Source organism: Zingiber officinale, chromosome 8B, assembly GCF_018446385.1.
Source record: "Zingiber officinale cultivar Zhangliang chromosome 8B, Zo_v1.1, whole genome shotgun sequence".
In the NCBI taxonomy this organism is placed as follows: domain Eukaryota; kingdom Viridiplantae; phylum Streptophyta; class Magnoliopsida; order Zingiberales; family Zingiberaceae; genus Zingiber; species Zingiber officinale.
This window is the reverse complement of record NC_056001.1, coordinates 68,940,267-69,012,355: the sequence shown is the minus strand read 5'-3', so window position 1 is coordinate 69,012,355 and position 72,089 is coordinate 68,940,267. Positions and strand designations below refer to the sequence as shown.

General features: G+C 37.7%; 1 protein-coding gene across 7 annotated transcripts; it reads right to left on the bottom strand.

Moving 5' to 3' along the window:
- Window positions 1-14,015: 14,015 nt before the first annotated feature.
- On the bottom strand, window positions 14,016-42,464 carry LOC122015162. Of its 7 annotated transcripts, none has more exons than XM_042571909.1 (15): window positions 42,237-42,464; window positions 28,635-28,700; window positions 28,499-28,547; window positions 27,674-27,813; window positions 25,664-25,765; window positions 25,539-25,580; window positions 25,278-25,381; window positions 25,101-25,182; window positions 23,663-23,755; window positions 16,214-16,278; window positions 15,350-15,362; window positions 15,169-15,249; window positions 14,755-14,863; window positions 14,583-14,664; window positions 14,016-14,351 (listed from the first exon to the last, which is right to left on the bottom strand). In XM_042571909.1, exons 1-15 carry the CDS (start codon window positions 42,354-42,356, stop codon window positions 14,339-14,341), a joined length of 1,161 nt encoding a protein of 386 aa, XP_042427843.1. In that variant the 5' UTR covers window positions 42,357-42,464; the 3' UTR covers window positions 14,016-14,338. The 7 variants fall into 7 exon arrangements, 4 of the variants coding, with proteins under 4 accessions (XP_042427843.1, XP_042427842.1, XP_042427845.1 ...); XM_042571908.1 differs by having other exon boundaries at window positions 14,016-14,343; XM_042571911.1 differs by having other exon boundaries at window positions 14,016-14,343; window positions 27,674-27,778.
- Window positions 42,465-72,089: the final 29,625 nt, after the last annotated feature.

Here is a 72,089-nt window from a genome sequence, read left to right as displayed (position 1 = left end):
CATCAACTGCTGCTGTACCTGATGTAAGAGCTCACTAACGATAAGAGGTAAAAGACAAAAAATGAATAGTGTGCAAGTCCAAGGAGGAAGCAATTTGATCACTTTGCAAAAAAGCTACCATGTATCTTGTTGGGATTATCTCAGGGTGCTGACAAGAATGGACAGGGTGGCCAGTGGTGTTGGGATACCATGAGCTTTAAAAGTAGACATGAAAGGATAACATTCTGAGCTATAGGTGTTTTAGAACTTCTTATCTGCATATCATTGGTCCACATCTCGGGAAGAGGGTCTCTGTCTGGTCTTCAAATCCAAGGATTTAAAGGTGAAAAGCTTTGTGATCGGCCCCTCTCCGTGGTCTGGCAGCGAGCAGGAAGTCTTGCTAACAGGATCCCACACTACTGTTCCAGAAATGGCAGAGGAGATGAGTAGATTATTAGTGGCCCCTAACTCAGAACCTCACATCGTTGTGCCACGCTTTAATCCATCATTCTATCGGCTAATGGACCAATAATTGATATATTATATTGTATGTTTGATGATATTCTTTCTTGCAGAGTGGAGAAAAGGATTCCCTCAGTAGCAGTGAACCTGTCTGTAAGCCAAGTAATTTGAGCTGTCCTACACATTGGTATCTTTCATGGCACTGAGTCTATATAAACAAGCTGAGTGCTATAGTCATCTAAAAGTGTGAAATTTTGGATAATTGTAGCAAGTTCCAACTTAATCCAAATAACAAATGCGATAAAGGTCTTTCTACTTCATATTATTACTGTCCTTCGGTAGAAACAGAAAAGTACTACTCTTTTCCTTGCAATTTAAATATTATACTAGATGTAAAACTTCTCCATCCACTGATGTTTCTAAACTGGTGCAGAGATTTAAGGGACTTTGTCCATAAGCTACCATTATGGAAGTATAGATAATTCTGAGAGCCATTCTTGAAGGATTTAATAAGGCATGTATAATATAGATAATAATATAATATAGGAAGAAGACTTGGCTATAATTAGCATTTCGAGATATCAATTTTGAACTTTCAGGACATTAAAAGTCTTGAATCAGAGAATATTATGTTCAGCTCAGTATGCTGGCAGTTCAAAAGGAATCTCTCACAGGGTGGTTCAGTAAAAACCCCAAATCTGATTTATACAATTGAATCTCCAAGATCAGATCAAAAGAATATTGAATATACATATGGGAGAATCACAATCTGAATATTTTGAGATGATATTTGGAAGGACATGGTCTTGCTTGCAGTTGGAAAATGCAATGTTACTTCTGTAAAAGCAAGTACCTACCTTTAAATTGATGACTGAGAAACAAATAGCTGTGCAGCTGAATTTGGGGCTAATATTCTATTTGTTGTTATTTGCTATATTATATACAGTTAAACATACAAATAAGTATACCACTCTCTCAAGAGAAAAAAATACACGACATTGCTCATTTGAAGGATGAGGATGAGCGCTAAAGAGAGCTATATTTGCAACAATTGCTTCTGAAGATGCTGAAAACAGTCATTCTATACTCGCAGCATCTTAGTCATGTTCATTTCTAGCCTATTCATCACCAAAAGGAAAAGATTTCTCAATAATTCTAAATTCCTAAGTGGACATTACATTAGTTAACATCTCAGTGGTGCAGTTACATGCTAGATTAGAGATAATACGGGCACTCCAACAACACATTCACATGACATGGTCCCCTCACATGGTACAAAACAATAAGCCTGACGAGTATGTGTGGAGTCTTCTGTCTCCATCTTTTACTTCTAAGGAGATAAAGTGGTGCAGGAAGCCAACTACATTAAGTGGTGACAAAGTGAAAACCGATTACAGATATTGACAGTATTGAGCACGTCAAAAAGAAATATGACACAAATTAGTCGAGTGTTATTTTCTATATCGCGGATGTGGTAATACATCTATCAAGCTGTATTTGCATGCAAACTTGGCTAAGATCCTGTTCACAATTCACCCTCGCTCTCTTGTTTAGCAAATGGATAGTATCTGAACGTGAAAGTGATATTTGAACTATTAGGACCGGACTTAATGTTTAGGACCTCAATACTTACAGAAGAGTAAAAAAATGAAGGATATGGATCTAGCTTCAAAGCTATTTTCACTAAAGTTTTTATATTGGCATGATCGAGATCAAATTCCTCTTTTTTTCCTTTAATACATACAGTACAAGTATCATTCTGTTGTATACAGAAATCTGAAGGAATTTGCCTCCAGATAAAAACAGTAAGATAGAGGTGTAATCCAGACCAAGAAACATTCTCTTAAAATTTATGACTATAGACAACAAATTAAAGTCTACATATCAGCAGTTCCTTGTTGAAAAAAAAAGTTAACCAATGAGACAAAAGAGGTGGTAAATGTAAGATAAGAAAGGCAGCAACTGGACAAGAACAAGCGAAGCAGTTGGGCAATTGCATCAAGTTTCCAGACGTATGTATGCACCCACCCATTAAAAAGCAAAAAGAACTAGGAGCAGGGAAAGGACTATATTCTCTGTGGAAAGACATTTGGGTTATAAATAGCGTTCTGTTCTGCCTGTTCTTGTACCTTCAAGATTGTCTACTTTGCCAAAGGTAGGATACGAATTCAAACCTAATGCCACTGTTCTTTCTTGTCAACGTCCATGGACGAATTCTGTGGGCATCGGGGCGAGAGGGCATGCGTCTCCAGCTAGCCCAATGCAAGGCCGGCCCATAACTATTGGATCGGTGGTCCTATCGATTCATTGACCCGGATTTTTTCATAGACCGGAGCAATTTCTTTCGGAACCCACATCCCTACCCAATTTCTTTGTTGGCATAGCAACTAGCAAGGAAAGCGGACGGGTGCAAAAGTGGGTGTCGGTGAGTAAGTGAGAATCCAGATTTAGAGAGTATTTATTTATTTTAAAAAGTCACCCTTAATTTTTATAATATCAAAGGATTTTCCTATTTTGCAATAAAATCTTAACCAATTGGATAGCATTTGCACAATGATTAATTGAATTTGAAAATAAAAAATCCAAGGAAAATTTATTTTTACCCCCTTAAGATTTACCTGTTCTCTCAACAAGTCTTCTGGATTTATCTCTTATTTTCCCAAGATATCCCAAGAGTTTTAATATCTTGAATCCTACTTGCTTACTGAAATAAGCAATAACTAAGATGAATATTCTGCAGTGCCATTCTTAACACCAGCAGCCTGATCTAGTTGTTACTGCATCTTGGAATTTCTCAAATGATTTGCATATTTGTAAGAAGATTCACTTTGACACTCAAATGTTTTGCTAATTTGGTTGTGCTCATGGAGATGTTGCTGAAGCCTTTTGATTTCAAGCCTAATAATCTTCAGGAGACATGAATCCAATGCTAAATTTCCCTGTCTGTTTGTGTTTAGAATTGTTTGTTGATCTTATTTCAGTTCTGCTACAGAATTGTCAGGAACTATATGCAATCGAAAAGTTTCTACCTCTGGTGGGTACTTATCCACATAAGTCTAGGAGTTTCAACTGATAAGGTCATTCATAGGCTAGGAATCTAGGAACCAGTGGTGATCTATTCTGCATTTAGAACAACCATGAAAGTTTCTGACAGGCCTTGCAATTGCATAACTTTTATAAAGTTTTCAGCACTCAATAGACTTTAGGATATGTATTTTATGTGAATCATGATATCCACAAATTCTGAAAGGAAAGATAAGTCTAAATATCCACATCCTTGTCATGGCTGTAAACAACATCCAAAAACTAATAGCTCAACTTCTCACTACTTTTCCTTCTGTCTTCTTCCTGTGGCTCTTCCTTTTGTGCAGGAGCCCACTAGGGGAGGTGCTGCCGTAGGCTCTACCAAAAGGTGCTCTCAAAAGAGGCATCACTTTCACAATCGATCACCTTTGGATAGTGGGAAAGCCTTTGGCCATCTCGTAGGCCTATGCAATTCAAAAGCTTTAGGGCAATTGATTACTACTAGCTTGCCTGCTTGGGTTTTGTTTCAGTCGGTTCATTGATTGGAAGATTATAAATACTAATGTTCTTTTTTTTTTTAACTTCTCAAATTAAGTTTCTGGAGCAACATAGGATGATAAAATGATAAACCATACCAGGATGTAGAATTACCTAGTGAATTTCTTATAAATTGTTTGCATCAATTAATACGTTTGTGACTTTTGGTGTTATTGTCTGGTGATGGAGACTATGGACAATGAGATATTTGTATCCTCTCACAACACAGTATTATTAAGAAGTTATAACTCCTTTTTAACATAATACTACATGCAAAATACATTGTCATGAAGTGGGAACCAAATCAGAGTACAATTCGATAGAAAGGTAAAGTAAATTTACATAGGATATTGTTTGTTAATAGCACTTCGTGGCCTAGGGTTCTTCAACCACCAGTCTTTCTAGTGGCTAGAATAGGAGCTCAACTCTTGATATCTTGATGACGTTGTTGATAACTATACATAGGTGGGATCAAACACCAAATAGTAAATTTACTCAGACTTAAGATTTTGCCATAGTAATTGAGAACCTTACAAGAAACAGGAGACTGGCAGCGATCCCTTGACATCATTACATGCTAAGAGTTTGCTCCACTGAGACTAGACTTTTATCATTATAGATGTACAGATGCAAGCATCTTGTACATGAATTCAAGAATTTGTGGTTGCATTGTTCTCTTTTTATGGCAATTGTAGCAGTGGTTGCTGTGGTTTTGTATATGCCTACAAACTAAATTTGCAGCAGAGGGATGAAAAGAGTTGTTCTAAGTTAGATATGCCTAGTAATATGATATTTTTGCCCAATCTAGAATTTGGTCAGGTGAAAGAATAAATAAGTAGAAAAAGATCCGGCCCCACAAAAGTTTCCCACCAGCCACTGGATAAATCGGGAAGAGCTCACGGATGCCCATTAAACGGTCAGTGATCTTATTTCTTATGTTTGTCGCCCCAATAAAGGAAAATCCCTGCAATACACCACAGCTGGGACTTGAACCTTAGATATCTTGTTAACCGCTTGGAGGGCCTAGTCGTTGCACCATAACCTCGGGGGCACTATTGCATATCCAATGAATGAACTGTTGAATGATGGACAGATCACTTGTGTCCAATCTTTTCAAGTATCAGTTCTTGCAAATAAATGATTGGAACGTAGATGAAGGATTGAACAAAATCCTAATTGAACTTATTTGAAACTCCATCTAATCTCTCAGAACGACCTGCTGTATATGAATTTTATCAAGTCCTCAGGGAGATTTCTTGTTCCTCAGCAAAGACCTGGTGCTAAACTTAATCAACAAAAAGTTCATTATATATAACTAGATGTCAGTCACAATGTACAGTAGTTATTATTCCATAGATGTGGAAGAAAACTGATGAAACTTGTATGTAAGCGGTAAAGCCATAAAAATCCACAAGGATTTGCACCTAGGGAGCAATCCATTCCAGTTCATTAAATTGTAAAGGGCAATCAATCTTTTCTGAAAAACGTCGGGCAAACTAAAAACATAATGAACTCTGAGCAAACTGATACTTCCTCTTATTTTTCATCTAGAAGGCTTCCACTTCCTTTTCATTTTGTGCAATGGGGAAAAAGGAAAAAAAAACATATGTTCAAAGGCAAAACAATTCTTTTTTAGCACAATTCAACATCTATATATGTCCACATAGTCTACATGCAGCCATCACAACAATCCTTTCAATCCCTATATCTTTTTCTTTGAAAAGAATCCATATACTCCCACTGGCTGATTGGTGCCCACACTTCTTGTTGCTAAAAAAGTGAACTCCTCACTCAGGAATTACGTAGCCATACAGTAATTTTACTGTTGAAATAAATCGAATTCTGACCAAATAAGGAATAAAAAAATCCTCTTCATCTTTCTCTTTCACAATCTATTTGATATGCTTACATATCACAATCTTTCAAACAAATATTAATAGCATTATTGAGTCAAGTTCATAATTCACAACTTAGTTAAAACACATACACACACTGTAATTTCAAGATACACATTATTATTTAATTATTTGCGTCTAGTTGTGGAGATTTAATCACCTAACAAAGACAAAATTCTGAGAGCGGCTTATTTGGCATCCTGTGGATGGTATATGCTGCTCTGTGATCGACCAATGGCAAAGCTCTGTTATTAATTCCTTGACTGTGATTGATGGTGGAGCTACCAATTTGTCCACATTACATCCCTTTCAGCATTGAATCATTTGTTTCTTAGAGAGTTGTCAATTGCGCTTCTCATTTCTTCCCTTCTACTTGTCAATGTATATTTTGGGTGCATCCTCTCTCTGTCCTGGTATCTATCAAGTACAGTGTTCTATTTAGTTTTCTCTTCTGCTTCACAATATTTGATCAATTTTTTAAACAGACTTGTTGTGCACTCTAATATAAGAAGAACCTTCAAGAAATTAGAAACCTTCAATTGGCCTTGTGTGATTTTATTCCTCCATTGATTTAGACCGTCTTTGGTTACATGAACAAGCCACATTTTAATTTCCTTTTAGAAAAAAAAATTATTTTGCCTTCCCCCAATAGTTTGCTGGATTTTTTGAAATACCCTAAAATTTATCAAATCACCATTTTACTCCTATATTTTTGATTTATTATCAAAATCCCTCTGCCTAGCAAACTAATTTACAGATCAACTTTCGCTTAATAATTTCAAGAAGCTTAATATTTTTAGAGTAAAAACTCATATTATGACTTGCGTCTATCGGCAAAAATCTAAGAGTTCATTGCGTCTGAAATTTGGGTGACAAGCTGTTGCAAATCAACTTCCAACCATTTGCACTAGCACAATGCCAAGTTCTAAGATTAAGAGTAAAAAACTCATATTATGACTTGTTCTGAGTTAGATAACAAAAAAGTTAATGGTCTCTCAAAACTATCCCCTCGAATTTGTCATCGTGTTGAAACATAATACACCATACAGACTAGCTTATGATCAATTTTAGGAGCCTGAGTTTTTTTTTTTTTAATTTCTAACTTTAACAAAAAGTCATAATATGAGTTTGTAACTAAAAAAATGATAGAAATCTTAAATTCACAGGCACAAAATGATTTGTAAACCACCTTGTGTCTGACTTACAAATCAACTTGCAACTTGCGACGAAAATTTAGTATAAGATGTAACATGGATTTGTAACTTCAAAAACATTAAAAATCCTAAAATTTGATATAGAAGCTGACCCTGAAACTTAGCAATGTGCTAGAATAGTTTTGTGGCCCAGGAATTTGTAATGCTACCTCTACTTAGTGAGTTCCACTATTACTTTCCTGGGAGCAAAATCAGATTAATCTCCTATTCTACATCATAAATCTGTCCCACTTTGGCTCCACATACATAAAAGCAGTCATGCATCCTACATGTAGCATGCAAAACTTTATACAATTGTCTTCCTTTTCTTTTATTGCCTTTTCCCTTTTGCATATTCGAAGTATAAGCTATATAAGCAGATACACTCAGGAATAAGTTAAGAAGACACCCACCACTATGGCTAATGCCACCATCACTACTAATTGTATGGTTGATGGCATCCAAAACTAGGATTCTAGCTGCAACACAATGTATTAATTAATTCTGTACATTATTCCACGCAACTTTGATCCTTAATTATCCCTCCTTGGAGCCATGCATGAAGACATGGGCTCGCAGTGGGAAAGCATAGGATGATAGGAACCTGCCACCATAATACAATGAGAGGTGGGGCAGCACACAATATAAATCCTCGATTTAACGCTTCATGCATGCACATGCTCCTTTCGGCAGTGATCTATTTGAAGTTAACAGTGGAAACGTGGAACCATAAACCAACACAATCATGTAACTTAAAAACCAGAGATATCTTCTAATAAGAGGTTGTCGTTCAATAAGCTGTCGGGGAAGAGATTGTGTGAGTTGAGAAGTTGTGTGTGCATGCATGCTCCCTCGTGTTTGAAAAAACAATGCAATAAATCCTATCAAGCACAACTCATCATGCTTTTGTAATAAGATGGCCATCAAATCTCTTAGTCAAAGTCGCACATGGTGGGCTGTGTCCCAGAAATGTTTATGGTATGCGTAAGATCAAAGGCTGCCTTTAATCGTCCCTTAGAAAGACGGCTTCTAAAGTCAACTTAAAAACTCATATAATAGGGAGAAGATAGGTCCTGGAAAAAAAAAACACTGAGGAATTTTAATAAACGTGATATGATGGTGTTGATAACCAATTAAATGCTGGACTAATATGATATGACAACAAATTGTGTAAAGCAAAAGTTTCAAAACGGTCCTCAAGGTTTGGTTGGTTGCCTTTAGAAATACTTTAGACTTTTCAATATAGACTTCCATTCTCTAGGTTAAATGGTGATTGTGAAAGCGGTTGTGTTAAGGATACAAAAGGGAACCCCGAGGGTATTTTGACAATAGTAAAATTTTAAATGGTAATTTTGAAAAGGCAACAAAATTATGAAGGGCATTATGAAAATTTTCCTTTCATAGATATAGTACCAATTTACCAAACAAAGTTCCAGAATACCTAAATCAAATCACATACGTTAGTTTTAAAATTACCAAATCATATAGCGAGCTCCCATTTTACTCCAAATCCCTTCCGCATTACCGTTCTAAATCGATTGGTTAGTCAAGTTACTATTAGACGAAATTGATTGGTAACATGATCAACCACTTTTAGACGAAATTGGATGATGAACCTATGTCATTCAGTAAATCAAAATTTTGATATTGTCTGACATATGGTAGGAACTCATTTGTGGTATCGGTTAGTGAGTATCATCATCGTAACACTTATAATAAGCATTTGATATAATTTTTCATGAGGATAACGATTTGAAAATATTACAGTTCTTAATATAGTATGTCACATTGATATTTGAGGGTAAGAATATATTCAGAGCCTTAAACGAGTACAAAAGCCTTGGTTTGAAGTGATTCGGAGTTCTCTAGATCCATTAGTTACTTTTGGATAAAACCAGCGGATAGACCTACGTCATTTAGAAAATCAAAATTTGATATTTTCTGACGGAGGAGAGTCCTAGGAACTCATTTGTGATGTCAGTTAGTGAGTATCATCATCATAAAACTTGTAATGAGCATTTGACATAATTTTTCATGTCGAGAACGAGTTGAAAAAATCAATACTGTCAATATAGTGTATCGCATTGATGTTTGAGGACATGAATATATTAAGGAAACTTAGACGAGTACAAAGGTCTTGATTTGGAGTGATTCAGAGTTCTCTAGGTCCATTAGTCATTTCAAATGAAAATAGCTAATGACCTACGCCATTCAGAAAATTAAAAATTTAATATTGTTTGACAGAGGGGAGTTATAGGAATTCATTTGTGGTGTAAATTAATGAGTATCATCATCGTAACACTTATAATGAGCATTTGACATAATTTTTAATGTTAGGAACGAGTTAAAAAATTACTATTCTCAATATACTGTATCACTTTGAGGGGGTGTATGGATTAAGAAGACTTAGACGAGTACAAAGGTCTTGATTTGGAGTGATTCGAAGTTCTCTAGGTCCATTAGTCACTTTCAAATGAAACCAACTGATTGCCCACAAATGTATCATGATGGTAGAAATCGATTAGTGAAACTTGTTCACGGCCACAAAATCATTCAGAATTGATTGGTCGATCGAGCTATTGTTACTAATCAATTGCTATAGTGTAGCAATCGAGTGGTGGAACTTCTTCACGATTGCTGCTACCATTCCGATTTGATTGCCCGATCGAGTTACTATTTTGATTGGTTAACTCGACCGGCCAATCGATTTGGAATGATAATACGCAAGGGGCAAGGGGTAAAACGGGAACCGAGTACGTGAATTAGTAATTTTGAAACTAACGTATGTGATTTGGGTATTCCATTGTAGTAAAAGGTGATTGCGCCCACCCAAAGCATCCCTCACGAATCGTCCTGAAGTTGTGTGAAGGAAGGTAAGTCGTGGAGTCAACTTATAGCCGACTACTAAGTAACTAAAGAATGAGAGAAGTTTTTTCCTGAGGCTATGCGGCCACCGAAAATTGATCTGATCTGCCTCATTATAATAAATTTGTCACCTTTAACCTAGATGTGATTTGGATATTTGGAACTTTAACTACGTGGTTTATTAAATTGCCCTAGATATAAAACTACATGCTGCCACTTTAAAAATTATAGCATATATTAAAATAATAATAAACTGAAGTTTGATAATAAGATGATCCCAAAATTAAATTATCGCTATGGATTATTAATATATCCTACGTACCCTGTATTCAAGGTTGCAGCAATATAATTATAAATTTTGTTAACAATACACAATTAGTCAATTACAATGCTTTTTAATGATTAAAATATTAAAATAGTCATCTCAGTTTTCATACATAAGATCATATCTCAAATTCAGTAAATTAACGGATAAATTTTTTTCATAGACGGTTAACTTAAGAAAGTTAATATGATGGACCGCCTACTGTAAACGCTTCTCGATATATCCTGATATCCAATAGGACTTCGATGGCAACAAATCAATCACTTAAGATTAATCAATAAAAGTTGAATATATAATATCAACTAAAAAACATTATTAAAATAGTCGAGTCAAGAGGAACAAAGTGTCAACAACATGCTATTTAGTTTTTTTTTTCAAATATCGAGTAATAATACCATATAATATTAAAATTTCAATAGTTTAGAAAAAAAAAATCAAATACTAATGGTGTAATTTATTTCTGGCATCTATAAACAACTAGAGTTCTGAGTCAGGAAAGACTTGGTCCATCTAGTGGTCCATACACATGTAGAAAATTATATAAACAGTTTAGTTGCATGCATTCTTATCACCAAAGGAATGCACACCAATCAGAGGTATCGTAATACAAGAAAAGGAATAGGAAATGCATATCCAAAATCTAATATATTGTTGAATAATATGTATAAAAGCTTCAATAATTATATACTAGTTGCCAGGGATAAGCCTATCATTGAGATGTCTCAGTCAATACGAAATCTTTTGTTGAACAGATTTTTGTTGAACAGAGAGAAGGCTGAGAAATGGAAGAGCCAAATTTGTCCCAATATTAGAGATTTGTTGACGAAGATATGTATGGATGTTGTTGCTTATTCTCCCATGAAATCAGATGAGATGCACTAACAGATAACGAGGTCAGATGATTAGCTTAATCAGTATTCAGTTGACTTATTGACTCAGACTTGCAGTTGTAGAAAATGAGATTTGACAGTAATTCCTTGCAAGCATGATGTATGTGCAATTTGGTGCAAAAAAGGCAATCCAGAGGCGTATGTCCATCACTATTACTTGACCGAGATGTATTGAAGGTGTTATGCATTGCCAATAATGCTTGTCAATGGACCAAATTTGTGGTCTGCTTGTGACTTGCCCCCACCCTTACTACCCTTTTACAAAGAAAAAATTGGAAGGCTGGTGAAACTACGGAGAAGAGAATCAGATGAACCTCCTCCTACATCTTCTAAAAAAATGCAACTTCTCAAAAAAAACAATATATAGCAACTCAAAATAATAAACTCAAAGGTGCAAAAAGATGCAACAAATGTAGGATTTGCGGTGGATCAGACCATAATCAAAGGGCTTGCAAGGGGAAAATGATGTCCACTAATGGGGAATAACACTTCAAGAAGACAACACACAACAAAGCAGTGCTTTATCGGATGAAGCTCCAACGGATCTTAGAGACAAGCAGAAAGGAAAAACTACAGGCAATCTCAAATCAAAGCAAATCTGTTATTTTTTTTTTAATGTTTTCTTATGTTTTATTTGTATATATTCTTCTCTGTAATTATATATAGGTGAGAAGACCACATCAAGATGGGGTGTATATTTAAGGGAGCTCATGCTCAATATTCTCTATAAATGTAAGTTGCTTTAATTCTTTGATACTAGTTTTAGTAGTTGTATAAATTATCAAAATAGTTTTTCATGTTTTTTAATTATTCTGTCTTGACAATTATAGGTTAACCAGTCAATTAATATTCAGAAACTTGCTTTTGTGAAACACAGAACTAACTTAACAACAGTCTTGGGACTGAGATCTTACACAGATGCTCAACATAGAATGGGGCCATCAGTGACTTTACCAGTAATGTTGTCTTGAAGCCTAGCTCTTCTCAAGGATCTATAAGCAAGAAATGATTTTGTTTTCATGTAATGATGTTTTGGGTGTTTTGTCGTCACTTTCAATGTTATACATATCCATGGTTTGATCATGTAGTGGATTGTAGGATTGGATACAAATTAATGATACTATTATATGTATAGATAGTCAATTCCATAGTCAATTGGATGTATATTTGGGGTTGATGTGTTTTTTCAATGATGATTCTAATAATATTTTGAACATGCATATTGTTTAAAATAATTCCAAGTTCATAATAGTGAATATAAGTGAAAGAGATTCAATACATTAGCCTTGTATCATATCCAATAAAGTTTTATAAACAAGATAAGCATGTCTCAATTGTAGTTTTTTTATCTCCTCAATTGTCCTTGCAACCCTAGAGGCATGATTACGATTCTTGTTTTCTAAACCTAACAACAAACTTTTAATTTATCTATTCTTTCTGATTGCTCAAGCTTTCTCCTTGAACTTGAACTGCAAGATACACTTAACTTCCTTTCACACTAGATGTAGAGAAAACATATGCACTTGAACTTCTTGTGACACTAGACGTAGAGAAAACATATGCTATTTTTTCCTTCATATGCGTGTTAAAAACTCTTACGATCTCCTCCCAACTCGAAAATGACATATGGGAAGAACCGCTAAATTTGTTAACCTAGGCATTTGCTTCGTTCCAACTATGATAAATATCAGGATTACATCCAACAAACACAACATATGTTTTCCCCTGACTAAAAAAATACCAATTCATTAATTTTTTCAAATAAAACACTAAAAATAAAACATGCATAATCTTAAAACAAAAGCTCACCATTTAAAGAAAATTGATATAGATCAAAATTATGTTTAACAATTTCTCTGCAACAGAAAAATGAAAAAATAATCAACATCAAAATAATCATACAATATATCATAAATGAGATCAATATGACTTGTAAAGTAAAGAATGTAGATTACTCAAAAAAGTTAAATTATTTTCAATCAAATTGAAACGGTAGTTTTTTCTCCCATTATTAATGTAGTCATACTTCCTAAATACAGACACAAATAAATTTTTATCATTAATAGATCATAAATCTTATGCAATTATTTCTTTACTAAGATATGAAACAATTCATCAGTTGGCAAATTTCTTTACAAAAGTATATTGTAACCATCATGTCAAAATGATTACAAAATCAGATGCATTTCTTTTAACCATTACTAGGTCTAGAAAAGATAACATAAAATCTATGATATCTCTAAAATTAAAATATTTATTTTTACTTGTTCGAACCTAAGACTGAAAGGTTCATCCACATAGGAGCATGAACTCCATAGGCTAAATGTGGCGCAGCAATTCAACCCACCGTGGTTTTTTTTTCGACGTGTGAAATCTGGAGTATTCACTGATAGGATTTGGGGGGAGAAAGTAAGATTTATGACTCCATGAGTGAAATTAGGGAAATAAAGATTTAGTAGTAGAATTAGATTTCAAATGGTGAAATCTGTGGCTTGGGAAAGTCATGTGCACATTTTCTATCTCACTTAATCCAAATAATGACGGAAGGATCGATTTGGTAAAAAAGACAAAATAAAAAAGTAACGATTATAATTAAACATATTACTCCTAATTTAATCATATTCAACAAAAATAAATTAAATACCAACAATAATAAATTAAATACCAACAAAAATAAGTAATAATTTTTATATATAATTTAATTATGTATTCAGGTATGAAGGTAATCCTTCCATTGTTCAGGTCAAAAATAAATCCTTACTCGAGTTCGAAAAAAATTGTCACCTCTAGACCTAAATTACGAGAAACTTTACCAGCACAATACCCCTTTGCATGAGGGGTCAGGTGATCCTGAATAATAATATCCTTGATCTTATATGAATCTTAATTCATCTTTCATGTAACACTTCACTGGTAATAGAATTTACTAGGGAACTCATTTTCTTTTACCAAAAATCCCACGCAATCAAAACTAAAATCCCACAAGCTAAGAACTACGAGAAGCTTCTTATGGGAATACAGTAAGATTCCAAGTGCAAATGAGCAGATACAGTTGATTCCAATATTAGTTGCAACTTCTGGACAAGCAAGCCATATGATCAATTATTTCATTTGGAGATGTACTGTGGGTGGCAGAGCCTTCCTAAGTATCCTGGCACATTCCCACTTTCATCCTTTCATCCTGCAAAAAATGAACATTTTGATCTAAATAACTTGGAACCAATTTCCAGGAATAAAATACGGTGCGAGTACTTGAACAGAATCGCCCTGTCAAATAAGGATGAGAAAATGCTACTAGAATAGTAGTATTCCAGAAATGGTTTTAGGAGCAACCTCAATATTGAGTACTGAGAGCCATGCCTATGCACACAAAGATAAGCAAATCAGAGTGGGATAACCATGCATTGCATACCTTTCCAATCTGAAGGATTCCTCATCGACAATAACTGGAGGAATATTCCAGGTGCCAAATGCATGACCAGAAGTTAACCCTCCTGAAGGAAAAAAAGAAATGTGAAAGTTACACCAATTAGTATCGATGTTAAATACATTTGTTGGCAGTCTGGTTTGCTCAGTAAAATTGCCTTCTCTTGTAGCTTCTTCACATCTTCTCCAATAATTTGTTGACAATTCCTGATCCAAAGTCCTCGACAGGCACTCATATTTCTTCTCCGCATCGGTAATACGTTGTGCCTGTAAAAAGGATTAGAACAGTTCAGACACTACATCATATTTGACCTTGTATTTCTTCCAGATTTTTTAAAATGCAGTCAACTTGTGCATGCCAGATTGTCCTGGTATGTCCCTCAGAACAAACGAAGAAACAAGCATAAGCTTTGTTCAGTCTTAAATTAAAGTAAGATACCCCTATGCACTTTCTGACGATGGCAAGTTTTTCTACGTTCAAAATGTCATGTCATGTAACTTCGCAGTCTACAAGATTACATGTTGCATATACATATGACACTGAAGTGAATTTAAAAGGAATACTAGCTCACCAACATACATGGTGCTGCTGAAGCTCCATATATCCTGACAAACATACGCAGTACATTGAAGCTGTTCTCCATAACATCATCCTAAATATACAAGAAATGTTTGTCCAATGGTAACTTCATAAGAGTTAGATTTATCTGATCCTGACATGCTCCAAATGTAATTTGATAAATATAGACACACCTCATAGTCATACCTACATTTTCAGATAATCATTAGTAAAAGTGGGCCAAATAGAGGGAAAATAGTAGTAATGAATCAACAAACAGTAGTTTGTAAATAACAATAGAATGAATTATGTGTATGTGAACTGAATGACTAACCAATTAGTGGAAGTGTGATTCTGACTTGGGGAAAACTATTCCAGTCATCTCAGCAATGGTATCCATAGTTTGGCAAACCTCATGATATATTATATACGTATTGACTGTTACATATTGCAAATACCAGTTAAAAGCTGTCTAGAAAATACAAGTATATGCTTAACCCTACAATATTCCTAAAGGTGCACTTTGTTGTTTACATAACTGTTTATGAGTCAAGGGCATGTTCTGTATGGTACATGGCAAAGACATGCACTTTAAGTTAAACTAAAAAGACAATTTTCCTATGACTTGGCAAAGGTGGACTTTCTTCACATCCATTGCAGGAACTAATGGACCTTTAAGGTGGGCTAGTTAACAGATAGAAATGATTCTTCTTTTAAATCTGTCAGGATTTTGTAGCTATACTCAGGCAATTCAAAATTGAGAGAAAAAGGAGAAAACAGATAGAAACTATTCTTCTTTTAAATCTGTCACGATTTTGTAGCCATACTCAGGCAATTCAAAATTGAGAGAAAAATGAGAAAACAGCTCCTTGCACCTTCATAGGTGTTGGAAAATCATATTAAACTGCTGTTCAGTTTTGCACATTTTTCAAGTGTTCACAATCAATTTGATATGTGGCCATGAGGGTAAAATGGCCTGACAAAATATAAGCTATAAGCCATTTCATCAATCAATGTGCTTAAGCTAATAGTGGAGGCAATTGACAGCAAATACTCACAGGTCATCTGCTAACTCAACCAAATACTCTGAAACTGATAGAAACTCCATATGTAGCTCATTGACCTTAAAAATGATAGACACTATATTAATTAAGAATGAACAAGAAAATCACAAATCAATCTTCATATGGATAAATGAAAAACAGAGTTCTTGATGAATAGTTGACCTATTTGAACACAGAAATTTTCCATGGTGATTGATAGCCCATTCTATTATTATCAGATTAACACATATTACGTCAAATAAATATTCACTCTAAATTGTTTGAAGACCAAGGACTAAAATCCCATTCTGAGCTGGGGTTTTAGTCCCCAGTCGAAATTAAAGAATTTTTTGTCATTTCGTCTTGTGTCAGCAAATGGTTCTAGTCACTTCGACAAGTAGGAGAGTAAAGAAACAGACAAGAACGAGGGGGAAGAAGAAAAGGAGCGGGAGGAAGTTCACTTACTGAAAAGGAGGTGTCACTGGTGTTGGGTGAGTCATGACGAGGGCACAAAATAGGCAAAGAATGAGATTGTGGCTACGTAACAAGGGCTAGGGCTAGGGCTAGGACATCTCCATATTGGAACAATGAACTTGCAATGAATGGATGAAGGATGGGCTCATAACTTGCTTGTGGATGAACTTGTAGATGATGAATGAACTTGCATATTGTGAACAAACTCGAAATGGCAGATGAACTCATGGGCAAACTAGTAAATGGTGTCTAAACTCACAAATGGCAAATGAACTTGCAGATGATGGATAAACTAGTGGACGAATTTGTTGATGGCGAAGGAACTCATAAAGAACAGATGATCTCACAAACGATGGACGAATTGGCAAACAAACTTGCAGATGAAGGATAAGCTCAGGAGGAAGTAATCCCTCACATACCGAGGATTTTGGATCCTCTTGTGTCATGATCAGTAAGCGGAACAAAATGATTTCCACATACTGACAGGTATAAAATGAATTTGAAACATTGTGAAGACAGTATAATAGTAATGAACTGTTCAACACCCATCTACTTATTTCACAACTAAAGCAACCAAACTAATCAGAATTTGTAGCAAAAGACAAACACCAGTCAAACTTAAATATCTTGGAATATCTCAAATTATTGTAAGGCAGTATTACCATGTTAAAAAGCTCAATCCAATTCAAAATGCTTAGGTGCTTACATGGGAGACCTCTTAAAATTAAAGAATATTTTTAAGAATCCTCATCTGAAAAATGTTAATTAAGAGGTAGAGTTTTATGCTCTCCTCACTACGCAATCTCTTTAACAGACCTCTCCTCAGTGTTGTAAATGGCGGTAGGCGGTGGCGAGGCGGTCAGTGACCGCTTACTGCCTCAGCTGCTTAAGCGGTGCCTAGGCGGTTGAGTTTTTTTTAGGGTTCCTACAATAAAGATAATCTAACAATATAGTTAATAAAAATTCATCACTATATTAATAATAAAAAAGTAATATCATTATTTATACCAAAAGTCTAAGTTAAGAAAATTTAAAGTTTCAATTCAACATGACAACAAGTCAAGAAGGACTAGGCCAAACATAACTAAGCTTCTAAATTATCAACACATCCACCATCAACTACATCCATAATCCTCTCATCATCGGACTCAAAATCAACATATCCATCATTCTCCTCCTCCGATGTATCTAGATCTTCATCAAGTTCTCTAATGGAGATGTTCCTTGCGCTCCTCCTTGGTTGTAGTATTTCATCCACTCTCGAGACCTCCGCCACCTTTCTCCAAGTAAGTCGCGAACCCGACTCGACCTCATCTTCATCACGACCATCAACAAGCCAACCTTGAGCTTCACTAGCTTGAGAGGATAAAAACAAATCTCCATCCATTTCTCTTTTACCTTTTTCTTCATAAGATTGACGTTGAATTTGACATATACAAGATCATTCAATCTTGATGTCTCGAGTCTATTCCTCTTCTTAGTATGTATCTAAATAATTAGAAAATTATTAAAAATAATAAAAATAAAGAATAAATAATACAGTTATCCCTTTAAATTAGCTCCAATTTCTTTCACCCCAATGAACTACTTGTTAAACAGAGATATCGCATTGTCATTTTTTGTAAGTTTGGAGTGTCACCACCATTATTGGACCACAATCCAACTTAAAAAATTAAAGAAGCAAATAAATAAATAATCCAAAAATAAGTAAAAGAGACAAATATGCTAGTGAATAGAAATAAAGAAAAGAGATACAACCTGGATCAAAGTTATGGTACACATCCACCTTCTCATATGTCGTGACCGTCATTTTTCTTCGAAAGTTTTCAGATTTATTCGTATACTTCAACAATTCTTCATTAGAAATGGTAGATTGTATATCCAATTCAGAGGGAAAAATTCTCTCAACACAATTTAAGAACTTATTTATAACATTGATGTCATTTTGTATGCTTGGATCTTTGAAGTAAAAAATTAGATTCAACAAGTAAGTGACATAACGCAAAGGACTATCAAGTCTACCTTTAGACTTCTCATCAATAATCTTCAAAATAGGGATGACAACTTCTTCATTTTTGAAAGTCTTTCTAATATCTTCCTTTGCTTGTTTAAGTGCACCCAATAAAAAGGCTATTGAGGGCTTTTTGTCACCGTCAACAAGGCGTAAAACTTTCACTAAAGGGGTCAGAACATTCAAAGCCAAAGAAACATCATTCCAAAAAGAGATACTTGTTCCCGTTGCCTCCGCCGCTTTCCCCTTCACACTACTCCTTACTTTTGCGTTGCTCCACTCTAAGATGTAAACATAAGTCTCAATTGATCTTTCTTGTCTTTGAGACTTCCCAAAACGAAGTAGCAAATCTAGTCACCTCAAATCTCACAATATCCCTCTTCTTGGTATATTTCCTCATAATAGCCAAAGTTCTATGATGTGCATAGATGAATATTGTTAGAGCCTTTGCTTTCAAGTATTCCGTTAAACTTAAGTAACTTTCTAATTGCTTCAAGCATGAGATTGATTGTATGAATTGCCAAAGAAGTCCAAAAAATTTGAAGTTGTGCAACCTTCAACAACTCCGCGGCTGCCATATTGTCATTGTTTGTTGCATTGTCTATCGCTACTTGAACCACATGTTGACGGTCAATTGCATTGATATATTTTCCCACAAACTCAAAGATGTAAGTCCTAGTGTGTGCCTCCAAGGATTTTTCAATAGAACCAAAGAATGAAATACCTAGTTTGCAATTAACACATAAATTCATAATGCTTCTCCTCTTGCGATCTGTCCATGCATCAGTCATAATTGAAGATCCATTTTTCATCCACTCTTCTTCATGCTTTTTAAGAGATAATTTGGTTCTCTCAACTTCTTATTTCAAAGGTGGCTCTCTTAGAAGATATTGACTTGGAGGTTTGTAGCCCAGATCGAATTGACCAACCGCCTCTATAAATTGTCTAAAGCCTTGATTGTCAATTGCATGAAAAGGAATCCTCGCCTCATAAATCCATCTTGCAAGGTACTCATACACATAGTTTGTAAACTTTAACTTTAATGCATCATTTATGTTTTGTTGTCTTGCCTTTATTGGATCGATTGCAGATGCCCACTTATCAATAGGTCTGAGGTGCTTTGACTTGTTTTTTAGAAGAATCTCCCTCCACTAGACCATCTTCATCCTCTACATCAACACCTATATTTACTTCCACCCTCTCTTCTTTTAGTTCTTCCACCCTTTCTCACTTCTTATTCTTGTTATTTTCAAAATAAACTCTTACTCTTTTTTTGTCCCACAATACCTGCAATATGATGCTTCATTCGATAAACTCCTCCTTGATAAGTCTTTTACATAATTTGCATGTGATCCAATCTCTTTTTTCTTTGCAATACTGTACCCATAATCCAAACAATATCATTACTCTTCCGCTTCAATTTCACCTCCGGTTGTTTCTCATTTTCCGCCATTAATCTTCAATAATAACAGAAAAATTAAGAATTAAAAGTTAGCGTAACAATTTAATCTAAATATTAGAAAATTTAATATATAATAGACTAATAGCTATGTATATGTGATCAGTGCATTTGAGATTTTTTTTTATTTTTCAATTATTCTTTTTAGCTTGTGGGTATGTCATTTAGGATTTTACCTTTACGGTTTAAAGGTTGGATTATGATATTAAGCACAAAAAAAAAATTAAATTGAAAAAATATCTTAGGTGGGGACAAGGTATGCGGTGTAAGTTAAATTTTAATTAAGTATATTTAAATTATTTAATCATAGCTAGGAGTTGATTAAAATTATTAATATTAAATATTTGATTAAATCCTAAGTTTAAAAACAAAACAACACAAAAAAAAGAAGCCTAATCGGTTTCTGCTCCGTGAGAGCACGCGCGACGGACAGCACGTGCAACGAACGCTAGCTGGACAGTCTGCCGCGTGTGCACAGAATGTTGGTTAGTCCTAGGAAAATCGTATCGGTTCCACTGTACAAAAATTTTGTAAAGTGTCGAACCTTTCCTTAAACAACCTATTGTGTTCTTTAGAAGTTAAATTAGGAATCGCAAACGGAATTTAATATTATTGATTCCAAATTTAACTTATCTGTTCTTAATGGTTTAGACTTGGATCGCAAGCGGAACTTAATACTATTGATCCAAATCCACCTACGTTATAAATTCAATTAAATATTAATTTCCAAAATTGGCTTCCAGGTTAAACATGGCGAGACACAAGGCCTTCTTGGATATGAGAGCAACCACCACTTCCTAGACAAAGCCTTTTAAGGAAAGCTAATATTTAATTTCCTTATATAACTCTAGGTTTAACCAAAAAGAACAATCGAATCACAAATTCGAAAAACAAAGAAAAAACACAATCACGAATTACTAATTCGAAAAACTAGATCTAATGCCTCTTGTGTTTTGGAATTCTAACAAAGAAAAATAACTAGCATGATGCGGAAAACAATTGCTAATTATACCTTTTCTTTGCAAGCTAATGACATCGAGATCTTCTGTCGTATTCCTCGCCTTGCCTTGAACGTCGTGTGGGCGACAATCCTCCAAGATGAACACCACCCAAAACTTCCTTCTCCTTCTAATATTCGGCCACCACCAACAAAGAGCAAAAGAGAGCAAAGGGAAAGGGAGAAGGAGAGAGGGTCGACCACACCAAGAGGATCACCAAGCAAAAGAATAAGAGTTGTTATCTCATGAGGCCTCCTCACCTCTTCTTTTATATTACTTGCCCAAGGCAAATAAGGGAAGAAATTTTACAAAAATTAAAATCTTCTTCTAGTTTTTCCTTTTCCCTTTTATTTTTCCTTTTCTTTCCTCTTGATTGAATCAATCACCAATCATGGATTGATTGAGGATTTAATTTGATTGGTCGACCCCTTGCTTGGGCACCAAGCAAGGTGGCCGGCCACCTCATCAAGGATAAGAAAATATTTTTTTTTATAAAATTTTACAAGAAGAAATCCTCTTATAAAATTTTACAAGCTCTCTTTCCTAAAGTGGATGTTAAAAAGGAAAGTTTTAAAAAATTAAAACCATGTTTTAAAATTTAAAACTTCTCTTAAAAAATTTCATTTTTTTAACATGAATAGAAAATTTAAATTTTAAAACTTCTCTTCCTTTTTTCTAAAACCATGAAGATGGTTAAAAAAGGAAAGTTTTAAAACTTTTAAAACTCTCTATTAAACCATGTGGCCTAATTCAAATAAGGAAGTTTTTAAAATTAAAATCTCTCTTTTAAAACTTATAGTTTTCTACAAGGAGAAAATTTTAAAAATTCAAAACACCCCTCCTATTTGAATTTATTATGGCCGGCCCCTACTTGCTTGGTCACCAAGCAAGAGGGTCGGCCCTCTTAAGGAGATGGTGGTCGGTCATTACCAAGCAATGGGTCTGCCTCCTTTCTTGGACACCAAGAAGGACTTTTAATGAGTGGTTTATAAGACACTAATGAGGCTACGACAGGGACCTAGAGGAGAAATTGATTTTGGCCTTCCGATGAGCTTGAGTATCCCGTGTTCGCCCCGAACACACAACTCAAGTTTATCAACAATAACTCATTCCACTATAGAGTTATTGTTGCGCTACCGCACCAATCCCAAATTACATTATGGGCTCCTTCTTATCATGAGTGTGTTAGTCTCCCTGTGTTTAAGATAATGAATGTCCCCTAATTAAATAAGTTACTACAACTCACTTAATTAATATCTAAGTCCAAGAGTAGTACCACTCAACCTCATTATCATGTCAGACTAAGTCCACCTGCAAAGTTTAACATGACAATCCTTATGAGCTCCTCTTGGGGGCATTCTCAACCTAGATAACTAGGACACAGTTTTCTTCTATAATCAACAACACACACTATAAGTAATATCATTTCCCAACTTATCGGGCCTATTGATTTATCAAGCTAAATCTCACCCTTTGATAAATTAAAGAAATAAATACTAAATATATGTGTTTGTTATTATATTAGGATTAAGAGTACACACTTCCATAATAACTAAGGTCTAGTTCTTTTATTAAGTCAGTATAAAAAGAACTTACCTAAAATGGTCCTACTCAATACACTTAGAGTGTACTAGTGTAATTTATTAGTCAAGATAAACTAATACCTAATTACACTACGACTATACCAATGGTTTGTTTCTTTTCATCATAGTCGTGAGCAACTGTTTATAATTTATAAAGAGCTGACAACATGATCTTCTGTGTGTGACACCACACACCATGTTATCTACTTTATAAATTAATTGAACAACTATATTCAACAAATAAATATAGACATTTGACCAATGTGATTCTTTTATTTCAAAAAATAAATGTTTACAAAAGCTAGGCTTTTAGTATACACTCTAACACAGAATCCTCGCTGGGCCCGGACGACACATCCGAGCCTATCGTCGGGCCCGGGCTATGCATCTGCGCCCTCGCGACGAGTCTGGTGAGGCGTTTGTACCCTAGCGACAGGTCCGGCGAGGCGTTCTAGCGTTCTTGCACGAGCCTCCGAAGGAAACTTTGAAATCTAGGTTTTTGAAAACCTTACCTGATGGCAGCAGCGGCAACAGGCGGCAATGGCGAGCAACCGCGCAAGTGGCTGGCGGCAAAAGCTACAATAGTTGCCAAGCGGCTGCAGGCGGAAAGAGGCAAAGGAGGAAGGCAATTAAGTTTTTTTTTTTACCTACTTGTTTTACCCTGCCTTTTAAGGCCGCCTCCGACAAAAGCGAGGCGAATGACCTCCGCCTCCTGTCTGAGCGCTGCCTAGGCGGCCTCCTACAACACCATTTAGAACACGGCCTCTCCTTGTGAGAATATTTGGAAAAGGAAGAATAAAAAAATGATGAATGTATACCTTTTGTGTGATAGTAAATGACTGACACAAATTCAAAATGTTAATCATTTAAACCAAAAATGCAAATTTGAAACAACGAGATTAATTATGTCACCAGATGTAGGCTTGTGATAATGTATACCTGTTCACCCCTTAGTTGGTACAGCAACAGATTGAGAACTCTGTAATCAAATGATTTTAGATGAATGGCTTTCAGAACATCTTCAACTACTATCTGGCAGAAAAATATATTTAGCATGACATGTCAGGTTGATGTTGGTGAATACTCAAAACAAAAAAGGAGACTGACAGATGCCATTCAAATTATAATGTCATTGAAGCTATAATCTCACGCATGATTCAAGTTTCTTAAATTTTTACAAGTTATAATTGCATGGTCTATTAGCAATAAAGCAAGATAAATCCAGCCTTCTCATTGTAAGTACAAGCATGGAAGTAAATTGATTTTTGAAACCGATGCCAGTTCCTTTGTCATACTCATAACAAACTTTATAGAATTATGCTGTTAATTCAAAGAATGACAAACTCATCTTTAAAGTGTTCATGCTTTGAGATAATTACGAGGATTTGTATTCCTGCCTAAAAACTTATCAAATTGACAATTTAGAATGTTTGATCTGTAAAATTTTGTAAGACTAGTCTATTATGGTGATTATAAAGGGCTCAGCTAAATGAACAGAGATGGCTGTATGAAAAAGAGTTAATGAAAGACTACTACAACCCTATTAACATAGTCAGGAGGGCACAAGAAAAGGCAATAAAGAAGAGAATTAGCGAAAACAAGAGGAGAAAGAGGACTAAATATAAAAAGGAAAAACTGAAAATGGAAAAAAAAACAAAAATAGTAGAGCAGTAGGGCACAAGAAAAGACAATGAAGTACGGAAAGCAAGAGGAGAAAGGGGACTAAATACAAAGGTCAATACTGAAAATGGAAAAATGAAAACTGTCAGAGATAGAAGTATTATGAATATATAATTTTTAGTCTATTATGGACTTAGGCTTACATTTATGTAATAAATTCAAGGATTCTAGATCTTGAAGAAATAGCATTATTATTTTTTTAATAACTTCCACAATAGTTCTACCTCACTGTGATTTGGTGTATAGCTATTATGCTCAAGCAGAAAAACTGCCATTGGTGGGTGAATCCAAAATGCTTCCTATTATAGTCATCTCTGCCTAACAAATTATGCTAGTTTTCCATAAGTATAACATGCAAACAATGGATTCATACAATATCCTGACAAACCATAGCATAATATGTTCAATGAGTAATAGATTCCAGTCTTCTTTTGTGGCTAGGCTCTGTTAATCCTAGCAGATAAAGAAGAGACTAGATACAACAATGAATAACATTGCTCAAACAAATAAACAACGATTCGAAATTCAAAAAATATATAAAAATATTTAAATGATATTTATCTCTTCCATTCTTAGTTTATTTGCCTTTTTTGTACTACTCATCCTATTTCCTTTTTGTGATCACCATCAGAGCTGCAATTAATGGACAGAACATAGCATACAAAAATAAGGACAAAAATAAGGGCCACTGATGAACCTTTTTTTTTCTTGACAAAGCATGACAAAGTTTTCTTTCAAGTGACCAGTACTCAAGACCTGAATTAAGCTCTTTTCTTATCCTATAAGAAAATTGAAAGAGAATTTAGTCACAAGAGCATCAAAATTTGTAATATAAACTCCTGCAACAAAAGCTGCATGATAGAAGGTACTGAACCTCACAGTTAGAAGCCCATGAAACTGCAAAACACTAACAAGAGAGTCAAAAGGATCGCCTCTGCAAAAGTTGCTCAAACTCTTTCCCAGTGTACAACCTTTAACCTTCACAGTGAAGCATTTGTTAAATCTGATGTCAGAAGTGAGAAGTTGGAGTCATGAACTAATCTACAACACCTCCAATGAAAACAAAGTTTGATGTTCTTGTTGACAATCTTTAGAAAATTGGTGATGCTATGAAGTCTGTTCCTGGTGAAATTACCTTGGATGGTAATTGCAATTCCTTCTCATTCAATGTGTCTAGCTGCAAAGTGATAGACAAAAAGAGCAATCTACTTCATCCTTCCAAATAATTAATGCATATTTCTTTCATGGGATTCAGTATACCTGATATATGTAGCTCTCCGTGAAAGAAAGAAATGGTAAGTACTTGAATATCTCCTTTGGATTGTTACCATCTAGTCCATGAAACATGAAATAAGACCTGCACTGTAATTTTATAAGGAAATATTTAGAATGCCATGAACCATGGGATGGCTATATATGTTTCAACTTTCAACAGGATAGGAATGATACTGGTGTTAGTTTAATTCAATACCAGCAGTGAGTCCAACAAGGTGCAATTTCTATGATGATGATATTGATACACTGATATGCGTTTATTATATAGGTTGAAATAGAATTTGTCCATAACATTAGTGTTCTTAGTGACTAAGGTAAGATTGCAAGTCAAGTTACAGAGACCAGGACAAGGATTGACTAATCAATTAGTAAGTTTATCTTTAAAACTATTTGTACACAACTTCTCTGATATTAGAGATTCCAAATGAGCCATCAAAAGAATAGTTCAATCAGATAATTTATATTGTTGCTCAAGAATTTCAAAATGGTGATACGTAAGCAGAAAGCCATGAGTCTCAACTACATCTCAGTGACTTGGGTCAACTTCTAAGCTGCGTGAACCTTATCTTAAAACACCCACTACATATACACACAAAAAAAAGAGAAAAAAATGCACCAATATGTAGCTCAATCAGGGAATGAATTGGACAAATCAATTATTTATAGAGACAAAGAGGTAAAGAATATAAATTGTATTGTCATTTGACGATGCATGGTCTTCACAGAATGCAAATAGCATGTCAAACCAGGCAACCTTTTTTGTGATTATGTTTCAAATGCCTCTTTCATGATAATAGTTTGAAAGGCAAACCAATAACTTAAATTTTACAGCCAGCACAATGAATCAAGACAATATGTACTAAACAAACTAGATTAAACTCATCAAAGATATGCATGGCGAGGATATGTTTCACAAACACAATAATTAATGTATCTAGTCAACAAATTTCAGGAGCCTCTATAAATAGAAAACATATAATTTATTTCATTGGTTTCAGTTTGTCTTTTATGTTCACCTCTTCTACCCAAAGAAATTATATCAAATTTGAGACGAGAATGAAGTTTGCCATTGACAAGATTGAAGTGTCAAATAACAATGCAAACTAATTTGGTTGCATCGGTATCGAGTTCAAGTTGGCAAAAACCTAGTGAGCCTAGTTATAGATTATTAAAACAGAAAATTTTCACAAGTGTGTCTAGCCATCATCAAGCTGTGTAAGTTCTAGCACTATCTACTCATTCTCTCTTTTTTTTTCCTAATTAAAATTTTTAGATGTAGTGGTGGAGTTTAGTTGATAAGATGCGTGCTTTCAATTAGGTAAGTATCTCCAACAATCTTTAAATTTTTTATTTTTTTATAAAAGTGACATGTGTCAAGATCTATTGTTCTTTTGTGTTTCTTAGAGGAAAATAAGAGCATTCAAGAAGGTTGTGTATGTTTTAGGGAAATTTTCAGTTTTTTCATTTTCTAGAAAATAGATCACAGAAAAATGTGAAAATATATATCAAATTATCCCTCATGATTTTTGTACGAAAATAAAAAAAAATCTCGCAATTTTTAAATTTCTATTTATAATTTGATCAATTTTCACATTTTTGTTGTTAACTATTTTCTAGAAATTGAGAACAGAAACTGGCACAACTAAAAATTTTCCTCAACTAAAAAACAAGATAAAGTTTCCTGACCTTTCCTCTAAAATGGATTTCCTAGACAATGGAACAAAAATCTTTCCCTTACCTTCCAAATAACTCAGTATATAGATGCCAACCCTAAAGTTGTTTGCCTTTGTCATCATCTTTGTATGATTGTTTTTTCTTCGTCTTCTAATATATTTTTCTTCATGTTGATAGTTTCCCCCCATCACTCACAACGCTTACAGGTTATCCCTTGCGGGCTACATTAATTTTGTTATAAAGTAGATATTGAAATGTTATAGCAGCATAACCAATAAAAAGTAGGATGAAGATCAAGGAATTTACAAATAAATGCCTTACAAAGTCCTCTAGGGTAGAATTGGCACGTTTCATTGCATCGAGCCCAATCATGGGAGTTTCTTCAAATTTTGATTCTTGAGTATCCAAACTTTTTTGAAGAGAAGACTGCAATGGAAGTTCAGTATCAATCTGTTGGCAATCTGCACAATCAAATATTAAATGATGGAGAAATTCTTGCAACTAAAAATGATTCCAAAGCCTACGTCAACAATATTTAAAATGTGTCCTCCGGTAAAAGGTCATTCTTAGTGTATTCATAAACTCAAAAAGTAAAAGTTCAAATTCAATGTTCTAATTTAGCCATTTGATCCCCAAAAAACAATGATATAAATAACAAGATTTAACATCAAGGTTTGCATGATATAACAAATAACCTCAAGACTCAACATATTCAATCAAAGTCATCTCAATCATAAATGGATTTCAAGCACCATCAAAAGGCTATTAAACATACATTTATCACCTTTTGTTATGGACATCAAAAATTGAAATAACAATTTTAAGGCTAAAAAGAAGGCATATCTCAATCTTATTGAATAGAACCACTCTATTTAATAAGTAAAAATCACACAAAAATTCAGTAATAATCTGACACATTAGTATGCTTCAGTTTATCAAAAGGCCATCTTAACATCTGGTATATTGAGGTAAAACCTAAGCACATTCACAACAAAATAATTCCAAGGATATTGATCAAAGTTGGTGTTTTGACCAGGAGTCACTAAAAAAACAAGCAACCAATCAAAGCAAAGGAGAAACTTTAATAAATTCAGATTTGGTGAGCCATTAAATTTCTGAATGTATCGGGCGTTTGTCTTTTTATACCTTCCTCATTAGCAAAGACAAAAACTTCATCACAAATCTTGGGTGAAATCTGCAGAAAGGAAAAGGTGAAGCTCATTTAGGATAGTGGAAAATGAATATATGAAAAACTTGAATCTTTGAATGAAGTAAATGCAACCTTTGGTAAGAACTCAGAAATTATTTTGAGTTTCACATCCATGGTGACAATTCCGCATGGCTTTACCTGCATTCAACTCTTTAGCATGTCCATAACATACTACTATATTTTGCATGAACGTGTATCAGTCATATTATTCCCACCAGAATTCAATGCAATTTTTTTTTAGGATGCCAAACTGACCATATTAAAGGAAAGATGTTTTCTTCCGGTAAATATATTCTACAATTCTAGTTATCAAAATAAGAAAAACAACATCGACACTAGAAATTATAGACGGCGAAAGTAACTGAAAATTTAATTAAATTTTTTTTAAAAAAAATTAAGGAAACAAGTGGCTGGAAAGCATAAAATCTCTCAAAAAATTTTGACATGTAAAAGTTCTAGAAGCCTTTAGATTTTTGTGTCAATCTGCTTTTATTGGGAACAAATTCCAGGGCAAGTCATATATCACTGGAAAGTCACTGATGTCTAGTTTCCAACAACAAAAAAAGTACTAAAAAATAATGGACAATGCTAAATGACCAGAATCTGGCCAGCTAGAATGAGCTTTTTAGTAATTTTTAGGGTTGTTATTAAGGGTATGCAAGTAATATCATATTTTATAAGTCAATTATACCCTTTCCACTTATTTTAATATTTAATTTTTAAAAATTATCTCTATATATTAATGATTAATTACATTTCCAAATGACATGCATTTCTAAGAGACATGCAAATTATCTCTCTATATTAATAATTAATTACATTTCCAAGATGACATGCATTTCTAAGATACATGCGTTGATTAAAGGAATCCTTTATGAATACATATTTTCATTAAAAATTTTCAAGAATCTTAAAATTTTTTAAGAAAATGAAATGTTCTTTTTTATTGCACATGCTCTATTCTTAATGAACTGAAGCTGTTGTAAACCAAAATACACGGGAGACCATGCTATCATTAAGAAACTCATCTTGGGTGCAAATTCTAAAAAGTTCATTCTCTCAATAATCTAATCCTCAATATTCTGCCGTGTTCCATCGTTTCCTTACCCTTGCCAATAAATATTATTTTTATCCTTATTTTTGAAATGTTATTATTTTATATAAATTTGATATGGATTATGAGATATTCCTCTGTGTGATAGGGTCACCTCCATAATTTATGGAACCAATCCAAATTTCCATAATATATAACATCTAATAATACAGATTATTGAATAAAATCGATCCTTATTTTATCTGAGCAAATCAAAAATATGTACTTGCAATATTTTTCTCATAAATAACAATTCAATGGATAAGATCGTTGGATAAGATCGGTTTGATTGTTCACTTTGAGCCGAATATTAATTTTGGATTTTTAGTCAGATTAATATATATCTTAAAACTCAATTTCGAAATAAATAATACGGGTTGGATTATAGCATAAAACATATTTTTATTCATAGTGCAGAAGAATAGAGCAACACCATAATGTAAACCCAAAATAAAATCACTGCGTAGAAGAGCTATCAGAAACCATAATCACAGAGACACGTTTACGATCAGCTTCTTCTTTCACGCATTCTAAAAACAGCTCATACGTCTTTGGCGGAGGAAAATCCTCCAACAACATGTCCCTGACATATTCCTCTGTGGTTTCTTTGCAACTCCTAATCAGAAACTCCTTCATCTCGTCCTTCAGATCTTTCATTTACTCCACCAGCTTCTTTTGTTCCTCGCTGAGATTAAGATACAGCGTCTCCATGCTCTTAGGCGATGGAGGATCGAACCACTCATTGCTTCGAATTTTCTTGATTGGTGTTCTTTGTGACATTATCGTATAGGCAAATGGTAGATGATGATTTAGTTTAGTTCGTTTAGATAGGATTAATATTTGACCATTAATTTACAATTAAGATGACATTTTGTATTATCTAGTCAATTTATATTTCCCATGAATATAATGGAATAGAGCACATATTAATTTTGTATACCAAATTAAGATGACGTTTTATATTCTCTAATCAATATATACTTCCCAAGAATATATTGAAATTAAAGACTAGTTATTGATATTAATTATGTATACCATATATTTGAAGGATTAACTTTTTAATTTAATTTAAAAAAAATAAAACGCACGGCATATCAAACATACAAAATTAAATAAATGTATATATATATATACCTTTTTAATTTAATTTTAAAAAAATAAAAACGCACGACATATCAAACATACAAAATTATATATATATATATATATATATATATATATATATATATATATATATATAATGGTAGATGATGATTTAGTTTAGTTCGTTTAAATAGGATTAATATTTGACCATTAATTTACAATTAAGATGAAGTCAATTTATATTTCCCATGAATATATTGGAATAGAGCACATATTAATTTTGTATACCAAATTAAGATGACGTTTTGTATTCTCTAGTTAATATATACCCAAGAATATATTAGAATTGAAGACTAGTTATTGATATTAATTATGTATACCATATATTTGAAGGAATAACTTTTTAATTTAATTTAAAAAAAATAAAATGCACAACATATCAACATACAAAATTAAATAAATGTTTATATATATATATATATATATATATATATATAAACATTTATTTAATTTTGTATGTTTTAATTTAATTTTAAATAAAATAAAACGCACGACATATCAAACATACAAAATTAAATACATGTTTATATATATATATATATATATATATATATATATATATATATATAACGTATCTTGTGAGATGGTGTCACGGATCGATTATTACTAGGGTCATTGCAATTTCTATGATATATGATGAATAGTTATCGAGTAGATCTCGTCTCGTGAGATGGTGTCATAGATCGATTATTACTAGGGCATCGTAATTTCTATGATAAATGGTTATCAAGTCAAGTAGGTCTCTCGTCTCGTGAGATGGTGTCATGGATCGATTATTATTAAGGGCATTGTAATTTCTATGATAAATGGTTATCGAATCAAGTAGGTCTCTCGTGTGATAATGTCATGGATCGATTATTACTAGGAACATTATAATTACTATGATGTATGATGAATGATTACCGATCGTGTAGGTCTTTCGTCTGGTGAGATGGTATCACAGATCGATTATTACTAGAGACATTGTAATTTCTTTGATGTATGATGAATAGTTACCGAGTAGGTCTCTCGCTAGGATCTCCTGGTCCACATTTTTGTGGACCAAGGGACGGACCACTTCCAATTGTGGCCGGATCATGGCTGCGATCTGGTCATAATTGGTTGCGATCCTTCCCTGGGTTCACCGTCCCTCCGAAGTTATAGTTTGGTTCAGAGCGGGCGACCGAAGGCCGCCCAAAAGTTGCCCCCCTCGCTCGGGGCCCAACAATCTAGTTACTTGCCCACCACCGGCGGCTTTTGGGCGACCTTCGGCCGCCCGCTCCAAACCAAAATATAACCTAGATGGGACGGTGAACCCAGAAAGGGGTCGTAACCAATTGCGGTCAGATCCCAACCACGATCCAATAAAACAAAATAATATCTCATTAAAAATTAAATAATTCAACAATTTTATCAATTAAAAAAATATTATGAATCTTAAATATAAAATTTTAATCAATATTTTTTTCATCTAAAAAATAAAAATATTGATGTGGTGTCATGGACGGAGATTGGCCCTCGAGTGCAAAGGTAGAAGGTAGGTGAGCTGTCAACCCGCCAAACCGACCAACCCGCTCATACCAACCCAAAGCGAATCGAAAAAAATAAACCCGTCGGATATACAACCGGATGTAGGGTCCTGATATTGTATCATCTGATATAGAAGAGTCAGATATTTTTTTACCTTAATAACTGAACTAACCCTATCTGCGATCACTCTTAATCAAAATAATATCTCACTTATACTAATGAAACGTTCACGAAGGTCGTGTAGATTTGAAGATCAACAGAGGAAAATTAATGTATTAATGATTCGAGTGCAAGTCAAAAAGAGCGGCGTAACGTCCAAGTAACTGACAAACCTCTAGATATTTGATACATAAGAACCGCAAGATAAAGGGTTGGATGTAGAGTCCTGATATTGCATTATCTGATCTAGTAGGGTCGGATAATTTTTTACTCCAATAACCGAACCAACCCGATCCGCGATCACCCCTAGCAGAAGGGAGCTTGACTGGAAGACCCACCCGTCGAGCAGGGATGAAAGTCGGCCTTAGTGATCCGACGGTGCCAAGTGGAAGGGTCGTCGCTCAATGGTAAATGTTGGGTAGCCAAGTGCGGGAAGGACGCACCTCTGGTGTCCCAGTTACCATGCCCATAATAAACGCTGGGTAGCCAAGTGCGGAGAGGATAACTGCTGAAAACATCTAAGTAGCAAGCCCACCTCAAGAGGAGTGCTCTCTTATTCCGACTTCCCCAGAGTCCCCGATAGCACAGCCGAGATAGCGACGGGTTCTCTATCCCATCGACGGGTTCTATGGACCGAAAGTAATCGACCAGGATCATTCAATACGACAGTATGAACACGATACTAAGGCAAACCCATGGAAATACCCCTTTATAAAAAAACTAGACACTATGTCACTTTATTTTATGCATTTGAATTGGAAAAGACTATACTATTTACCTAAATTTTCAATAAATTTTGTATGAGAAAAGGTTAATATTTATTCCGTTTCATTGAAAATAAGGTAAAAATAATGTTCGTAAGAACAAAGAGAAGCGGATCTATTCTGTTCGTAAGAATCGACACATTGATTCTTTTTTCTCAGTTTCATTTTGATTTTGAGCCGTTTGCATCCAAAGGTGCATGTACAGCTCCCGAAGGACTAAAGGATAGGATTTTTTTTTTGTTCTAATCAACCGACTTTATCGAGAAAGATTATTTTTTTTTAGGACAAGAGGTCAACGAGGAGATCTCGAATACTATTATTGGCCTCATGGTATATCTTAGTATAGAAGATCAGACTAGGGATCTTTATTTATTTATAAACTCTCCCGACGGATAGGTAATATTAGGAATAGCTATTTTTGATACTGTGTAATTTGTGACGCCTGACGTGCATACAAAATGCATGGGAATAGCCACTTCGATGGCATCTTTCATCCTAGTCAGAGGAGAAATTACTAAACGTCTAGCATTCCCTCACGCTTGGCGCCAATGAGTTTTGATTTGAAAAAAAAGAAACACTATGCCTTCGCCATATTGAATATGAATAATAAGTAATAATAGCATGGCACTTCGAGTTCGATCTAAATAAAACATTATTTTATTTTATTATTTTTTCATAACATAAGATTTTGTATCGAGATAGTAGTATGAAACAAAGAGTATTTCCGATTTGTTGATTTTATGTGTCGGGAGTACTTTTAGCGTCACAAACTTTTTTCCTTATTTGATCATATCAGAAGGGAACTTTGAAATTGCTAAATCATAGATAAAATATCTATTTAAAGCAACAGAACCATCATAGTATTTTTCTCCTACGAAAGGAAGAGTGGTAAATGGATAGTTCAACGATTTGAATCAGATAAATTTGATTTCTTCGATAGAATAGAAGAGAAGAATAAAGTAAATTCCGTTGCGTAGCCGTATGCAACATAGAAATGCCCGTACGATTGTTCAATTCCATTTTCTTCTTTTTATTTTTTTATCTTTTAATTTAGCTCAATCATGCGAGATAGAAGAACCTGTTATATCAATAACATTAGGTTAGAATTATGATTCATCAACCTGCTAGTTCTTTTTATGACGGAAGATCATGGGACTTTTTCATGGAAATGAGACAAATAGTGAAACTTCGCGAAACCCTCACAAAGGTTTATGTATAAAGAACAGGTATGCCTCTTTGGGTTGTAGCCCAAGACATGGAAAAGAGATATTTTTATGTCAACAAAAGAAGCCCAAGCTCATGAAATTATTGATCTTGTAGGGGTGGATCCTAAGGATGTATGATGTGTGATCAATGGTTGCTGAATAGATCTCGTCTTATGAGATGGTGTCACATTATTATTATTATTCATCTTAAAACTATCATATTAGAATAATTTTTAAAATAAATTTAATACTAATTAAAAAACAAAATGATATATTTATAGCTTTTCATATACAATATGTATATACTTATGTATTATAATATAATATAATGATTTTTAAGTCAATGGTTATCGCTTTAAAAAACTTCTCCACTCATTATTATTATTTTGAAATTTCCACTTATTATATCATTATTAGGGTATACGAACCGTCCTTATATCTTCATTTTGGATCGTAAAGATCTCTCAAATATAAGAATCGTATTTTCATGTGCTCTACTCTTCTTTCTCAGAAAAATGGTTGTACAAAGACAATGGACTGAAGATGAAGAGTCTCAATTGCTCTTCTACATGGTTTGCAATGGCAAACGAAAAGATACAGGACGCCATGCTGTGGTTAAGAAACTCATCTTGGGTGCAGCGAAGTCGATTTTGGAGTTTTTCAACAAGACTATAACGGCTGAGGATATTACATTGAGGCTTGAAAAGTATCAAGATACTTTCGACAGGTTCAAGTGGTTCTTGGCATGAGAGGGAGTCACCCATTTGTTACCTGAAAATGTAATTTTCGTTGGACCATCATATTACAAGAAGTTCGAGTTCAAAGAGGTACTAACTTCATTCTTCCTCTATTGTTAGTTTCCTTTATTATATATTATTCTACTAATTGAATCTTCTCTAGTCCAATGAGCCTGAAGCATTCCGCCACTTTAGAATGCATGGACTGCCCTCTTATCACCCACTTGAAATTCTATTTGGAAAAGGGGGGATGGCAGCCCTTGATTATCGTTGGCTGTTTCTATCTATGCATGGGGACGAGGCGTGGTTGGGTGAACCAAGCCATAGAAGGATTGACTGGTGAAGGGGTTGATCTTGTATTGATGTTTTGGTCATGGGAAAAACAAAGATTTGCCTGTTATTTTGTTATGTTGCGTTTATAAACTATATCTATGTTTTCTCTTGTCCAAGATGAATTGGGTAGTCGCATATCTATTGCATGTTTTATTTAAGCTGCAAGTTTTTATTTTGGGTTTACTTTATATGTACTACGCTGTAATCAGATCAGCTTGTTTTTTTTTGTCAGCAAAATTAAGTACAGAATTTTTTATTTTTAACTTGAGTGATATTAGTACATAAAAATATATTCGATTAAGATATATTTCAAATCCAAATTTAATGTACAATTTTGGCCAGCATGTGTACTACATTGGGATTAACTCAATTTCTCGATTCAGATCAACTTGATTTTTTAGTCAACAAAATTAAGTATAAATTTTTTATTTTTAACGTAAGTGATATTAGTATTCGATTAAGGGGGCGTTTGGTTCTTTCCTAGGAATAGGAATCGGAATGGGAATCATTGTATTGTGGAATGAGAATGGGTATGAGCATGGATATCACTCTTAAAAGCAATGTTTGGTTAGTTGCATATTTTCTATCGGAATAAATCAAAATTTCCTTTTTTACCCTTAAAAGAAAATAAGAGAAAAATTAGATTTGAGAGAAAGATGAATGTGAGAGAAAAATATGATGAAAGAGAATGATGAGAGAGAAAGTCTCATGAGAGAGAAAGTGTGATGAGAAAGAATGAAGAGAGAGAAAGTGTGTTGAGAGAAAATGAGAAAAGAGAGTGTGATAGGAGAGAGCATGATGAGAGAAGATGAGAGAGAAAATATGATGTAAGAGAGTATGATGGGAGAGGATGAAGAGAGAGAAAATATAATGAGAAAAATGAGGAGAGAGTGTGTGATGAGAGAGATTGAGAAGAGAGAAAGTATGGTGAGAGAGAAAGTATGATGAGAGAAAAAATGTGATGAGAAAAAAGAGAACAGTGAGTGTGATGGGAGAGATTGAAGAGAGAGAAAATATATTGAGGAAAAAAAAGGAGGGAGTGTGACAAGAGAGATTGAGGAGAGAGAAAGTATGATGAGAGAGAAAGTATAATGAGAGAAAAAGAAGGAAGAGAGTGCGATGGAAGAGATTGAGGAGAGAGAAAGTATGATGAGAGAGAAAGTGTTATGAGAAAAAAAGAGGAAAGAGAGTGTGATAGGAGAGATTAAGGAGAGAGAAAGTGTGTGATAAAATGATGAGAGAGAACAAGGAGAGAGAAGTGCTATGAAAAATATATATATATATATATTTTGATATTTGATATTAAGGGAGAAAATTTTAATTTTAGGTCAAGGGTATTTTTGGAATAAGGGAATATTTTGATTGATGAAAATAGGGTAATGGCTCATTGAAGGGGAGGTACATGGGAATGAGTTATTACCCAATTTCAAGGATTCATTCCCTTATTTGCATTCCTATTCCTATAATCCAAACATTAACAATGACAATCAATGATTCTCATTCTCATTCCCCACTCCTATTCCCCTAAACCAAACGCCCCCTAAGATATATTTTAAATCCAAATTTAATATACAATTTGTCCCTCATGTGTACTAAGCTGCGATCAACTCAATTTCTCGTTTCAGATCAGCTGGATTTTTTTGTCAACAAAATTAAGTATAGATTTTTTTTATTTTAACGTAAATGCTATTGGTACATAAAAATATGTTCTATTAAGATATATTTCAAATCACAATTTAGACAATCATGTGTACTACATTGGTCCAGATGATTCTTATTTCAATAACCGTTCAGATCAATTTGCATGGATCAGCTTAGTTGCACGGGGGCGGGTAACTCGAGGATCCAACACAGGTGTACCTCCAACTGCTTGTTCTTCTGCCATATGTTCTATTGAGTGTGCTGAACTAGAAACTTCCACTATTGGATTCCAATTTAACAGCTCCTTCTTCGAATCAATTAATTTTTGTTTAACGAACTTCATCTTCTCTGCACTGCCAATGGATAAATCACTACACTCCTGGAAACATCGTTCAAGTTCTTGGAATTTCTTATACTCGTCTATCATATGTGGATAACCTCCAGCGAAAAATATACTTGAATGTCGTCTAGGGACATCTTTCCTCCATCTCCTTAACAGATATCTTTCATTGACAGTATGAATGTCTTTCATAGACATTACCTTCAAAATATGACAACAAAGAATTCCCTTGAATTCAAACTTCCTGCAGTTGCAACTTATATACTTCACATTCGGTCTGTAGTCAACAGTGTATGTAAACTCCTTATGATACCAATTGTTGACTATGCTTCTCTCCAGAACATTGTATTTTTCAATGCCAACATGATTGACTGCTTCAATTGATTCCTCTTCAGTTGGTGGAATAAAATGACAATACAATACCCTCATGATCTCTTTTTGAACTAAATTGAACATTGAATTTGTGTATGACCTTTGAAATTGATTCTCCCACTCAAACTGTGATATGCACTTCATTACTTTGCTCTTTGATTCATGGTCTGCACGAAACTCCTTCTGAATCTTATTACTTATTGCGATCTCATATTGTTCAACAAATTGTTTAAGTGTACTCATAGAGTGAACATAACCATCAAAATAAGCATGCATTCCCTCACTTCTTTGTGTAGAAATCATACCTGCCCAAAAAGTGTGATTCAAGTAAACAGACACCCAGCTTTCTCTGTCGTCGTATAGAGCTTTCAGCCATTCACTTCCTTCCATTCCATGACTCCTTACAAATTCAGCCCATTTACTCTCAAAAGTACCAATCGTAATGCTGTCATACACCATTGCTTTGAACTCAACAACTACCTTGTCAAAATCAACCACATTCTTGAACTTCTGGGGCACTTTCGACAGAATATGCCACAAGCAAAATCGATGAATAGTGTTGGGCATCACATCCCTTAGGGCTATTTTAATACTCTCACACTGGTCCGTTAATATAGCAGTAGGATGAATGTTTCCCACTGCCTCGAGCCAATTCATGAAGAGTCACTTGAATGATCTTGCATCTTCATGTGTAACCAAGGCACACCCTAATAAAATGGACTGACGATGATGATTGATGCCGACGAAGGTGGCAAAAGACATCTTATATTTATTCACCAGGTAAGTTGTGTCGAAGCTTATAACATCATGAAATTCTTCATATGCAGCTTTGCTTCGGGGATGAATCCACAACACATTGCATAGCCTGCCTTCATCATCAACATCCATCAAATGAAAGAAGTTCCTGTCCCTCAATTGCATTGTTATAAAGAGCTTGTGAATGGCCTCAGCATCTCCATTACCAAGTCTCAACCTTCTTCTCTTCTCGATAAAATTTCTGCAATCTTTAGGAAGACATCCTAAATTCTCAGGTCCACCAGCTTGAACTTCTAATAGCTTGATATTCTTGCATGGCCTTAGACCGGCAATGTCGTTCGCTTCTAATTGTCTCTTCATGTTCACTGACAAAGACCTATGTCTTAGCATTAAAATTGACATTTCAGGATTAAGATCATGATTGTGGTTTATGCATATTTTTGAAACCACCCAACACCCGTTTACTTGCTTGATTGCATTAATTCTAGTTGGGCAATCTATTCTCTTTGAAGAAATTTCAAACCATCGTTTTCTACCCCGATCACAAATAATCACTACATACTTATCTTCTCCACTAACCTTGTGAGCTGCTCTTTTCGCAACACTAAAGCCTTTGAGTCGGGCGTGTTCTTGATAAGCTATGAACATACTATCAATACTATCAAATATCATACCAGGACAAGGTCCGACTTCAACATTTAAATTATTCGAAAATCCTTTCACAATCTGAGTACTGTCGACTTCGTCTAAGTTGGATTGGTGTCCATGCTCTGAATTTTTCTCGAACAAACTTTCATCATCAGAACCAAAAATTTCTGCCATCAAAGAATCCCTATTTCTATTACTGAAGTTTTCGATCTCCATAATTTTTGATAGAGAAGAAGAAGAGAATAGTTTTTGATAAAGAAGAATAGAATTGATGTTGTGATTTTCAATTTTAATATCAATTTTAACTCTAAACTAATTAAAGTCATCATTGAAAAAAAGTAGTATAATTAAGAACTTATTATTAATTTTTTATAGGGAAATGTCATTAACAGTTTCCAATAAATTCTCTAACTGATTTCAAGTTCCTAATAAATTTTCCGACTAATTTTAAGTTTTTCAAGATAAGAATAATTAATACTTTAATTAAGGGCTAATTAGTAATTTATTATATATAAATATTATTAATAATATTTAATTAATTTTCTAGCTGGCCAGATTCTGGCCATATAAATTTACCGAAAAATAATATTCCGAAGTTATGACCATTTTGGTTGAAGTATGTTAGGTTGGAAATATTGTTCGAAAAAGATTACTCGGGAAAGACATATTGCTTGAGAAAGATATTGCTCAGGAAAGATTTCTCGAGAAAGACATTGCTCGAGAAAAGCTGGAAATCTACTCAAGAATTCAAAGATTAACAAACTACTCGGGAATTGGAAAGGATCAACCGGTGTTTGGTATTCTTGAATATTTTCTTGGTACTTACAAGATAAAAAAGTTTTTAATGTCTTGCATTTTTGTTTCATTATTAAACGCACTTTTTATTTTCGAGGCTCTAGGGAATATAAATTGCATTTAAAATAGTTTGACTCATCTTGGAAGGTTGTTCCAAGTCTCCCCTATAAAGGGTCATCATTTGTATTGTTGAGCATATGATTGTTTTTGAGATTGAAATATATTAATATATTTAAGCTTTTAAGCTTGTTAGAAGATTTATCTTCTTAGTTATTTCTCTCAACTCTTTGGTGGATTCCCTAGAGTGGTGAGTATTGAGTGCACCTTGTGTTACCTCCTATTTCTCCTACACTTTCCGATGTCAAGTTGGTATCAAAGCTTTGGTTCCCAATGGCTAGTCGTAGAAGACAAAGGTCAAATGGTGATGATCCTGCAACTCGTCAAAGAGACCTTCATGATATTGAGTTGGTTGACTTGAGAAGACAAGTGCAACAATTCGAGTAATGTCTTGCACGTGGCGAACCTTTGAAGCATGATGTTGAGGGTCATGATTCAAAGGCTGGTTATGCAAATTAGGAAATGAGTTTTAGTCCATTTCATAGTCATGGAAATGATTATTCAAGTGATGATGGACATGTTGCTGCATATTGTCCAAATCATAGTATTATAACTTTTGTTGATAAAGAAGACGATGAGGAACCTTATGAGGTAGCACCTATCTAAGATGAATACGATGAAGAAAGAAAGATTATTTATGAAGATCATGGAGAATCTTTGGTGGTACGGCGTAGCCTCAATGCTACTTATGTTGAAGATCATGTTGTCCCTTTCCAAGTGCAATCTCTTCTCCAAGAATTTCAAGTTGTGGTGCCGAAGAAAGATGGTGCATGGCATATGTGCACTGATAGTAGAACAGGGAACAAAATCACTATCAAGTATTGTTTTCTTATCCCCCGACTAGATGATCTTTTCAATCAACTTCATAGGTTCAAGATTAATTCCAAAGCTGATCATCAAAGTGACTATCACACAACTGCAAAAAGATCGGTGATAATGCTTATAAAGTTAAGTTGCCCAATGGTTATGGCGTTTTCACAATTTTTAATGTTGTTGACCTTTCTCCTTATATTGAATCTAATTTTGATTCGAGGGCAAATCTTTTTCAATCGAGAGAGAATGACACAGAAAAGTTCAAAAGCCATCGGATTCGTGTCAACTTCAAAGATTAATCTGCTTTTATTGGGAACAAATTATAGGGAAGTCATATATCATTGGAAAGCTATGGATGTTTAGTTTCCAAAAAAAAAAAACGGTGTTCAAAAATAATATTTCTACATGAAGTTATGACCATTTGTTGAACTCTGTTAGTGTGAAAATATTGCTCGGAAAGATTGCTCGGGACAGACATTGTTCGGAAAAGATTGCTTGAGAAGGATACATTGCTCGAGAAAAACATATTGCTCAGGAAGTGGAAAGAGTCAATCTACATTTTTGGTATTCTTGATGATCTTCTTGAAAACTTGAAGAGGTTGATGAGCCTTTAATACCTTTGCATGCTTTTTCATTATTAAACTCACTTTTATTCTCAAGACTTAGGAAATATAAACCTAGTTAGGTTTAATAAGGCCTTAGGAAATATAAACCACATTTAATGCATTTTAACTCATCTTGGAGGGTTGTTCCAAGTCTCGCCAATAAAAGTTCTACTTTGTATTGTTGGGAGCAGAGATTGTTTTTGAGATTAAAATATATTTGAGCTTTTAAGCTTGTTAGAAGATTTATCTTCTTGTTATCTCTCTAAACTCTTGGTGGATTTCCTAGAGTAGTGAGTTTTGAGTGCACCTTGTGTTACCTCCTACTTCTCCTAAGCTTTCCGGTGTCAGTTTTTCTTCACTCTATAAGTACAAGTGGGGGAAAAAGAATCATACGAATACGTTCACAAGTGCTTGAAGCAGCACACTAAACAGCCTCAGCTTACATTCATACAATGGCAAGTCCCTTTTTGTCTAATAAGGTATCATGCGTTCCCTGGTTCCAAAGCGAGAGATCAACCAGGCGATTCAAAAAATGCAAACACCACCGTAGGGCTTTTCATCTCATAGAGGCTCAAAATAAGCACGCAAAAAAACGAAGGGGACGAAACTAAAGGAGGGAAGAAGGCAAATGTCGAGGTACCAACCAAGAAGAAAATGAAATCGGCGAGGAAGCGATCAGCATCTGCGTTACCGGAGGAGATGCCTCGTCCCTCCATCAAAGACAGAAGGCTGTGCACCCTTTCCAGTTTTCGCAAGGTTTCCATTTTCCTCTTCCCTCCGACGCTTCCACCGATCGAGAGTTCTTCTCTCTTTCCCTCCTCGAAACGATCTATAGTTCGTCCCCTTCCCTTCGATGGCTCGACCCGAAATATATGCTCGAGTAAATCTTCGGATGACCAGGGCCAATGGGCTTGGGCCATTTTTCGTGGGTCCCGGCAGAATGCAAATGTCCGTTCAAAGTCCGAAATATGTACTAATATTTTATTTTATCCCCGATATTTTTCTCTTTTTTAAAAATATCAGTTTGAAAAATAAAATATAACCACATTGTACCCAATTATCATTTTAAATTAAAAAAAAAGGCTTTTTCCGTTTAACAAAAATAATAGAGAACGACTATCCACTGCCAAAAAAAACCATTTAGTCGTCAATGCAGCTGTTGGCTCGATCAATGCAAACAATTATTTCCTTCTGTTTTTTTTTCCACACCGAAGCTTACTAAACAGCTAAGTTAAAGAGAGACAGTGATCCATTTAGTTCAGTGTGAAAAATCGGTGGTGGTGACGGATAGCTCTTTTGCCTGTCATTGTTTCTTCTCTTTCTTCTTATGGACCTCCCACTTCTTCTTAGATGGATACAGGCATCGCCTTTGTCATATTTTCCTCCAAAGTGATCTTCAGGGGCTGCTTGACTTGTGAGTTGCATTTCCTTGGAGAAAGTTTGGATTTTTTTAAGAGCGATGATGAGGTACTTCCTCTTCTAGGTATATTGGCAGCAGCTGTTCTGGTTGATGGTCAGCCGGGTACGTGCTTACTTCAAAAACTCTTCATTCCTGATGCAGAGTTCATAGATACCGGATCAAATCATGAATTAGGTGAAACTGATATCACAGTTAAGCCAACTCAGGCTCGTAACCTGCAAAACTGCCGTAACGGTATCCGTAATTGCTACACCATAAAGAATGTTTCTCAGGGTTATAAATATCTCATACGAGCTTCCTTCTTGCATGGCAACTATGATAAAGACAGTTCCCATACAGACAATGGATCCTTGACATTTGATCTCTATTTAGGTGTTAGTTTATGGAAAACAATGAGAATCATTGATGCAGATCAACTTTACATTGCAGAGATAATAACCTTTGCCTCCTCTGATTCTTTCTTGATATGTTTGTTAAGAACGGGCAATGGGACCCAATTCAGATCTGCTCTTGAATTGAGTCCAATTGATAATGGAATCTACCATGATGTGAATCAAACAGTTTCTTTGCTATTATGGGAAAGGTGGGACATGGGTTCTCATCAAACATTCAGGTAACTAGACATGAAAAAAAAAATCGATTACAAGTTAGAATTTGAAAGATAAAAGTCATTTCCTCATTAACTCTTGTATAATATCACTACATGTGACTTTTCCATGATATCTTGTTTTGAGTTTTTGAAAAGGGTTGAACCAACTACTCAGTTCTAATCTCTTTTGTCGTTCATTGGGAACAACATAGATGGGTTTTATTGTTCTTTGATGAATGAGGGATGCATTGCTAGGTAGACACATCAAATAGAATTAACCATGTACAAAAAAGACGCCTAAATTCAAATGTAAGTCTTACAGAAGGGTAGTAGATTTGAACTTAAGATTCAATCTGTCCCATCTGTGACTTTAAAGTTTCGTCTGTAAAATTAATGGTGGAGTTGATCACTCCTACCCAGAATATAAAATGGTTTTCTGGTGATAAATTGTTTTTCATCATCTTGATTAAATACGTTACCATTATCTCCTGAAAAATAAATCGCTAACCAATCATTTAAGCAATTCATACTTATCACTCTAGTAGTTGATACATAGTTGTGTTACTGGTCTTGGTATCATTTAAGCACAATATAGCTAATTGATGGGCTAGAATAAATTTTTAACTTGAATCATGGACACACACACACAGAGATATATATATATATATAATAAACAACAATCAAGTTTTAATTTTTTCTATCTAGAACTATATCTAGATATGTGATATATAATTATAGCAATTAAATTTAAAAAAATTGGAACAGTTAAGTTGGATGGATTCAGTTATCTTATTAATCATCCATTTTTCAGCTATGAAGTCTAGGCTGTTAAAATGAATAAGAACTTGTAGTGGTCTTGTACGGTTTAAAAGGAAATATTTATAAGAATGCTATGAATTTTAATGTTTTTTTTTAATTAGAATATTTAGCAAAGGGAAATATAACAGATAAAAGTTAATATACCAATGCTAAGAATGTTGAAGTGGATTTGCAGGAGTTAGTAGGACTGAAAACAAATATTTTAACTGGGAGTAGTTAAGTGTTGCTTTTATAGATGATAAAACCAGAGAAAATCTGTGAAGAATATATTGATATGTTCAAAATTCATCTCAATTTTAGTTCCAAAATTTGCTCACCTCTACCTGAGTAAAATTCTAAGAGGTTTTCTTGATTTTTTTTCTCTGTTTATGCAATTTACTATGCCAAAAATATTACCATGAGTTTTTGACTCTTCTATGATTTTGTTCTTTCGTGGAAGAGAATTTTTTTGCATTATGTCATGTGATGTGTTAAAATATCAAAAAAATAAAGAAATCATATACATTCCTTAGTCTAGTAATATGTTTTTAACTCAAGGCAATAATATCCACTATTTTAAAAAATTCTGTATTGATTAGAAATAATTTTGTCTCACTAGTCATCAACTATTTATGTTTGAATATTTAGACAGATATCCGGATGACAAGTATGACCATATGGATGCTGACAACTATTTGTAGTAGAAACTATTATCGTTGATCCTGTCTGAAGACTGAGGAGATGGCGCACTGGCTCAAGTGGATGGTTTGTTGACGGATAGTTGATTCTTCGATCTAGGATGAAGCTCCTTAACTATCCTGCGCACAATCAGACGATCCAACAAAGCGTTAGTGATAGGGAAGGGATCCCTAACAAGGTCCGTCAACACTCAAGTCAGTAACCAGGAAGAAGAACAGTAGTGGATGTGTGAATGAAGGTCTCAGATATGAAAATTGTATACCTTGCCAATGGAGAGGACTCCCTTTTTATACCATCTCTCACGATCTTCATGACCATGAGGTGGCTTCATACATCAAAGTTTGTTAGGTAGTTTCTCGAAGAGCTTCCAAGGAATCTTTTTTGTACCCACAGATGTATTTCTTTTGTCATTTATAACTTAACCCTTTTTGAAGTCGGTGGAGGAAGATGTCGTTATAGATGAATCACCAATGAGAAACCAGATAGACTTCGGAGGAGCTTCTAAAGGAATATTCTCTAACAATTATATCAGACTATTAAAATGTTTTCGGTTGTTTGTTTGCTGAATATATCTCCGCAAGGCCGGCCGTATTGCTTGTCATTGTATTCTGTCATAGTATCTCAACCGGTCCATAAAGCCGACCATATTGCTTGTCATTGTATCAATCTGTTCTGTCATATGTTAAGTACTATAAAGATATGTTCAAAGACTAATATAGTACCCACAGTATGTCAAAGCTTCATTGAAGAAGTCATATGATAAATTAATATATATTAGAGCTTTATTTTAGGGATAATATGACATTAGATAACTTAAACTTAGTAGACCTGTGCTCAACTGAGTGGATATGTAGAGTTTCCTAAGGATAAGTGTTTTTAAGTTTGTCCGATCTTTGCCCAGCTGAGCGCACACGGATGTCCTTATGCTCGACTGGCTTCTATTCGACCAACCTTATACTAAGAACTTTATAAGACCAAGTATCCTTACTGGCAGGGTGTATACATACAGCCTTATATTCGATCGGCCTTCATCCGGCCGATCTTATACTAAGACTTTTATGAGGCCAAGTGTCTTTACGTCCACCCGGTCTTTACCCTACCGGGCGTATATAGACTGCCTTGTGTTCAATCGGCCTTCATTCGGTCAATCTTATACTAAGACTTTTATAAGGCCAAGTGTCTTTAAGCTCGCCCAGTCTTTACTCGACCGTGCGTACACAGACAACCTTATGTTCGATCAGCCTTTATCCGACTGATCTTATACTAAGACTTTTATAAGGCCAAGTGTCTTTAAGCCCACCCGGTCTTTATCCGGCCGGGCGTACACAGACAACCTTATATTCGATCGGCCTTCATCCGACCAATCTTATACTAAGACTTTTATAAGGCCAAGTGTCTTTAAGCCCGGCCGGGCGTACACAATAGCCTTATGTTCGATCATCCTTCATTCGACAGATCTTATACTAAGACTTTTATAAGGCCAAGTGTCTTTAAGCCCGCCCGGTCTTTACCCGGCTGGGTGTACACAGATAGCCTTATGTTCGATTGGCCTTCATCCGGCCAATCTTATGTTAAGAGTTTTTATAAGGCCTATGCACTTAGAGCTTGGTCAAATTTTCACCAGGTGAGGCTCCCTTGCACTTAGTTGACTACTCGACTAATCAGGTGCATTATTTCCTGACTTTCAAAATAAAATACTAGAGTCTTTATATCTGTCTGGATTTGCGTCTGATCGTCTTTATTTGAGCGTCCTACTTGATAGCCACTTGGGTAGGACCTTAGAGTTTGAACACGGGGCGATCAAGAAAGTCATCTGGGAGGGGCTCCCCTACACTTCGACCCTCACCTTACATTAACTTTGACCACCATGTCATCTTTGAGATCCACTCGTTATAATCTGTATCACTAGCCTCCCCTTCAACTCCATTCAAAGGAGATATAAACGACTAACTGGACTCGAGTTATATTTTTTTTTATGTTTGCCCTCTCACTTGGATCACTCAGTAATTTGTACTCTCACTCATACCAAAAACACTTGATGAATTTTTCAAGAATCTTTCACTGATAATTGACCATTTAAAAAGGAGGGAGTATCAAGGACCTGTAAAAAGGCATTTTGTTTTCAAAAAATGCGTCGCTCGTCCTGTCTATGTCCATTTATAGGTGAGTGTCACGTGGCACTACTACTTATTTTCTGGGATGTCTTATGACATTCTCTATTTCTTATGACGCAACAGCACGTCAAGCATGCCCCCCTTTGCAAATCAATGACCCTCCTTAATCATGCAATTTCAACCTAACGATGGCAATTGAACTCCCCTTTTTATAAAGCCCGTGGCACTGTGAGTTCTTTGCCCTTCGTCCTTCCTCCTTTTGAATTCATTTTCTTCGACGACCTACCTTCCTCCATCTATTTTTTTCGGCGATCTTCCTTGCTCTGCATTCCTTCTTGTTCGAATTTCAGACACCCAGTAAGTTGTTCACTTTCTGTCTAGGATTAAGGGTGTAAATGAGTCAAGCTGCTCGCGAGCGGCTCGGTCAAAGGTCACGTTTAATATTCGAGCCGATCTCGAGCCCATTTAATACTGGCTCGAAGACTCGTCAAGCTTGTTCGAGCTCGGCTAATTTAATATTTTAATATTTAAAATAATTACTACTTTAAAGTTAAGTAATAAGTTGAGGAGGTGTTTGTGGCTAGAGTGTTTCATAAGGTTGTTAGAGGCTGAAGGTTCGAATCCCAGCTTATGCGCACTTGTTTTTACATTTAAAATTCACTGTTTTCGAGCCAAGCTCGAGCCCATGATTAAATGGCCGAGTCGAGCTCGAATTCAAATTTAGAAACTCGCTCGAGCTCGAGCTCAAGCCGAGCCTCTTTAATTTTCTCGAGCTCGAGCTCGGCTCGGCTCATTTGCAACCCTATCTATGATTTGTTCTACCATGGCCCAAGAGTCTTTCTCCCCGTGGTATACTTCTACTTCCTCAAGCTTCGACGCCTTGAGCTTATCTTTATTCCTGATATGAAATCCCCCGTAATTACCGCATTTGTCTTCCTTTCCCAACTGATTGTCCTCACCTTCCTCTTGATAACCATATTGCTTTCTTTTCTTACCAATTAGTGGCCGATTTTCGTTTTCTCATTCACCCTTTCTTATCAGCAGTAAGTTAATATTTCCACATCTCACTGCAACAATTTATGCCGAATGCATTCTGTTATATGTGTGGAATGTTCATGTTATTCCGCCTGTTCAAAATCCCTCCTATTCCTCACAATCTTTATCTGCCTATCCTAAAAAATCAAAATTCAGGATTTTCCTCTTCCTGTCCCGACTAAAAGCAGTCTTCTTCGAGAACATGTCGTCCTCAAATAAGGGTTGGAAATCTCATTTCTTCTTCATAGAAATACCTGACTCCATTATTTGGCCTACTGCTTGGTAATTTTTCTTTCCTCCTCTTCCTGATCCTACAAAATTGAAAAAGGATTCTGTCTTTATTACTTATCTCCCCAAACTGAGCCCCATTCAGTTTGAGGGCTTCTTTTAAGCCCTATTCAAAAGAGATTACCATGTCCCTTTGGTAAGTTTTGGTGATTTTAATACTTATCCTATCTCTAACTAAGGTGTTTTTTGTTGTATGCAGTGAATGTTATTCTCTTGTCCCTGATCGATGAATCAATCAATCTGAAAAAGGCGGAGCTATGTGCTAAGGAACAAGAATTATTAGCTGAGCAGGGTTTACCAATACCCCCTCCTTCTGATGAGGCCTCTGAAGATCGTGGGGTCGAGACGAGCACAACTAGGGTATCTGAGGAGTTACCTTCGAAATCTTCTCCGACCCCTGTGAGCTCTTCTCCAAAGAAGGTAGCTTCTCCCAAGAAACAACGCAAGAAGCAGAAGTTAACCCTTGCTCCTTCTCCTATGAGGCAAGTTATCGCTGCTCAGTCTACTCCCGCTCAAGAAGATATACAAGGACAATCCCCCGAGCAAACCTTGGTTGTCTTTTATCCTACCTTATTAACTTTTGCTCTCGACCAACCCCGAGAGGACACTTCTTTACTAGGCTGTTCTCCAAATACCATCCTTTTTATATCTCCGGGCCTGAGTACTATCTTTGTTGCTCCAGATGATCCTCCCCAATCATCAATCATTTTTTCTTTGCCCACTGCCTAAGCTTCCCTTAATCTAACATCTCTTCTTCCTTCTACCCTCCCGATATTATTAGAAGGTCACTTAATAGATGCTTGGATATAGGCCAAAGACCAGCTTAGCAAACTCACATCCACGGAGCTGGCAGATGAATTTTCATACTAGCAGACCAAGGTATCATTACTTAGTCAATTATTTTTATTCCCTTTTTGAGACTCGTAACTGTGTTCATTTTTCATCGCTTGGCAATCAGTACGAGTGTCGCTCAATAGTTGTATGATTTGGCGAAGGAGAACGAGTTGCTAAAACAACAAACCTCTATAGCAATCTCCATACAAAACTCTGAGCGAATCAAAGAATTATCTGCTCAACTAAAAGAAGCTCAAGAGCTAGCTGAAGCTGACCGTGAGAAAGTGATGCAATGGAAGGCCACCTCGGAAACTCTTAAGGCTCGACTTCAATCAGAAACGAACTTTCGAGAAGACAAAAAAACGAAGCTGGGCGAGCAGATTATCGAGAATGAGCGGTTATGCACCAACTTCATGAATTGAAGTCTACTCACGCAATCGAGCTAGTTGCCAAGGAAGCTGAGTTGCTGACCCAAAAAATTGAGCAAGATTCCTTACTTGCCAATTTACTGACTGCTCAAATGGAAACAACTGTTGGATCGAAAGCACTAAGGGGGGTGAATAACGCTCGTGGCTTTCACTTTCGTTTCGGAAAACTAAGAGTAAAACGTAGCGGAAATATAAAATAATTGCAAACACACAAACACTAAGTTTGTACTTGGTTCGGAGCCTGGGGCGACTACTCCAAGGCCCACGCTCGTTGAGCGTTTACTTTGGGCAATCACTATCAGTTCGCAAAAGTTACAGTTTTAGAGTACAACAATTAAGTAGAGTACGAAAATATACCAACAACTTAAGAATAGGAAATTCGAAGCTTTAGGTCGTCGGTGTCTTGCTATAACTTTATCGGGTGGTTCTTTGAGCAGTGCACGGAAGATGGATCACGTTTTCGTTGTTCTACCAAGCTGCTGCTCGAGACTGCCTTATAAGCCCTGTGGAAGGCGCCTCCAACACCCTGGAGGGCGCCCTCATCAGCGCCGAATCCGCAGTGTGAATGAGCCTCGACCAAGTCGCCACCTATCCACCTGAGGTTGCCTCCAATCCCATGGAGGGTACCCTCAAGCTCCATAAAGGCACCCTCACGTCTTGCTGCGAGGTTGTCTCTGTATGCGACCCGAGGCGCCTCCAAGCTCCATGGAAGGCGCCTCGGGTACTGTTCATCCGAGGCAAGGATGTCTAATTTGCTTCCTGCAAAATACGTTAGTCCAACAAACCAACATACCCTGCAAAACCAAGTTAGCACAATATAGATATGTAGAATAAAGTATTTGACAGTCATCGGACTGTCCGATTCTGACTTCGGATTCCCGACCGAAAACCCTAGGTCGAACCGACGCCTACTGTTCCCTCACCGGGGAATGCGTCCTCACCTACTCCACTCAGGAGAGTTTACCTGTTGCCAGTTGATCCTCCAGATCAACTGGACTTTTGCTCAGCGTCCGAAGCTTTCGGTCTTCATGCTGGACGCCCACTCCACGACCCGTCTAGTCTTCCACCCGATTCGCAACACCAGGATTTCAACCTAGGGTTACCACCCCCTAAGATTTTGCCCGAAGCTCTCGACCCGCCAAGACTTTCCGCCTAGGGTTATCATCCTCTAGGACCTAGGGTTACCACCCCTAGGGTTTTCCACCTGCCTAATCACAGATAGGGCTTTTGCCTAAGTACACTTAGGACTTTCCTGCAATCTTATCAAACTTGTTAGATAACAAAACAACTTAACTTTGGACCCTTTGACATAATCAAAACACAGGTTCGACTGTCGGATGCTTCTCGTACCAACAACAACCGCTCAAGCGACGTTGACAACTTATCGGGAAGGAGAGAATGAGCATTTTAAAGTGAAGAAGGCCACCCTTTTCCACACCCATGAGTTCAATACATCCATTGTTGATTCCCTTTCTAAAGCTCTTTTTCTCGGAGCCGAAGGAGCGATGACACGGCTAAAAAAGGGTGGATATCTAACCTCTGATCCTCTAGCCAGCTTTCTAGATCACAAGAAGATACTGCATGCTGCCTCGTTCGACTTACTTTCTCCCTTTTCTTAATTTACCTTGTTTTTTTTCTTGTATGTTCAAGTTGGTTCTTAATACCTACTAAACTTTCGTTGCATATTCAAATCTTTGGCTAGACTTATCAACCGTACTTTTATTTTTATCAATTTTTGTTTTTTTTTTTACAAAATTTTGCTATGTTACTACCACCGTTTTCAATATAGGGGTGCTATAGCAGAGATAATCTAGCTCCGTCTAGGCAAAAACCTAAACAAAATTAGACAATACCTCTCAGGATTGCTTGCCCGGGCCAAACGAACTGTCGCATGCGACGTCTTTCTGGCCAAAGACGTCAATCCCTATGGCCAACCGAACTAAGATTCGTTTAAGTTCATACTTGTTCGAACGTAAACCTTAAAAAAGAACTAGCTATAATATGTTCACCTAGTATGTAAACATTATTTACTCAAGTAAAGGAATTTGGGATTGATCGAAATTAAACATGTTCGGTATAACACCATTTAGTATGTCCCAAACTAACGTGATCTAATCTAACATGTTCACCTAGTATTTCTCGCGCGAGTTTTGAAAACTCGTTCGAGCTTAAGACTAGTAAGGATTAGTCATACTATCCCCTTAAGGAATTACACAGAAAATTGTGCTTACCTTAAAAATATTGACTTTGCCAGTTAAATGCCCGTTATATCAGTTATCGTTACTGGTTTTTCATTGGTGACACGTATATATACATCATCATAGGTGTATCACCTTTTATCTTTTACTTTTTCCGACTGATCCGGTGGTAAGGTGGGGCCTGCCCGGTAGGAGGTCAAAGTAGTCAACGTCCTAGGCAAGCGTCCGATCGTGCGAACTACCTCCCCGATCAGCAGGAAGAATAGTCGGTCCGACACTTCGACAGTTCGGTCAGACACCGAGCTTCTGACTCTCAAAAGCTCAGAGCAGGGAGGGACGAAGGCCGAGCGGCCTCTCCGCTCGACTAATCAGTGGACGCAGTCTCGACCCGGCAGACAGGGCTCCCTCGCTCGACAGGGCAGAGCCGAGTAGCAGGTCATCGGCCGAGCGGACTCTCGGCCTGACCATTGTATCACCAGACGACAAACTGCCGAGCGGCTCTCCCACTCGGCCCAATAACAGACAAAAGGGGCGGCTGGTGATATCTTCCTAGGGACCAGTGTCACCGACGGGCTGCATGGTTAACGGCATGGTTAGGCAGAGAATCGTACGGGGGAAGTTTCCACTGTCACGTCAGGGATATGCTCGGGCTATTCAGGTATGGCGTCAGGCACACTTTTCTGACACGTCCTTTCCAGGTATGCTTTGAGAAATGTGCACACCTTGGGAAGCGTGCACACGTCTCCCGGTAGCCCTATATAAGGACCCCAGGCTTCGACGAAGGTATGTTCACTACTATAGCTACAGTTACGTTGCTGCTCCTTTCTTCTCTACTTCGTTCGTTTGCCGTCGGTAGCTGACTTGAGCATCGGAGGGCCATCGCCGAGGAACCCTTCCCCGGCTCGGCACTAACGACTTGTGGTAGCAGGCTTAGCTCGTTGGAGGTCCACTTCATCTTCAGTCGGCATCCAGTCAGCGTGAGCGCCACCTCCCCAGCGTCCGTCGACTCACTCTCGGACAGGATCAAATTTGGCGTCGTTTATGGGAACGCACCTAAATTCGAGCCGAGGAGATGGAGGAAGCTGGACGTCTCCACACCGTGATGCTCACCCCAGAGGAGCTCGACGCGCTCATTCAAGTACGAGCGGTAAAGATAGCCGAGCAGCAGCAGCAAAAGGCACTAGCCGACCGGCTGGCGCAATAAGCGACGTCGGCCTCGGGAGGCCAGGCGGCGCACGAAGACCAGCCGAAGCAACTCTCCATATTGGGACAGAACAAGATGCTGACCAACACTCCAGGAGAGGTTCTACCAGCGCCCATTTCGTTTCACCGGGCATTATTTCAGACGCCCTCAGAGATTGCTCAGGCCAACCATGACAAGGGCTCTTCTTCAGATGAGGCCCCCGTTTGGGACGCAAGTAAGGGTAAAGTGCTCCGAGCTGATTCTTCGCCCGAACGGATCAATCGATAATTCTCCGAGGCCATTCTGCAGGACCCATTGCTGAAGCACTACGCTCCCTTGGCGATCGGAGAATATAACGGATCGGCCGACCCGGACGGCCATCTCGGTAAGTTTGATAATGCCGCTACCCTTCTCAGTATACAGAGGGAGTCAAGTGCTGAGTTTTCCTCACCACTCTCTCTGGCTCGGCGCAACGGTGGTTTCGGAGGTTGCCGAACGGGTCGATTAGAAGCTTTAAAGACTTCCGAACGACGTTCCTTCACCACTTCGCGAGCAGCAGACGCTATCAGAAAACAAGTGTCAGCCTGTTCTCCATAAAGCAGGGCCAGAGGGAGACTCTCCGAGCCTACATCCAGCGCTTCAACCAGGTGGCGATGGATATCCCTTCGGACTCGTCCGAGATCATGATAAATGCGTTCACGCAAGGGCTCGTGGATGGGGACTTATTCTGGTCACTCGTCAGGAAGCCTCCTCGTGATTACGACCACATGCTGAAGAAGGCCAACGAGTACATCAATGTAGAGGAAGGCAGCAAGAAGGAAGGAGGCGTCGTCCGAGCCGCCCTCGGTGACCGAACGAAGGCCGTCGATCAGCCATCAACCTCCGAGAGGACCCCGAGCCGAAGGAGTACGCTCACATCAGGAAGCAAGGCCACACGCCGTCCAGCATATTGCCGCTGAGCGGCCAAGACCCAAGGGGAATGTATGGACCCCTTTGTTCTACTCATTCCATCAGTCCGTAACTCACAACACCCGCGACTATCACGGATTCAACTCGGTCGCCCAACCGGCGCCTAAGAGTTATCGTCGCCGGTCCCCCTCTCCTGACCGGAGGCACGAGCACCATCGTTCCGGTCGTCGAGAAGACACAAGAAGATCCCCGCAGCCACCTCGTCGGAGAAGCACCGATCCGACCAGAGCTGCACACGACCGAAGCAGGTCATCCGCTTGTGAGGAAGAAAATAGAAGTAACACCGCACGGGGCGAAATCAACATCATTGTTGGTGGGTCGACCAGCGGGGACTCCAACCGAGCCTGAAAGTCTTATGCTCGATTGTTGGAGATCCATGCTGTAGGTTGCAGCAGGGAAAAGGCGAGCGGACCAGAGATCAGCTTCAGCCCTAGTGATCTTGAAGGAGTTGAAGTGCCGCACGATGACGCCCTCATTATCCGACCGATAAGCGCCAACTATATCATTCATCGTGTATTCGTTGATACTGGTAGCTCGGTTAACATCATCTTCAAAAAAGCGTTCGATCAACTCAAAATCGATTGCGGAGAGCTGTTGCCGACGACAACCCCACTAAACGTGTTCACCGGCAATAAGGTCTAACCGATCGGCCAAATCAAGTTGGCCATATCACTTGGGGAGAAGCCGCTTAGAAGGACAAGGACCACGAACTTCATTGTGGTAAACACCCCCCTCCGCCTACAATGTCATCCTGGGTCGACTGACCCTCAATGAATTCCGAGCGGTTGTCTCGACCTTCTGCCAGAAAATCAAGTTCCCAGTAGATGATCGGGTCGGAGAAGTAAGAGGAGATCAGTTGGTCGCTCAGCGCTGCTACGTCGAAATGGTCAGGACGGAAGCAAAGTCCGCTCGGAAGACGCCCCGGCTGGAGGTAAGTGTCATCACCGAGAAGCCTCCTTTAGTTTATGAAAAAAAGGAGGAAGCACATATACATCCGGGCTGAGCAGAAGCAAAGACCTTCATAGCGTTTGACCTGGAAGCCGAGCAGAAGGTCGAGCTGATTAGATGTCTTCGGCAAAATCATGATGTCTTTGCATGGTCAACGCATGAGCTGCCCGACATTTCCCCAAGCGTCGCGTAGCATGAGCTCCACGTCCGATCGGACGCTCGGCCGGTGAAGCAGAGGAAGAGAGACTTTAGTGCAGAGCATAATCTTGTTATCCGGGCGGAGATTGAGAAGCTACTGGAGGCCGGCCACATACGCGAGGTTCAGTTCCTGAACTGGCTCGCTAATGTGGTGTTGGTCTCTAAATCAGGCAATAAATGGAGGGTCTGCATCGACTTCCGGAATCTTAACAAGCCGTGCCCAAAGGACTTCTATCCCTTACCCAGGGTAGATTAGATGGTAGACTCCACGGCAGGGTGCGAGCTGATATGCATGCTGGACGCATATCAAGGGTATCATCAAGTGTCACTCGCCCGTAAAGACCAAGAGAAAGTCAGCTTCATCACTGCCGATGGTACGTACTGCTACAACGTAATGTCGTTCGGCCTAAAGAATGCAGAAGCCACCTACCAAAGGCTGATGAACAAAGTGTTCCAGCGGCAGATCGGCCGCAACATGGAGGTATACGTCGACGACATACTAATTAAATCCCTCCGAGCCGTCAATCTCTGTGCAGATATCAAGGAGACCTGTCAGACTCTCCGAGCGTACGGAATTAAGTTAAATCCTCAGAAGTGTCTGTTCAGCGTGAAAAGTGGGTGTTTCCTGGGATATATCGTCATCGAGCGGGGCATTGAGGCAAACCCCAGCAAGGTGAAGGCACTTCAAGATATGTCACCACCTAGAAACTTGAAGGGAGTCCCGCGCCTCACCGGCCAGATAACAGCATTATGATGATTCATCTCCAAGTCGTCCGACCGGAGCCTTCCTTTCTTTAAGATTCTGCGTCGAGCCACCAAGTTTCAGTGGGACGAGAAGTGTGACCAGGCCTTCAAGGAACTCAAGGCGTATCTGAACTCACTACCCGTATTAGCTAAGTCTACTGCCGGTGAACCACTCCGGATCTATCTATCTTCGACCGAGCACGCTGTCGGCTCGACACTGGTTCGACCAAACAGCGAAGAACAACCAGTGTACTTCTTGAGTCATATATTAAAGTATGTTGAATCTCGCTACACCGGTCTTGAGAAGCTCGCATTTGCATTAATACTCGCCACACGAAGGCTCCGTCCTTATTTCCTCGCTCACACAATCATTATGATGACCAACAACTCTCTGAGAAGAGTTCTGCTTAACCCAGAGGCGTCCGGCCGATTGATCAAATGGACAACGGAACTCAGTGAGTTCGATATCCAATATCAACCCTGAACAGTCATCAAGGCACAGTCCTTGGCAGATTTTGTCACGAAGGTAGATATGGAAAGTATACGTCGATGGGTCGTTCACTCGACAGGGTAGTGGGATCGGCATATTGCTTATCTCCCCACAAGAAGAGCGGGTGCAGTTGTTCGTTCAACTAGAATGCCGGGCAACTAACAACGAAACTGAGTACGAGGTGCTTACAGCCGGCCTACAAGCTGCTCAGCATGTCGGCGCTAGCAAGGTTCTTATCCACTCTGATTCTCAATTAGTCGCTCAGCAGCTGAGTGGAACATTCGAAATCAGTAATACGTGGCTCAAGTTATACGCTGAAGCCTTCGAAAAGCTAAAGGCAAAACTTTCAGGAGGTAATCATCTAGAAGATCTCCCGAGCAGAGAACCAAGCGGCGGACGAGCTGGCCAAATTGGCAAGCTCACTCTCGCCGATCGTCATTATGCAGCCGATTGAGCAAATATCTTTGGTGGCGCACATCGATCGGATGGAGGGGCTCACTTTCCCTAGCGATTGGAGAACGACCATAGCAGAGTTTCTACGATCGGGAGCTACGTCGTCCGATCGGGAGGAAGCTCGCTTATTGAGAAGAGCTGGTCGTTTCACCCTAGTCGGGGACCAACTCTACAAGAAGGCCTTCTCCAGGCCTTTGCTTAAATGCGTCGGGTCGGACGACGTCAACTATATTCTAAAAGAAGTACACCAAGGCTCCTGTGGAGGACATTCGGGCGATCGATCGCTAGTGAGGAAGATTCTATTGGTCGGGTACTTCTGGCCGACTCTACAAGAGGATGTCGTTCGGACAGTAGCTAACTGCCTGTCCTGCCAGAAGTACCACCACCTCTCCCACTGGCCAGCTAAAGAGATGAAGGCTTCCACTATGTCGTGCCCGTTCGACCAATGAGGCATGGATATTGTGGGGCCATTCCCCATGGCGACCGGGCAGCGAAAGTTTCTGCTCGTCGCAGTAGACTACTTCTCCAAGTGGGTTGACGTCGAGCCGCTGGCGAAAATAACCGAGCGGATGGTCCAAAAATTTATTTGGCAGCATATCATCTGTCGGTTCGGCATCCTGCGCCGACTCGTCTCAGACAATAGTAGATAGTTCGCCGGACGAAAACTTAAAGAGTGGTGCGAGGGGTATGACATCCAGCAGGCCTTCACCTCCGTAGCATACCCTTAGAGCAACGGACAGGCTAAAGTCGCTAATCGGGAGATCTTGCGGATTTTGCGAGTTCGATCGGCTCGACCACATCGGAGGGAGTTGGGTGTACGAGCTCCCCGGCGTGTTATGGACAATCCGCACAACCCTTAAGGAAGGCACGAGAGTAACCCCGTTCCACCTGGTGTATGGCGGTGAGGCGATCGTCCCGGTCGAGGTCGAAGTCGAATCCAATCGGATACAGCACTACAGCGAAGACAACGCCGAGCGGAGGCTTCTAGAGCTAGACTTTGTGGATGAAACGTGCGACAAAGCAGCTGTTCGGCTGATGGCTTATAGGCAGAGGATGAGACAGAACTACAATCGACGAGTGATCCCGAGGTCGTTTCAGGTTGATGACCTCGTGTGGAAGAAGGTGAAGTCGGTTGACGACGTCACTAAACTAGAAGCCCCGTGGGCTGGACCTTTCAAAGTCGTGGAGAAGCTTCGCTCAGGTGCCTACTGCCTAGAGGATAAAGACGAGCGGCAACTAGAACGCCCTTGGAGCGCGAACCATCTCCAGCCGTATCGAGCTGGATGAAAGGTGCGCCGATGTAATTAATGTGTACCCTCCATTTTTCATGTTTCCTTTGAGCGCAGGATTGAAATGAAAAATAAAAGATTACCAAAATTCTCGTCGAGCGGCGACGTTAAACCCAAGTCTCCACCGACGGTCGAGCGGCGACCTTAAACCCCGGTCTTCACCAAATCGTCAAACGGCGACATTAAACTCAAGTCTCCACACACGGTCGAGCGGCGACCTTAAACCCCGGTCTTCACCAAATCGTCGAGCAGCGACGTTAAACCCAAGTCTCCACCGACGGTCGAGCGGCGACCTTAAACCCCGGTTTTCACCAAATCGTCGAGCGGCGACGTTAAACCTAAGTCTCCACCGACGGTCGAGCAGCGACCTTATGTTGGTTGCTACTCGGAAAGCCTAGAGGTTCCACTGTACAAAAATTTTGTACAAAGGTCTGAACCTTTTCCTAGCTACCATGTGTTCTTTTAAATTAATTTTTGGATCGCCTGCGGAACTTAACACGTTTGAACCAAAACTTAATCTATTCGTTCTTTTAGGTTTTTACTTGGGTCTCCTGCGGAACTTAACACGTTCGACCCAAATCACCTTAAGTTATTAATTCCATTAAATATTATTTTCCATAATTAGTTCTCAGTACTGATGTGGCGAGGCACACGGCCTTCTTGGATATGGGAGCAACCACCACCGACTAGACAAAACCTTTTATGGAAAGCTAATATTTAATTTCCTAAAATAACTTTAGGTTAACCGAAAAGAACAATCAAATCACAAGGAAAAATAAAACAAAAGAACACAACATCGAAAAACATATTCGAAACACTAAAATCATATGCCTCTTGTATTTGGTATTATTTCCAAAAATAACTAGTATGATGCGGAAAGGAAAAATACTAGTTATACCTTTTAGAAAGACCTCTTGATCTTCTACCGTATTCCTCTTCTAACATCGGACGTTGTGTGGGCAACGATCTTCCGAGATGAGAACCACCTTTCCACCTTCCTTCTTTCTTCTAGATTTCGGCCACAATAAACTCCTCCAAGGATGAAGAATTTCGGCCACCACCAATGCTCCAAGGGATGCTAGAGACGAGGCTTGCTTTCTCTCCTTCTCCTTCCTTGATCCGGCCACAAACAAAAGATCCACCAAGAGATGAGTTTTGACCAACAAGAGGAGAGGAGAGAAATAGGGCCGACCACCAAAACCAAAGAGGAGAGGAAAGAAAAAGAATAGAAGTTCACCTCTTGAAGGCTCCTCTACCTCCTCTTTTATAATCCTTGGTTTTGGCAAATAAGGAAATTTTAATAAAAACTTCCTTAATTCTTTTGCCATGAAAAGGAAAAATTTATTTAATTAAAAATAATTTTTCTTCTCACAATTATAATGGCCGGCCATACCTATTCTCCAAGCAAATAAAAATTTTAAACACAAATTAAAACTTCCTTATTTGCTTCCGGAAATTTTATAAAAAATTTCTCCAATAATTTCAATCCCTTCATGATTGGTAAAAAAGAAATTTTATAAATTAAATCTTTCTTTAAACATGTGGATAATTTCCGGAAAGTTATCTCTAAAAATTAAAATATCTTTTCAATCTACAAATAAGGAAAGATATCAAATCTTTTCTTAATCTTTTGTAGAAACTAATAAAAGAGAATTATTAATTTTTAAACTTTCTTTTAAATCATGAACATGGTTAAAAAGGAAAGTTTTTACCAAAATTAAAATCAACCTTTTAATCTACAAATAAGGAAAGAGATTTAGCTCTTCTCTTAATCTTTTGTAGAATCTTATAAAAGGAAAGATTTAAATTTTTAAACTCTCTTTTAAATCATGTTATCCACATAAGAAAAATTTTAAAAATAAAAAAACCTTTTATTTTAATTTGGGCCGGCCGCACCAAGCTTGAACCCAAGCTAGGGTCGGCCACCTTGAAGCACCCATGAACCAAACTTTGGCCGGCCCTAGCTTGGTCTCCAAGCTAGCTTGGCCGACCCCTTATGGGATGGGTAAGAAGGTGGGTATAGGTGAGTATAGTACTCTATAATTAAGAGGCTACGATAGGGACCGAGAGGAGGAATTGATTTTGGTTTCCCGATAAAATTAAGCATCCCGTGTTCGCCCCGAACACATAACTTAATTTTATCAATAATAATTCATTCCACTAAAGAACTATTATTGAACTACCGCACCAATCCCAAATTACATTTTGGACTCCTTCTTATTATGAGTGTGTTAGTCTCCCTGTGTTTAAGATAACAAATGTCCACTAATTTAGTAAGTTACTGACAACTCACTTAATTAATATCTAGCTCCAAGAGTAGTACCACTCAACTTCATCGTCATGTGGGACTAAGTCCACCTGCAGGGTTTAACATGACAATCCTTATGAGCTCCTCTTGGGGACATTCTCAACCTAGATTACTAGGACACAGTTTCCTTCTATAATCAACATCACACACTATAAGTGATATCATTTTCCAACTTATCGGGCTTATTGATTCATCGAACTAAATCTCACCCATTGATAAATTAAAGAAATAAATATCAAATATATGTGCTTGTTATTATATTAGAATTAAGAGCACACACTTCCATAATAACTGAGGTCTTTGTTCCTTTATAAAGTCAGTATAAAAGAAATGATCTCTAATGGTCCTACTCAATACACTCTTAGTGTACTAGTGTGATTATATAGTTAAGATAAACTAACACCTAATTATACTACGACCTTCCAATGGTTTGTTCCTTTCCATCATGGTCGTGAGCTACTGTTTATAATTTATAAGGTACTGATAACATGATCCTCTGTGTGTGACACCACACACCATATTATCTACAATATAAATTAATTGAACATCTACATTTATCATAAATGTAGTCATTTGACCAATGTGATTCTTATTTCTAGATAAATGTTTATACCAAAAGCTAGGCTTTTAGTATACATCCTAACAATCTCCCACTTATACTAAAAGACTAAGCTGCTATATCTGCTGCCATACATCTGATTCCCAACCCTTCAACATGCCCATCAAAAGCTCTTGCCTTAAGGACTTTAGTGAAAGGATTTATAGGTCATCACCTGATGCAATCTAGGTGGCAACAACTTTTCCTCGTTTATACGATTTCTCGTATTGGGTGGTACTTGCGCTCTATTGTGTTTACTTGCCTTATAGACTTATGGTTTCTTCGAGTTTGCTACTGCACCAATATTATTACAATAAATTGTAATAGTCTCTAAACAAACCAGAATTCATATCTAAGTCTATCTTGAGGTTATTGAGTCATTCAACTTTTATGGCCACCTCAGAGGCTTACCATATACTAAGCTTCTATGGTGGAGTCTAGAAAAACACCTATGCTTATCACTCTTCCATAGTTATGACTTTACCTCCTAAAGTAAACACAAAACCCCGAGGTTGACTTATTATTGTCCCTATTGGAAGTCAAAATCCGTGCAACCCACAGGGACCAAATTAACTGTCTTGTAAGCTAGCATATAATCTTTAATGTCTCTAAGGTACTAATATATGCTTTACTGCAGTCTAATGTCCTTATCCAGGGTTACTTTGATATCTGCTAACTATGTCCTTGGCAAAACAGATTTCTGATCTCGTGCATAGCATACATTAGGCTTCCGATAGCCGAAGCATAAAGAACTGCCTTTATTTCGTTTATCTCCTTTGATGTTTACGGAGACATATCTTTAGATAAAGTTACTCCATGCTAAAAAGGTAAGAAACCTTTCTTGGAGTTTTGCATGCTTAAAACGAGCAAGGATTTTTTCGATGTATAAAGCTTGAGATAAGTAAAATATTCTTTTCTTGCGATCCCTTATTACTTTAATCTCAAGAATATATACATTCTCCCAAGTCCTTTATATCGAATTGTTTGGATAACCATACCCTTACTTCTGACAACATTTTGATATTGTTTCCAACTACCAAAAATGTTATCTACGTATAGTACAAGAAATACCACCACGATTCCATCACACCTTTTATATACACAAGACTTATCCGGTTACTAAATAAATCCATAGGTTTGGATTACTTTGATAAACCGGATGTTCCAAGACCTTGAAGCTTTGCCTCAGTCCATAGACTGATTGAGCTTGCACACAAGATGCTCTTAGCCCTTTGCAATGAATCCTTCTGGTTGCTTTATATGGATGCTTTCTTCAAGACTTCCATTAAAGAATGCTATCTTGACATCCACTTGCCAAATAGATAAAAGAATCCAGATAGACTTAAGCATGGCTACCAGTGAAAAAGTTTCCTTTTTCATCAAGCCTTGCTTTGAAAGTTTCTACCTTCCTGTCTATCCCTCTTTTCCTATTATAGACCTTTTTACACCCAAAGGTTTTATCCTCCGCCTAGCCAGAGGCAAGGAAGTAATCGGTTGAACGGCGAGCGGCTCCGGTAGCTCAACCAAAGACGGAGTCCAATCAGAGGAAGTAGCCTTCACTATTTCGGGGGCGGCTGGAGATGGGGTGCCTCCTCCCGCCGAAGCTTGTATGGCAAAGTGGCGGAGCGGGAGGGCGCGTCCGTTCGGCGTCTCTTTCGAGTAAGCGGTACCTCATTGCCCGAGAACCCCGAGCCCTCAGCATGGACAGGCGGCACTTCTCGGACCGGGTGCGGGTCAGCCACCCCTCCTACCTTGGGCGTCCGGTCGGCGGTCCCTTCACCCACAGTTGGGGTCTCCCCAACTATACCCTCTTGAGAGCCGACGGGGTCAAGCCGAGCCGGTCCATCTCCTTGGCTACAGCCGCGTCAATCTCAGCTTGCTTGGCCTTCATTATGCCAGTTGCTCGAGCGCGCATCATGATGTCGGCTGCAAGAGAAGAAAAGAATCAGTTAGACTCAAGGAAGAAGGTTGAAAAATTTCATAACTAGGTTGCTCGGGAGCTTCGTTCTGATCGGACTGAGCCCGAACATGTACATCACACCCTCCAATAACAACTTATGGATGTTGAACTTCAGGTCGGCCAACATGTTTGTAACATGGAGGTAGTCCGACTGGGTCTTGTACCTCTTCAAATTGGGTTGAGAAGGAAGCCCGACCTGCCATTTGGTCTGGTAGCTTGGCCGCTCGGGGAGTCTCAAAAAGAAGAAGTATTCCTTCCAGTGTTTGTTGGAAGTGGGAATTTTGTCAAAAAAGACCAGACCGATCCGGGATTGGAAAAGGTAAGTGCCCAGCTCGGATTGTTTGGGATAATAGAAGTAATGGAAGACCTAAGAGGTCATTGGAACGTTGTGCACTCGGAACAACACTACCACGTCGCACAGTAGGCGGAAGGAGTTAGGAACAAGCTGGGCGAGTGGGACACAGAAGTAATTGCAGACCTCGGTTATGAAGGGGTGGATGGGAAACTGAAGACTGGCCATGAACTGATCTCGGAAGAAACAAACCGTGCCGACCGGCGGATCATTGGGCCGATCGGACGGAGAGGCTAGAACTATTTCATGGTCGGAAGGAATGTCAAAGGTGTTTATCAAACTCGCGACGTCACCTGCGTCAAACCAGGTCTCCATGGTAGTATATCAGAGACCGGGAACGGGGTCGGATGGCTACGAAGAGCTCGCCATGGCCAGAAAACTAAAAGGCAGAAGATTCGACGGGAAAGATGATCGGAAAACACAGAAAACGGAAAGCTACGGAGGCGGAAAGAACAATGAAAGATCAGGCCAGAGGGAAAAGCTTACAGGAAGGGTGAATGCAGTCCCCGTTGAAGGAATCTGTGTTGGTGCGGGAAGCATCCGACGATCGAACCTAAGTTTTGATAATGGCAAAAGATTCAAAGTTAAGGTGGTTGGTGATCTAACGGTCTGAATGAGATTGCAGGAAAGTCCTAAGTGTACTTAGGCAAAAGTCCTAACTGTGGTTAGGCAAGGTGAAAACCCTAGGGGGTGGTAACCTTAGGTAATAGGGGGTGGTAACCCTATGCGGAAAGTCTTGGTGGGTCGAGTGCTTCAGGCAAAAGTCCTAGGGGGTAACCCTAGGTGGAAAGTCCTGGTGTCGCGAACCAGGTGAAAGACTGGACCAACCAGGAAGCGGACGTCCAACAGAAAGTCCAGAAGCATCGAGCACCGAGCAAAAGTCCAGTCGATCTGGAGGATCGCACTGACATCAGGTAAATTTCCTGAGTGGAGTAGGTTTGGACGCGTTCCCCGTAGAGGGAACAGTAGGCGTCGAGTCGACCTAGGGTTTCCGGTCGGAAATCCGAAGTCAGACTCGGACAGTCCGATGACTGTCGTTCACTTATATTATTATGTTTTATGTGCTAACTTTGTGCTACAGGGTATATTTGGGATTAATGTATCTTGCAGGGACCAAAGTACAAAGAATAGCCTCGGATGAATAGTACCGAGGCGCCTCCATGGAGCTTGGAGGCGCCTCGGGTGCGAGCCGAAGCCAGCTGTCCAGAAGGATTGGAGGTGCCTTGAAGGAAGCTCAAGGCGCCTTGAACAGGTGGTTTAAGGCGCCTTGGACAGTGATAAAGGCGCCTTGAGATGGATAAAAGGCAGCGGTCAAAGCTTCATCACAGAGTCATTTCCGGGATAAAACTTAGGGATTCAAGGCGCCTTGGAGCCTGATGGAGGCGCCTTGAACACCCTTTATAAGAGGGTCTCGACCAGCAGCTAAAAACAACGAATTCCAAGCGATCCCTTTGCAACTAGTTGCTAACCAGACGACCCGGAAGTGCTGTGACTTGACACCGACAACCCGGAGCTCCAAATCTTCAGATAACAATACTGTTGTCGGTATAACTATTTTTTTAATTGTACTTAAGTGTAATACTTGTACTCTATTCGAGCTTATAGTTGTTGCCCACGGAAAGCGATCAAGGATCGCGGGCCTTCGAGTAGAAGTCGTCACAGGCTCCGAACGAAGTAAATTCCTTTGTCTCTGTGTTTGATTGTTCTCTTTATTCCACTGCTTATTACTCTGTTAGTTTCTCGTACGATGTACGAATTCGAAAATCGAAATAGCCACGAGATCTATTCACCCCCTCCCCCTCTAGCACTTCTCGATCCAACAATTGGTATCAGAGCTGGGTCGTTTTGAATCGGTGCAACCACTTTTCAAAACAAATTTTCGTGGTATTTTCAGATTTTTCAGAGTCAATTAGAATTTAGCTTAATAGCTATATTCTAATTCTTTTCTCGAATCAGTTTTTGCTCGAAGTTGGTGCAACACCACTCGAGTACGTTTTTTTTTAAATTATTCCCGCACTACTAATCCAAGACTTAGTCTTGGAACAAATTTTCGTTGTTTTTATCGTGCAGAAGTTCAAATGGCCCATCAAGTGGGTTATAGCACCGTTCATCCCCCGCTCTTCACCGGAGAAGACCTCGGGTACGGGAAGGGGCGAATGGAAACATTCCTCAAAACCCAGTTCGAGACATGGATGATCGTCAAGACTAGACTACAACTCCCATCCGATGAAGACGGCAATCCGACACCCTGCGAAAAATGGGAACTGACCATAATCAAGAAGGTGGAAGCTGATGCCAAAGCGACCTGCACCCTCCAGTGCGAACTGACCAAGGAGGAGCTCAATCGAGTTAGCACATTCACATCAGCAAAGGAGCTCAGGGAGAAGCTGATCGAACTCCACGAGGGAACCTCCGACACAAAAGTAAGTAAACATAACTTGTTGCTTAATAAATTGTATAATCTAAAGATGCAGGAAGGTGAGACGGCGAGTTCATTGCACGCAAGAATTCAAGACATCCTCAACTCCTTCCACGGAATCTGGCAGAAGGTAGAAAATAGGGATATCATAAGGTACGCTCTTAACTCGTTTCCAAGGAGTACATTATGGGCATCAATGGTAGATGCCTACAAAGTCTCTAAGGATCTATCTTGTATTAAATTAGATGAATTGTTTTCGGAATTCGAACTTCACGAGCAGACTAATGCACAGCCAACCGAGAAGGGGGTTGCTTTGGTTGCAGGTACCAGCACGTGAACCGAGATCACGACGAAGAACTGAACCGGAGTCGGAAGAAGAACTCGACTTAGACGATGAAGACAATGAATTAACAACCGAGCTCGTAAACCTCGTAAAGAAGCTCTACAAGAAGAAGAAGGGCTTCAACAAGAGAGATCTAAAGAAGGCAGTACAATCCAAGGAAGTTCAACCGAGTTCGAAGGGTAAGTTCGAGGTTATCTGCTACGGGTGCAACCAGAAGGGGCACATCAAGGCCAACTGCCCAAGTCTGAAGGATGCAAAGAAGCGAAAGAAGAAGGCCCTGAAGGCGACGTGGGACGAATCCTCAGAAGAAGATACCGACGACAAACTCGATCAGACGAGTCTCCTCGCACTGATGGCCCGGGACCAGATCGACGTGTCCGAGAGCAAGAGCGAGTCGGAGGCCGAGTCCGAGCGAAGCCACGGATCCGTATCCGTTTCCGAAGGGCCAGATCCCGCTGTGAGTATTTCTAGACTTAATAATCTAGTTAATTATTTATTACGAAAGTTAGCTAAATCAAACCTTAAAGTTAAGTCACTTCTAAAGGAAGTAGAAGTCCTTAAAGAAGTGACTAACTCCGAATCTTTGATTGAACCAGTTCAGACTAGAAACTCAACTCAAGTCCAAAAACTTGAGAAAGAGAATTCCAGCATGAAAATTCAAGTCAAGGATCTGGAGAAAACACTAGAACGATTTTCTTTAGGTTCTAAGAATCTTGACCTAATTCTTGGAACACAAAGAGTCGTGTATAATACAACTGGTCTAGGATTTAAACCAAAGAAAAAAATATAAATCTTATTTATCCCTTTACAAAGAGTAAATAGAAAAACAGTCCAAGCATGGGTCCCCAAGTCTAAATTGATTAATCAAGTCGGACTTGGCCAATATTGGATCCCGAAGGATCAAATACACTACCTCGATAGACCATATCGAGGCTATAATCCAGGGGGAGAAAAAACAAAAACGATATTAATAAAAATTCGAAATTCAAAATTCGAAATTAAATTAAAAATTCAAAATTTGAAATTAAATTAAAATTTTAAAATTTGAAATTAAATTAAAAATTTAAAATTCGAAATTAAATTCAAAATTAAATTAAAAATTCGAAATTAAATTAAAAATTCAAAATTCAAAATTCAAAATTAAATTAAAAATTAAAAATTCAAAATTCAAAAATCAATTAAAAATAGAAGGAGGATCCAGAATAGCTGGCACCCCCAACTAAACTACCCGACTGGGTAACCCAACTTAATCTACCCGACAGGGTAACCGAACTTTACCTACTCGGCAGGGTAAATAGGGTTAGAATAAAAAGGGGTAGGCTTAACTTGACCCACGGTACTGGTGAAGTATTGGATGATAGTACGTTGGGGAAGCTTAGTCATCGCATGTCTAGGAAGATATGGCTTCGACCTGGTGCATTTGGCTAAGTGGAACTGACCGAAGCTACCCTTTATGGATCCTAACCAGTTAGACCAAGGTTTTGTACTAAGTTCAATGGGTAGGACTATTTGGAAAACCTCGAAGGCATGGTTACTTTAATGATGTCCTTGTGACTCACCATAGCCCAGAAGTTTATCCAAAGAACGCCTACTTGTTGAACCCAAAGCTAAACCTGAATCTAACACAAAGTTAAACTAAACCCTTAAATTGAACCCCAATTCATCTCACAAAAATTGTAGGATTACCTGATTGAAAATTTAGATCGGGTGAGATGACTAAGGAATAGAAATTTAAAGAGAATCAAATTTGAAATTCAAATTGAAAATTAAATTCGTAATTAATATTATCTTTTCAATTTCAAAATTATTAAAAAAAAAATCCTTTCAAAATTATTTAAAAATTCCTTTCAAAATCAATTTCAAAATTATTTTAAAAAAATATTTTAAAACTTAATTTCAAAATTATTTTAAAAATCCTTTCAAAATCAATTTCAAAATTATTTTTAAAAAAAACTTTTAAAACTTAATTTCAAAATTATTTTAAAAATCCTTTCAAAATCAATTTCAAAATTATTTAAAAATTATTTCAAAATTACTTAAAATTATTTTCAAAATTAATTAACTTAATCACTTCATTTTCTTTTCATCAAATAGAGTCCAATTCAAACAATTTATGTGTAGGAACATAAAGAATTGGATCAGTGGATGCTCCAGGCACATGACTGGAGATAAACTAAAGTTCACAAAGCTCAAACTAAAGAATTTAGGGTCTGTTGCATTCGGCAACGACGACAAACTTAAGGTAATCGGAAGAGGTAACATCGAACTTAGTTCCGATTTTATTATTCGAAAAATTCTATTAGTTGAAAACTTCAATTTTAATCTTCTAAGTATAAGCCAATTGTGTGATAGTGGATACTTAGTTACATTTGACAAATCTAGTTGTATAGTTAAAAATATTGAAAACCCTGAAATCACACTTAAGGGGTTTAGGAAAAATAATATGTACTCAATTAATCTACCCACTTCCTCAATAAAGTGTTTTCTAACACAAGAAGAGGAAACTGAGTTGTGGCACAGAAGATTGGGTCACATTCACACTAGACTCATTTCAAAAATGAGTCAAAATAGTCTAGTTAAAGGTTTGCCCAAATTAAAATTTATTGAAAACTCAATCTGTAATGCTTGTCAACAAGGAAAACAAACCAAGTCAACTCACAAATCAACTAATCTAGAAAGAACTAACTCTTTACTTGAGCTCCTTCACCTTGACCTATTTGATTCACATGGAGCCAAGTCACTAAGCAAGAACCAGTATTGCTTAGTTATAATTGATGACTACTCAAGGTTCACCTGGGTAAAATTTCTAAAAACAAAAGATGAAACTTTTGAAGAGTTTGGTAATTTTTGCAAGTTAACAGAAAATGAAAAAGATACTAAAATTAAAAGAATAAGAAGTGATCATGGGGGGAATTTGAAAATCATAGGTTTGCCCAATTATGTAAAATTAATGGATACCAACATGAATTTTCATGTCCTAGAACCCCTAACAAAACGGTCTAGTGGAACGTAAAGATAGAACTCTACAAGAAGCCGCTAGAACCATGCTAAATGAATATAACTTAAATCATCAATTTTGGGCCGAAGCCATAAATACAGCAAATTATATTCAAAATAGAATTCTAATTAACAAATATCACAATAAAACTCCTTATGAAATGTATTATAATAAAATTCCCAACCTAAACTATTTAAAAGTTTTTGGATGTAAAGTTCATATTTTAAATACTAAAGATTACTTAGGAAAATTTACACCCAAATCAAACCAAGGAATCTTTTTAGGGTACTCCACAACCAGTAGGGCCTATAGAGTCTATAACCAAAATACCCTAAAAGTTGATGAAACAATTAATATAATATTTGATGAAGAAAATAATCTACCTAACTTAAATGAAAATGTTGACATTAATCCAAGAATTATTGAAGATGATGAAATTCATCCCAACACCAATAAACCAGAGGAACCAATTTCTGACCCAAACATAAGACCAACTAGAACAAGTACCTCTCACCCACCTGACCAAATTTTGGGTGATCCAAACTTAGGAGTCAGGACTAGATCCTCTTATAGAAACTTTAGTCAGATTGCCCTTATTTCTAAAATTTAACCTAAGACTATAGAAGAGGTCCTACCTGATCCAGACTGGATCATTGCTATGCAAGAAGAATTAGCCCAGTTTGATAAAAACCAAGTCTGGCAACTTGTACCTAAACCCTTAGATAAGTCAATAATAGATACCAAATGGGTATTTAGAAACAAGTTGGATGATCAGGGTGAAATAATTAGAAATAAGGCTAGACTAGTGGCCAAAGGATTTAGTCAAGTTGAGGGTTTAGACTATGACGAAACCTATGCACCAGTAGCTAGGCTCGAATCCATTAGGATGTTGTTAGCCTATGCAGCCCATAAAGGGTTTAAGTTATACCAAATGGATGTAAAATCCGCGTTCCTAAATGGATTCATTAAGGAAGAGGTCTATGTAAACCAACCCCCAGGATTTGAGGACCTAGACTACCCTAATCATGTATTTAAACTGAAAAAGGCCTTATATGGACTTAAACAAGCTCCTAGAGCATGGTATGAACGGTTATCCAATTACTTGACATCCAAAGGCTTTAACCAAGGTCACATAGATCCAACCCTATTTGTAAAAACTATAGAAAAAGACATCTTCATAGCACAAATCTATGTTGATGATATAATTTTTGGCTCAACTAACTCTAAATTTCTAAAAGAATTCGTTAAACTAATGGAAAATGAATTTGAAATGAGTATGGTTGGGGAACTAAATTTTTTCTTAAGTTTACAAATTAAACAAACGAAAGATGGAATCTATATTTACCAAACTAAATATGCTAAAGAACTAATTAAAAAATTTGGCATGGAAAACTCAAAAATCATAAATACCCCAATAGCCACTAACGTCAACATTGACTCTGACCCAGAAGGAAAAACAGTAGACCCAAAATACTATATAAGTATAATAGGAAGCCTACTCTACCTAACTGCAAGTCGATCAGATATAATATTTGCAGTTGGTATGTGCGCAAGATACCAATCTTGTGCAAAAGAATCATATCTAACATATGTTAAAAGAATACTTAGGTATATTAAGGGCACCCTAAATATAGGACTTTGGTACCCTAGAACTAGCACCTTTGACCTTTTTGGCTATTCTGACTCAGACTATGCTGGGTGCAAGTTAGATAGAAAAAGTACAAGTGGTAGCTGCCAAATCCTAGGTCAGTGCCTAGTAAGTTGGTCAAGCAAAAAGTAACATTGTGTTACTCCGTCCACCACTGAAGCTGAATACATAGCCCTAGGAGAGTGTGCCTCTCAACTTTTGTGGATGATGCATACTGTTCAAAGCAAAACCTAAAATCTCGTATTATAGGAACCCCACGAGTTAGGCCCTTTATATAAAAAAGAAGATATACACCAAAAGACTCAAATACCCTTTTACTTATTCTAACACTCCCCCTCAAGCTTGAGAATATTGATTATATACACCAAGCTTGTTACATATGTAGTCAATCCGGGGACCTCTAAGTGATTTAGTGAACATATCTGCTAGCTGATCATTTGAGTTGACAAAGCTAGTAGATATTTCTCCAGATATGACTTTCTCTCTGACAAAGTGACAGTCAACTTCAATATGCTTTGTTCTCTCATGGAAGACTGGATTTGAGGCAATATGCATAGCGGCTTGGTTGTCACATATGAGTGTCATTTGTGTAACCTCTCCAAACCTTAGTTCCTGAAGCAACTGTTTTAACCATATAAGTTCTTGACTAGCAATAGCCATAGCTCAATATTCTGCCTCTGCACTGGATCTTGCCACAACATTCTATTTTTTGCTTTTTCAAGAAATAAGGTTACCTCCGACAAATATACAAAATCCAGAAGTGGACCCTCTATCAGAGGGAGATCCTGCCCAATCTGCATCAGAATACCCTACGACTTGAGTATGTCCTTTGTCTTCATATAAAAGACCCTTTCCTGGTGCACCTCTGATATATCGAACAGTGCGAGTTACTGCATCCCAATGTTTTTTGCATGGAGAGCTAAGAAACTGACTTACTACACTTACTGCAAATGAGATATCCGGACGAGTGACAGTAAGGTAGCTTAGTTTCCCTACCAATCGCCTATATCGTTCAGGATCTGAAAGAGGCTCCCCCTGATTTGGTAGGAGCTTGACATTAGGATCCATGGGATTGTTGACTGTCTTTGAGTTTAACATTCCTGTTTCTTCCAGAATATCCATTGCATACTTCCTTTGGGATATAATGATCCCATCATTAGACTGTGTCACTTCTATCCCTAGAAAATATTTGAG

Coding starts and splice junctions, on each gene's coding strand:
- LOC122015162 (XM_042571908.1), bottom strand. CDS start 42,356: ATGGAAACCTTGCGAAAACTGGAAAGGGTGCACAGCCTTCTGTCTTTG. Junction 16,279..23,662: donor ACCAACTAAGGGGTGAACAG/GTATACATTATC, acceptor ATCATTTTTAAG/GTCAATGAGCTACATATGGA. Junction 14,665..14,754: donor TGAAGAAGCTACAAGAGAAG/GCAATTTTACTG, acceptor TTTTTCCTTCAG/GAGGGTTAACTTCTGGTCAT.